This window comes from Akebia trifoliata, chromosome 6 (genome assembly GCF_017979445.1).
Source record: "Akebia trifoliata isolate Shusen 1 chromosome 6, ASM1797944v1, whole genome shotgun sequence".
In the NCBI taxonomy this organism is placed as follows: Eukaryota; Viridiplantae; Streptophyta; class Magnoliopsida; order Ranunculales; family Lardizabalaceae; genus Akebia; species Akebia trifoliata.
Window position 1 is genome coordinate 9,465,855 of NC_141380.1, and position 72,089 is coordinate 9,537,943.

Below are 72,089 nucleotides of genomic sequence, written 5' to 3' on the forward strand. Positions count from 1 at the left end.
TTCTAAATTCCTGACCCTTATAAACTTAAATAAAACACATGCTAAAGTTACCAAATTACCCTAAACAATATATTAAGACTAGGAAAATAAAACGTGAAAATAAGCCTAAAAAACATAAAAATAACAGCTCAAAACATAAAATAAAATAAACATAAAAATTCTACTCTTCAAGCTTTAATGCCCCCATCAGTGATCCTATTACAGGAATAGCTTCAGGTACACCAATCACGATTTTGACTACCCAATAAGGTCCCCAGGTAAGGAATCATTTCATCCGAGAAAAGCCATTTCTTTCTCAACAATGTCTTTGTCATTTGATCCAATAGCTTTCTATTAGATAGGAACATATTTAATAACTACTGATAACTCTCACATAGAGTAATAGAACGGAAAGATCCATTAGATAATGAACTATTGGTCCAAAGCCATTTATTTGCATTCATAATTAAAATGAAATAATTTACCACATTTTATTCCTAAGCTTTTTACGATTTATAAGATTAAAATCGAATCGGGGTTCATTTGAATTATGATTTGGAATGGAATCACATATTTATGTGAAATCCCCAATGTTTTCAGAAGTTACAAAATCAACAATCCATGATCTTGGGCTTTTATTGCTGATTTTCTTTTGGTTAATAAGATAAAATATAAATTGGGATTCATTTGAATTATGATTCAAAATGGAATCATGGATTTAATGAAATCCCCAATATTTTAGACTATTACAAGATCCAACAATTCCATGATCTTGGGCGTTTATTGTTGACATAAACGCATCTCTCCACAATTTCTTTCCCTAGAATAAAAATTAGATCAAGTAGAGTGTTAAACTATTCAAATAAGTTATTTTCTTTGAAGTAAACAAAGCCGAACAAGTATTGAGTTTATTGGAATTGTAACATTAGTTGCAATTTGAAATTTTCTTCTGATTTGTAGAGCCACAACCAAGCCAATTAAACACCCCAATCTTGACACTAAAACCTAAAATTCTGTCTATAAAAGAATCTTAGCCTATTTCCTTCACCCAGAATCCACCTAATCCTAATTTCTTGGTCTGAAATTAGCCTACATGCCATACTCTTTACCTTCACAATATTTGAAACCTTATACTTTAACTTGCTCCCCCTATTGAGACCAATTGAACCAATCATCAAGCTCATATCCTCCCTTGCCCCCACTCCTTCTAAAGTAGAACAGACCTAAAATCGAACATATCTACATTGTCCTACATCAAAACTACTTGATAGGTCCATGTATATTGAGATGATTTGAGGCTTAATTGTAAATCACCCAATATCACCTACGACTTGGCCTAAGATCACTGCACTTAGGTGAACCTTAGATTGCTTGCTTTCATTGCCCAAGTCAAGTCACTATAATACTCTTTAATCTTCGTCTCACCATGAATCAAGTGCGGATCATCTAAACCACCAGAGTCAACTAAGTTCTCTCCCCACACAATCCAAACATTGGGACCAAGACCTTAAACCATGTGTTCTATAAAGAGCATGTTCTATGATCACTCCTTCAGTTTGGCTTAAGTACAAATATAAAATACTTCTCAACAAGATAGTAGTTTCATTCTTGCGATTGTGGATTCAATAAATCTCATATCCATCTAACTACCACTTATTCCTAAAAATTTCCTAGTGGAGCTCACGACCATAATTGCAAAAGAGTAGGTAAGGAATTCATGGAAACCTTGTGATGAATTAAATTAAGGCGCCAGTTGGATCCATTAATCTTAATTACAATGAGTTGAGTGATGGCTAACCAAAAGGTTTGTCAAAGGATCCGATTTAGATCGGATTGGGTTGCTTTGAAACCAATCCAATAAGAGTTGAACAAATCCAGCTTTGATCCAATAACTTAAGAGGGATGGGTCCTTACCAAATCGAATGCTATAGGACCTCAATATTTGGATCCAAATATATTCGCATATGTCAATCCATCAAATCCCTGTCAGATTGGAATATGCTTGATACATAACAGATCCGATAAATTATCAGATCAAATCCTTATTGAAACCCAAGCCCTAGATCCAGACCCTGTTATTGAGTCAATATGGATCGAACTTACTAGTGCTGATCCGATCCATTAACACCCCTACTAACAACTAGGCTCAATCCCAAGGTAAGAAACATGACTGTCAATAAATTTGCTGAATTGCATGGTCCAATGAAACCGAAGTGAGAGCTCTTTTAGAAGATCTTAGAATCTTCATCAAGCCTCTATTAGATCCCTCTAACCTCAAAAAGAGATTCTGATGAATGCCAAAATAATTAAATTGGAATCTAGTAAATAACAAAAAGTCCAAAACCTTGGAAACCTTATCATCTCTCTAGCTGCAAAAGGAGATTTTGAGAAGTGCCAACATAAGTAAATTGGCATCTAGTTAATAACCAAGGCCTAGGAAACCCTATCATATCTCTTTAGTCCCAAAAGGCAACACTATTATATTGGTATCTAGTTAATAACCAAGGCCTAGGAAACCCTATCAGATCTCTCTATCTGCAAAAGGAGATTTTGACAACTGCAAATGTAGTTATATTGGCATCTAGTTAATAACCAAGGCCTAGGAAACCCTATCAGATACCTCTAGCTGCAAACGGAAATTTTGACAAGTGCCAACGTAATTAAATTGACACCTAGTAAATAACCAAGGCCTTAGAAACCTATCAATAGCATACCTCTCTAACCATGAACAGAGATTCTGACAAGTGCCAACATAATCAAATTGGCATCTAGAAGATAATCACGGCATTGAAAATGTTTGTTTATGCTCAAAATCAGCACCCCCAACTTAGTTGGATATGAAGGTGAAGAGAAATTAAGTCTTAAAGCCAGTACTACCTGTTAATAAATTGGCCTGTTTTAGAATCATTAATACAACGCAACAGTGTTTATGACCCAACCTCTAGCTTTCCTTGAAATATAGGAGGCCAGAAACATTTCATTGGCGCATGACTGGAACGAAATAAACAGTCCAAAATACCAACTCCTCCCTTCCTGTTACTAAAATCAGTAAGCAAATATTTAAATGGGTAGAAGATTTTGGTGCACTAGATTATTCAGTAGCTTGCACCATATCATTGCGTGGGAAAACTTGTAACCAGGGACAGGAGTACAATCTTCCTAGAGATATGCACGACCTCGATATACAAATGTCAATGAAACCCCTGAGGAATCATGCTTGGGACTTCCTTTGGAGGAATCAAAAAGCAAGATCACCGGAAGAGTTCCATAGCCACCCTCGAGACAAGAGGAAACAGTTCCAAAGTAGCAGAAGTAATTGAATAGTGATTCCTTTCCTTGGAGTAGTGGTCAGGAACCCCGTGCAATGACCAAATAAGTCTGAATTCCGGAGATTGAGAAGAAAATCAATGGATAAGATCGTGATTAAGTCCAAAGAGGAAGGAAATTGTGGTTGAATCAAAGAAGAGAGGAAATCGGGTCCAACAAGAAAAGAGATCAAGATTGAATCATATTAGGAAAAAAAACAAAAGAAACACGGAAGAAAGGTGCCTAAAAAGGAGTCCACATGTATAAATAAACGTAAACTTGTTTATGTGAGACTAATTGATCCGGTTCAATTTTAGTAGTGAATTTGACTTTGGCATCGGGGTTTCTTTTGCAGATACCACACCGGACTCCTTGCAGGTTTGATTTGGTGGTATGCCTATCAAGATGGTTAAAGACACTATCATGGTTCAAAATATTGTTTTCTATCGAAAAATATTGGCTGACCCATACTGATATCGGTTGAGACCAATACGAAACATTGAATGTTTCGGGAATGAATCAAAATAAATAATTCAAGATAAAATCTATCTACTCTAGACCGAAACATTTGCCTCGAGATGAGATTTTAAACTTGGACACTATTTAAATGTATTCCAATTAAAATCAAACAACTATAAATAAACTTATCACCAAAAACCTCTAAATATTATAAGTATCAACCTGAACAAACAAAATCATAGATGATGACCAAACCCATCACAAAACACCATAATTAATTAGCATTTTAACCCTAAATTAATATATATCATAACTACATTACCAAAAATGACTGAAAAAAAAAAGAAAGCCACGATCTTCCCTAAATCCAACAAATTCTCCAATGTCAAATTACATAACTATCATTCAACCAACCAATCTATAATCTCCAGAAAAACGAAGAATTAACAAAGTAACATTAGAAAGAGAATTAAACCCATGTTTTATTTTTCGATCTTAATTACTCACAGATTAACCTCGCACTCATTCGATCCACCCACCAACTTTCCTTCCCCTGAATTGGACGAGAAACCAACCTTCACATCCTCACAGTAAACCCTCATCACATGCTTTCTCATCCTCCAAGACCCAGCCCTAAACTTAACCGTAGCCATCATTCTCACACTGAAATTAACCACTCCACGACTCCGATCCGCGTTCAAGTTCGTCACTTCCTTATCTTTCAAATATGCCGAATCGGCCGCAAACCTAGATTGAATCGTCGTCTCGTTCTTCTTCCCTTGAAAGAGTGGAGGCAAAGTTGTTTGAGAGAGCAATTCCTCTCTGTAAAGCACAAAAGCATCGACATGATCATAGAAGATACTCATCTTTTTGTTAGGGTTTCTAACAGAGAAGTCGATTTCCCAATTAGCAGTGATGTGTGAAGCGGAAGCGTTGAAATGGGTTACAGAGACTGAGTTGACTCGGAACTGGGGAAGGTGGGGTCGAATAACGAGCCAGATTATGAAGGTGATGGCACCGATGATGAGGAAAACAGCAATCCCAGCGATAATCAGACGGCGGAGAAAGGTGGTGCGTCGAGGGTCGTAGGATTGATAAGGTGTAGTGTTGTAGTAGGCTGCTGCAGGTGGTGGCGCAGTGTAAGGGTAGGCGGTGGCTGTGCTAGGATGCGCCGAGGGGTAAGAGTTTGGGATGTAACTAGGTTGCGCCGTGTGGTAACCTGGTGGTGGTGGATAACCTGTTACAGGCTTGTTTGGATCGTCCATTGTAGAAGTCATCGATTTTGATTTTTGAGAGAGAGAGAGAGAGGTGGTGTTGGACTTGACTGGATGTAAAGATGTATCTGTAAAAGAGAACAAAAGCCTATATTGTATTTGTAACTGTAAAACTCTAAATCGTATCGGATTTGGAGTTTTGGACGGTTAGATGCAATTACGCGTTTTGGAATTTGGAAACATATTATTCTTTTTAGATATCATATTAATTAATTAAGGAAAAATGCTACAGTGACGTAAATGTGTTTATAGAATCATAGATATTTTCATCGAGATACGTGTGAAAATATCTATGATTCTGTGCTCATTATATCACAAACGATGTCAATTTAAATGTTACTCTAGCATTACTCTAAATAAAATATATGATTTAAATTAAATTTCACTTCTTAAATCTCCAAGAATACTAAGATGGTAACGTATTATCAAAGTAAAATATAAAAAAATTCTGAAATTCTTGATGACGAAATTATTAAATCTTTCATTTTTTTCATGGCTTCAAAATATTTCAATGTTCAATCTTTATTTTATGATGAATAAAAAGTCCTAATTTTTTTAAAGTTTTGATTTAATTAAGAATATTCATTTAATTATTTAAAGATCTCTATTACTTAATTTAGTAGATTGATAAATTTTAGTTATAGTAGATTTCTATATTTATTATATTAAAAATCTAAACATGGAATCTACAGACTAAATTTATTCAGATTTTCTAATTTTGCAAGATAGAGAATCATTAGAAAATTTTCAATTTTTCAAGAACCACCTGGTTCTTAGAAATTGACGCTTTGGATGGTTGAATCATCAAAAAATCGGCGGTTCTTACTTATATAACAATTCTGACTTTTATAGGAAAATCGGTCGGACCGATTTTTAAAACACTAACTTTACCTTTATTAAATAATAAAAATAAGTTTTAGAAAAATTAATCAACAATTATCACACTCAAGTAATAACATTGCGTAAGATACCTAAATTATCTTTCAAGAAATGCCAAAATGTATATTGTATTTGTTCTATACTTTGTGGTAATCGTGATAAACGAAGTTTACAAGAATATAACACAAACTATGGGAATAATTAATTACAAAACTGGAGCACTTGACAACTGGTAGTAAGAATAATTAATTATTAATTTTATGAAGAAGTGCTTAGTATGATATTTAATGAAACCACTAGGAAACATACGAGACTTATTTAAAGATTTTTTTTTTAATATTAAAAAAAAAAAAAATCATTAAAAAGTTTTTAATAGAACATATTTTTAATCATTTTATGTTCTATCTATACAAATATGAAGGGCTAGAGCTTGATCGAAGTTGTAAGAAAGTCAATTTGGTTGAATTAAATAGAGAAACTAGTTTGTTTCATAACTATTAAAACATGAGCTTTGATATGTTACATCACCAATCTCTATTAAAATTTGCTAATTCACTTGGCAAAAGAAAACAATTCGCTAATTCGGTTTACTTACATACCTAAATCAAACATGCAAGTTACTAATATGACTTGTAATTTTGAAAATTTCTAAGTTGTTCAAAATATTAAATATTCAAATAATAATAATAAAAACATAATGCACATTGTATCTGAAAATAACAAAATAAAATTAAATATAAATGTTAGAAAAATATCATATTCAAATGTTATTGTTTAATCAAATTTAAAACACATACAGACATCAAGGATTCATATTAAATGTTCATTGAGATTTTATTTTATTTTTGGTGTCAACTTGATGTGAGTGTTGGTTCCATGATCTAGTTCAAAACCCACCTTCACTTATTATTTAATAACCACTAATCAACTTATTAAAAAAAATTGAATAAAATAACACATGTTCATTTGATGCGACTAGAAGATAACCTAAAATATAAGGCAGGCTCTTCATTGATGGTGCCTTGCTATGAAGATAAGCTAAAATTCTAGGCAAATTGAGGATATTTTTCTGTTCAGCGGAGATTTGCCTTTCTTCTTTCTGATTCAAAATTTTGGGGAAAAAAAAAAGCTTCCAAATCATCCAAGATATCATGACGAACAAGATGAGGATTTAAAATCATGGTATCATCCTCTCCTTGCTCAGGATTTAGATGATCCTTAATATAGATCCAAACTCATTTATTCTGAATGGACACCCACTTTGAATAAATAAATAACACTACAAGTGAAAGAATTTACTTTACAGAACGTGTTTACATGGATGAACAGAGATTGTTCCACATGTAGCATAGCACATTGAACAAGCTCAAAAAATAAAAAATAAATCGATACAAGCATCGTGGAGAAGAAAAAAAACAGCCCCATGTTATTATTTACCATTGCAAAAATAAATCACAATCTCAGCAAAACACATGCAATGTCAGTCATGCAAAGCAAGGTTCTACCGGCCAACTCTATCGCTTTGGTTCGTTCCAAGTTTTTCCCTCGAAAAATTCTCCCAACATACGGTCAAGATCCTCTGGTGTGTATCTAATGTATTTCTGAGGGTTCTTTCCATTCTCAACAAGAGGTCTGTAAAACATTATAAAAGCTCTTCTTTAGAATAACGAAGAAGAGAAGTGTAGAGATAAAAGGATAAAAAAAAGAGGAGTAGAGAGAACATACCCGAAACGTTTAATGAAAGATCTGTATGCAGGCAAAAGAACTTCCGCAACTGCCAGCCTCAGAGACTCTCTCAACTCACTGTCGGGCACCGTCCATTGAGATTGTCTTTGATGAAGCTCCTCAAACTGCAAGTTGAATCCCTTGAACCTGATAAGTTTAAGCACCAACATTCAGTTTGGGAATCATAAAAATATATATAGGGTGTTGTTTGGCAACCAATTTTGTCCTATATGACTTGAAAGTTTCGGATTGAGCCGAATTTTTGTGGGGATGATCTCTAGGGTGAGGAGATCGTCCCCACAAAAAATCAGCCCAACTGAAACTTCGAAATCCATCAAAAATGGTTTACAAATTGTCAGTAAAAAATCAACGGTTCACAATTCTAGTCACTTTTGATGGGGTTAGAAGGTTCAGAGTTTTTGTGAGGATGATCTCCTGATCATAGAGATCATCCTCACAAAAAATTAGCTCAATCCGAAACTTTTAAGCCATATAGGACAAATCGTTGGCGGCACCTATATATATATATATGGGTCACGTTCAAGGGCCAACTTTTTGGCAAAACATTTTTCAAAACATGAGTTAGAAGTTTTGGAATGGGCTGATTTTTGGTGAGGATGATCTCTACGGTGAGGAGATCATCCTCACCAAAAATCAGCCCATTCCAAAACCTCTAACCCATGTTTACAAGTTGAAAAATCGTGGACCGTCCATTTTTTGTAAACTATTTTTGATGGGGTTAGAAGTTTTGGAATGGGCTGATTTTTTGTGATGATGTTCTCCTCACCGTAGAGATCATCCTCACCAAAAATCAGCCCATTCCAAAACTTCTAACTCATGTTTTGAAAAATGTTTTGCCAAAAAGTTGGCCCTTGAACGTGACCCTATATATATATATATATATGTGTGTGTGTGTGTGTGTGTGTGTGTGCGTGCGCGCGCGCGCGTGTTGGGAGTCAAAGTTAAGAGCCAAAATTTGTCCTATATAGATTAGAAATTTCGAAATGGGCTGTTATTTTGTAAGAGGATGATCTCCTACCATAGAGATCATTCTCTCACAAAAAAACAGCCCATTGTAAAACTTCTAACCCTAGTGTACAAGTTAAAGAATCGTGTACCGTTAATTTGTAAACCACTTTTGATGGGGTTAGAAGTTTAGAAATGAGCTGGATTTTGTGAGGAGATCATCCTCACAAAAAATCAGTCCATTCTGAAACTTCTAGCCCATATAGGACAAAACATGTTGTCTATGTTATTGGCTCTTGAACCTGACCCATATATATATAACTATATGGGTAGCCTTCGGCTGCCAACGTTTTGTCCTATATGAGTAAAAAGTTTTGGAATGGACTGATTTTTTTGTTAGAATGATCTCTATGGTGAGGAGATCATCATCATAAAAAATCAACCCATTCCAAAACTTATAAACCCATTGAAAGTGGTTTACAATTTGAACAATTGTGGACCATCGATTTTTACCGTTAACTTGTAAACCACTTTCGATGGGGTTAGAAGTTTCAGATTGGGCTGATTTTTTGTGGGGATAATCTCCTCACCATAGAAATCATCCTCACAAAAAATCAGCCCATTCCGAAACTTCTAACCCATATAGGACAAAGTGTTAACTCCCTAACATAGGCTTATATATACACACAGAGATGTAGAACCTAATATGCATGTTTTTATAACCTGTCTTTCACCATTGCTCTTGAAACCCCACTACTACCGCTATCGCCACCCATTCCACTGCTCCCCCCAGATGAAGCTTGGCCCTGAACAGAGAGTGTCTGCAAAATCTGCAGTGGAAGAAGCACCAACAGATTAACATAACTCAGATAGTTTCCATTCCGAAAGATTATTAACTTAGGTTTTTGCTAACGTGTGCGCTTAAGATGCATTAAATACACCTCCAAACTTTATTTTTCTACCAAAAATGCGCCCTAAAAAAATTGTACCAAAAATACCCTCAAATGCTTATTTCCAAGGTGTATTTAACAAAACCCACTAACTTATTATGAAAGGCACATAAGCAAACCAGGATTATTTCTGGCCTTTTGTGCAAGTAATCTGTTAGATTTCAATTAAAGAAAGTCAATGGACAGGAAAAGTGCTAACCCGAGGGAATTTAGAAATATATTAAACATACGACTATGAGAAAATAAAAGTCACAGTTTCCGAGGTAAATGGATCTTGGTGTGAGGGAAACCTGTATGATTGGATAATTATATTCTTAAAGGGAACCCATGACCTAATTGTTGCATGGTCAGTCATTATGGGAAAGGGTCAACCTTGGTGTGAGGGAAGCCTGTGTGATTGGATAATTATATTCTTAGAGGGAACCCATGACCTAATTGTTGCATGGTCATAGTCATTATCGGAAAGGGTTGACCCGACTTCTTTCTTTTTTATAAGTAAGATTTCATTAATGAAAGCAAGGTTGGCCGAGGTGTCCAACCAAGAACAAAACCAGGTACAAAGGAGTAATCTCGAGAACTACTACACACCCCTTCCCAACTAAATACAAAGTCCTCAAATCTTAAGCCCCTAAACTCGTTGTACAACTTCGACCACAGAAACAGCAACTCTAAAATAGATAACATAAGTACCGAGAATCCAAGGCTTTATCCTAAAAAATGCACCTATTACGCTCCAACCAAAGTCCCCAACATATCGCAAAGTGCGTAATATACCAAAGAATTCTTTTGGGGCTAGAGAAAGAGCTTTCCATAGTAAGCCAAGATTCAAACAGCATCTTCACTGAGCAAGGGAAGCATCTGGAGACGCCAAAAATATTCAAAAAATGATTCCCCACCTCAGTTGCCACTCGGCAGTGAATAAGCACATGGTCCACTGATTCCGTGTCTCGCAAACACATAGCGTAGCAACTACCTCCACAGAAACGTCTGGGCATGAGAAAATCCATTGCCTGTATCCTGTTTAAAACCACTGTCCAGCTTTTAAAAAAAAAGCCAGCTTTGATGGCACTCTCAGTCCCCACACTGCTACCTCCGGGAAATTCGAATGCCCAAAGTTAACAAGAGAACGATAAAAGGTCCTCACTGTGAATTTACTGTCTCTGGACCCCAACCAAACTCGAGTGTCATCGCACTCAGGTTCAACCGGGTAGGAATTAGTGAGATGTAATAAATTACCAACCGCCTCCAATTCCCAATCGTTTAAGTCTCAACGGTATCCGAAATCCCAATTCAAAGACCCATCTGACCATCGTCTCGAAACCAGGAGCCCCTTTTTTTGTGGACATCAAGTACAGGGTAGGGAATTCCTCCATAAAGGGCCATTCCCACAACATCGAGTACACCAGCCTTCTAATCATGGCTTAAAAATACAATTCAGAAGCTACAACCCTTATAAGGCGACAAATTAAGAGAATGTCTGTCCCCAGAAAAATAACTCACTCAACCCATTCAAGCCGATGGTTGCCCATGTTTTCTCAGATGCCTTGCAAATTTCAAATAAGCAATTAAATCCAGATACCATTCAAAGCTAAAATGGATGGTCACATAAGAAGTCAAAAAACGATCCACAACTACCGGATACTTCAGCCTTGCAACTTGCAAGCAATAACTGAAGTAGCATCTATTGGAAATAATTTAGTTAGTTGCTTTTTTAGTCTTAATTACTTAGTAGTGAGTCTTTTATTTAATTCTCATTTATAAGGGCCTTTCTATAATTTGACCTTTGTAATTAATATAAATTCCTGCCAAGCTTTCACAAAAAGACTAGACACAATTATTCTCAAATTCTTCTTGGTATCAAAGCCAAGGAGCTTTCTCCTTCCTCTCTTTCTTCTCTTTACTCATTAAACCCGAACCTAGAGTCAATCTCATTCGATCTTCTCCCTTTCGGGGGTATTTCAATTTTTTTTCTTCCCATTTTTTATCACATGTTGCAATAATACGTTGTGCTTCTACCCTATGATGGGTTTGTCTCTTTGTAACAGCAGTCTTTTGTGTGTGTGACAGCCCTAGAGCTTCTGATAAACCCTACGACAGTAGTGACTATCTTGATTTGGTCCTACGACAGCCTTAAGAGCCTTGATTTGGTTCTGCAACAGGAGTTGTTGCTTCATTTTGGCTTGATTTGGTCCTGCAACAGCCCTAAGAGCCTCTTATGCATCCTGCAACAGCACTGCAACCAGACGATAGGAGTTGCTACTTCGTTTTGGCTTGATTTGGTCCTACGACAGCCCTAAGAGCCTCAGATACATCCTACGACAGCACTGCAACTAGACGACAGGAGTTGTTGCTTCTACTTGGTCTTGCGATAGCTCTAAAAGCTTCTGATTTACCCTGCAACAACAATGGATGCCTCTATTTGGTCCTGCAATAGGTCTGTTGGACCTTGTGGAGGAATATGACATTAATAGGGCTCTTCTTAGGTCACTGCGACATCACTGGACCCTGGTGACAAAAGTAGCTATCTCTTTTCTAGCCCTTGTAGAGGTCTTTGAGCTTGCTATTACAGAAGCAGGTTGTTAGGACCCTTATTTGAGTCTTGCGCGTACAACAACAGGCTTAGGACTCTTCTTTGATAAATTTTTCAACAATTTCTCCTTCAGATCTCCCTTCAAACCAAAGGAATGTCTTTGGAACAAGGAATTACAACTTCTACTACAGTTCTTAGGTCTAACGCCTCAACTCAACGTATTACCTTGCTCTTCTCGATGGTCGGAACTTTCAGTCATGGTATCAAAGCGGGCCTTTCTTTCCTCCACGTCACCTAGTTCATATCTCCACGTGCTTTGGCTCAGTCCGGCCTACACATGCAGGGGCGTATAGAGTTTAGTCCCAAACATTGGACACAAATTACCTTGTCTCACTCCTTATAAGATCCCGGGCCTCTCCACTCGTTGCCAATTGGTTTTGAGCTAGACCTCCAAATTTATCATGGTATCAGAGCATTTATACCATGTTCTCGATCTTTGCGTCTCTTTCTAGGGAGTAGAGGGAAATCTAGATGACTCTCTAGGACTGTTACTAAACCACATCTAACTGATCCTAAATTTGAATCATGGGAGATCGACAACTGCACTGTCCTTGAGTGACTATTTAATTCCATGGAGCAGCGCATTTATACCATGTTCATGTACCATGAAACATTTCCATCTCTATAATCAACGCTTACTCGGACATACGCACATTCTAGGAATGACTCGAGGATTTATGAACTTTATCGAGACATTGCCTAGGCTACACAACGGACTTAAAGTGTAGCCGATTACTTTGGATACCTTCAGTCACGTTGGGAAAAGCTTTCTCACTATGAGTTTATGGCTGAATTGTCTTCAGAGGCAGCTAATTATGTTGTCAAGCGGATTGCTCAACATCAAACCTACCATTTTCTTGTGAGTCTACGCCTAAAATTTGAGGCACTTCGAACACAAATCCTCAACACCACTCATTTACCTTCTTTATTTGAGATATTTGCGACCATTGACAATAATGAGCATCGTTGCAATATTGCTCCTCCTCAAACTCAGGTCCTTGGCATTCTCTCTACTCTAGCTACAGATCAGATGGCCTTAACTGTCAACTCGAGTTTCTCTGACCTTTGTACCCCTGGAGTAGGAAATCGTGACCATGGTAGCTATAATCGTGATAAAGGGAGTGGTCTTACTTGCAGTCATTGTGGGAAGACTGGTCATGAGAAGGCTCGTTGTTTTCAGTTCTATCCTCATCTAATACCACGATCTTCCCCCACTTCATTTTTGGGACAGACTGCTCCTAATGTTGTTACAGTGGAGTCCTTATCTACTGATCCTCCTTCACTTGGTACGATTGACTTACAATAGCTATAGACTCAGATTGCCACTATTGTCCAGGATCAGATTCAAACTCACACTAAAACTTCTTCGATTGTGGCCTCAAGTATTACGCCTCCAGGTACATATCCTTTGCATTCAATGTCACTCAGTCTAGCTATACTCCTCTGACATGGGTTATTGATTTTTGTGCCTCTGATCACATAACCGGTGAGTCTAGCCACTTTACTTCTATTTTTTCCACCACTCATAAAGAGGTTCGCTTTGCTGACGGATATCTTACACCTATCCACAGTAAGGGTATCATCCATTTCTCCTCTGGGATTTCTCTAGATTTTGTGTTTCATGTCCCTCACCTATCTCTTAATCTTTTGTCTATTAGCAGTATTACTAAATCTCACAATTGCTCAGTTACCTGTTTTCCTACTCATTGCATTTTTCAGGACCTGACTTCGAAGAGGATTTTTGACAAGGGGTATGAGAGGGATGGACTGTACTTGTTTAGATCTTAGCCTACTGTTGCTCCGGCTTCCGTGCTTCCATCATCTAATAGTCACATTTTTACATCACAACTCTAGATTTATGGCATGTTCGCTTAGGACATGCCAATTTTCAATACTTGTGTTCTTTATTTCCTACTTTAAAAACTGTTTGTAGTTGACATAAATTTCAATGCTTTGTGTGTGAACTTTCTAAACACACATGTACTTCTTATATTCCTCATATGCATCGATTTAATGCAATATTTGACTTAGTTCATTCTGATGCGTGGGGTCTTCACCTATTACTGTCTTTAGTGGTCATTGCTATTATGTGACATTTATAGATGACTACTCTCGTTGCACTTGGGTTTATCTGATGCATTCAAGTTTTGAGGTGCTCCCAATTTTTTTTAATTTTCTTAAAATGATTCAAATTCAGTACAATATCACTGTTAAATCCCTTAGGTATGATAATGAGGGAAAATATATATCTGATGGTATTCGCTCTCATCTTCATGAGAATGGTATGCTTCACTAGTTGACTTGTCCTTATACTCCTAAACAGAATGGGGTAGTGGAACGTAAGAACCGCCATCTCATGAACAATGTCTGTTGTCTTCTTCGCGGAATGCATGTTCCAAAGACATTTTAGAATATGGCAGTCTTTACTACGACTTTTCTTCCTAATCGCGTTCCAAGTTGCACCTTAGAGGAGCAGGTGCCCCTTCATGTCTTTCAACCTGATAGCATTCTCTTCCCTATTACACCTCGTGTCTTTGGGTGCACGTGTTTCGTTCAAGACAAGACCCCCAATCGTACGAAATTATATGATAAAGTCATTTGATGCATTTTTTTGGGTTACTCCTCTATGTCCAAAGGGTATCGGTGTTATGATCCAGTTTCTCACCGTGTCATCCACTCTTGATGCTACCTTCTTTAAAAATATTCCATACTTTCATACTACATCTACTTTATAGGATTCTCCTATTTTGCAGGACTCGTCTCTTATTGTGCTACCTTCTCCAGTTTTTCCTCTGTCTTATCTGCCGCTTCAGGTCTACACTTGTCACACTCACCCCTCCACACCCTTGCCAACCTCCTCCTTGAATTCAGGTATACCCTCTTCTACCTCTACACATATACCTGTTCTTATTCCGTCTATTTCTGACTCTCACTTATCTATTGCCTTTCACAAAGGTAAGTAGGGGTATGTTACTGATCATCCTATTGCCCAGTTTGTTTCTTATTAGAATTTTTCTTCCTCTTATCAGGCCTATCTTGCCACAACTAATTCTATTCGAGTTCCTCGATCTGTCTCAGAGGCATTAAGAGACCCTCAATAGACAAAAGCTATGACTGTTGAAATGGATGCTTTGCAAACCAATAATACCTGGGAACTTGTTTCTCTTCCTTCTGGGGCGCGGACTGTTGGTTGTAAATGGGTCTTCACAGTGAAATATCTCGCAAATGGTACTGTTGATTGGTATAAGGCACGACTAATTGCTAAGGGATTTACACAAACCCCAGGGAAAGATTTTGGTGCCACGTTCGCTCTTGTTGCCAAACTCTCCATTGTTCGCCTTCTTATCTCCCTAGTTGCATGTAACTCTTGGCCACTTCACCAACTTGATAAGAAGAATGCATTTCTGAATGGTGATTTGACTGAGGTTATTTATATGGACTCTCCTCCAGGGTTTCGTCTTCAGGGAGAGTATTCTGGGAAGGTATGTTGCTTTCTTAAGTCTTTGTATGGCCTGAAGCAATCCCCGCTAGCCAGGTTTCAACTATTTTCTGAGGTTGTTCTTTCTATGGAGTTTTCTAAATGTCACTCAAATCATACTTGTTTTGTTCGTCGAGGAGTGGATGGTCATTGCACCATTGTTTTGGTCTATACGGATGACATCATTATGACTGGAAATGATGCACAATGGATTGACAAGGTTAAGACGCTATTGAGTCCTGTTTTTTAGGTTAAAGATTTAGGTCCACTCAAATACTTCTTGGGGATAGAAATGGCTTGCTTTGGCCGTGCTATATCACTGTCTCAGCGTATACACACATTGGATCTTTTTTAGGACACTGGGATGCTTGGTTGTCGTCCTACTACCTCTCCTATGGATTAGAATTATCGTCTTCAAGATGATAATGGTGATCTTTTATTAGACCCCTCTTCTTATCAGAGACTTGTAAGCTGCCTGATTTATCTGACTAACACCAGACCGGACTTGTTCTTTGCGGTTAGCCAATTCATGCTTACTCCACGTACATTTCATCTTGATGTAGTTTATCAAATTCTTTGCTACTTGAAGTTACGTCCTGGTCTTTGACTTTTTTACTATTTCACTGCTCAGCCACATTTGCCTTGTTTTACAGATGCTGATGATGTTGCTTCTCTTACAGATAGGAGATCTACCTCTGATTTTTATACCTTTTATGGTAATAATCTTATCTCATGGAAAAGTAAGAAATAGAATGTGGTATCTCGTTCCTTTGTTGAAACTGACTATCGAACTATGGCCCTTGGTACATGTGAAATAATTTGACTTCGATCTTTGTTGACAGAATTGGGTTTTCCTGTTTCTGGTTCTTCTACTCTGCTCTATGATAACAAGTCTGATATTATGCTTGCTTCTAACACCATTCTTCATGAAAGAACTAAGCACATTGAGGTTGATATCCACTTTCTCAGGGAGAAAGTTCGATCTGGTGACCTTTAGACAGTCTTCGTTCCTTCTTCATATCAGCTTGCCGATATGCTTATGAAGTCTGTTGGTCCGTCTATCACTAATTCTCACCTTGTCAAGTTGGGTTTAGTTGATATATTCTCCCCAATTTGAGGGGGAGTATTGAAAATAATTTAGTTAATCGCTTTTTTAGTCTTAATTACTTAATAGTGATAGTCTTTTATTTAATTCTTATTATAAGGGCATTTCTGTAATTTGACCTTTGTAATTAATATAAATTCCTGCCAAGCTCTCACAAAGAGAATTGACACAATTATTCTTAAATTCTTCTACATCAATCCTTCAAACTCGTCTATGCATTATCAACCTTGGTCCTTTCCAAAAAATCTACGACTTTAGTAATGTCCCCCCAAAAGATTTTATACATATCATCACTTTTCACCTTACCACATATCTCTTCTTGTTCTTCTTCCTTATAAACAAATATCTCTTAGCATTAGCTTCATCTAAGTTAAGAACCTTCCATGTTTGTGCCCTCTCTCACTTCTATCACTTGGCATACCACCACATAACAATGTTATGGCCCACTTGCGCTGATGTATATACATCATAAACTCCATTTCTATGAAATACACAACTTAAGGTTATTCAGGGCTCATAACCAATCCTAAATCGTTAATGAAATTATTTTTGGCCAATAATTTAATTAATTGGTAACAAATACCTAGAGTGCACAACCAAAAGTCATTATGCACTCATAGCCTTCCTTGGTAAAATTCGTGATGACTACAGCAATAAGCATTTTCCATAACTGTTAAATGCAATAGAGTACATCAACATAAAAAGCCAATCCTTCAAACTAAGTCTTGCATGCAAGAACATTATCAACTAAAATCATATAGATCCCCATCACATGTTCTCAATATCCAAATCCAACAAAACAAGATGGCAAGATAGACAGACAATGAACCTCTTCATCAAACCAAATATCAGTCCAACATTTAAAAATTATAGCATGTGCCCAAGAGAGAAAAAAATATTCTAGAAAAGTTCAAGTTCCAGGAATGAAATTCCAAAGACTCCAAGTGAGAATCAAAAGAAAAGTTAGAAGTCAAGCATAAAGCATATGAACATTAAGTTAAAGTCATGTTGACATAATGGGTTGTGATGCCAATCCAGCTGTGTTAATAGAACAATACCTTTCCCCAAGCAACCCTCTTATACTGATTTGCATGCTGTTGTACAATTCTTCGGTGTATTTGCACCCAATCATCCCCTAACAAATCCTTGGCTTCAGACCTGAAAACAACGCATTAATAAGTACTATTTCTAGTATGTATACATCCTTGAGAAATTCTCAATCAACTTAGCTGAAAATATACATACCTGCGCACAGATCTCACCATATAATGAATGTTGTTCATAAGAAACAATTGAGTCAAAGCAGGATCCTTATATTGCTTAGATTTTCCATCCAGGTTAGTCTGAAGAGCCTGCATTATCCGAATTGTTACCAATGCCAACTGGGAGTTTGTTTCAGCTCCATTTTCAAACTCTCGGAAAAGTTGCTTCAGTGTGGATTGATAACTGCATATATTTAGTTCATCATGAAAAAAACAGCTCATAAGAAATGTAAGATTATAAGCAAGAAAAATTACATGTACAAACTAGCATAGTTAACCTGAAGCTCAGCTTCTTCAATTATTTCATATCAGTACCACAATAATTAAAGGAACAGCAAAATGTAAAACATTTAATGTCACAAACTTACTCAAATAGAAACTTCACATAATTAATCACATAGCTCGTCAAAGGATGGACAGTTCCATCCAGAACAGCGGTCTTTGTTGCATCTTTTTCAACAGCTTCTTCAAAATCACCAAAAGTCTCTTGAGCTGTCTGGGCCAGCCGCTTTGTCAAACTCAAAGCTGATTCTCTCATTTCGGTGCAAGCTTTACTTTCAAAAATGGTTTCAATCTGACCACAAAAACTATCATTTAAGTAAAGTGGATCCAAATACATATTTGTTCAAATTAATGAGCTAAACAGTATAGAAGAGAACAATAAACAGGCAAGCATGTTTTATCACAGACTTACATTTCAAAATGAGAAACTAATATCAGTGAAAAATATCACCACCTAAAGAATTCCACAAGCATGTGATCCATGTTCAATCTTCTGGGGGAAGAAAATCTAATTGGGACAGCCAAGACTTCAAATAAAATAACTTACAAAAGGCTGATTGTTCTTAGCTCATTGACATCACTATACAATGGGTGTTGACAATGAAAAGCAAGAAAGATATTTGGAGTAGCTGATCCTATCTTGATGGACAAAAAGAAAATCCCTGGAAAGATGATGACTGTCCTAATTTTTTTTATTACAAAGACTACCAGTATGATGGCACAAAATAATTATGCAAAAGTTGACGATGGTAGCAAATAATAATGTATATGGTGCAGGTATATGGTCACCAAGTAAGGACAAATAAATGATATAAAAAGGTCCATCATAAACGGTAATGGACTAACACAAAGTTTGTCATTCGGGAATCGAGATTTGTGTTGCACAATCAACTTCAAGTCTCTTTTCAATAATATGTAAGCGCTATATTGAGCCTTCTATCATGATAAAACACTGTTATCTTTATAGGTTTAAGTGTGCAAGGCAAGGTTTCGAGCCCAGGTCTGTTGTACTACCTCACACGGGCTAAACCACCTCACCGAGGTGGCATTATCATAAAACACTCTTTCTATGTGAATTAACTAAGCCAGGATGTAAAAAAGCCGGTGTTAATCGGACCTTGAAAACCAAGCCCAATTCCAGCCCATCTAAATGACGAGGTTGAAGGAAAATGCACAAAAAAGCTGGTGTTAAACGGACCTTTAAAATCAAGCCCAATTCCGGTCCATATAATGACCAGGTTGAAGGAAAATGCACATTTCCAAGCCCGGCTTGTATTCAGACCAATTCATGGATTGGGCTGGCTGGCTTCAGTATTTCTTGGAAATAGATAGGGAGAGAAAGGAAAGAGTGGGGTGGGGTGTAATGAATTCTGGTCCATACAATGACCAGGTTGAAGGAAAATGCTCATTTCCAAGCCCAGCCTGTATTCAGGCCAATTCATGGATTGGGCTGGCTGGCTGGCTGGCTTCAGTATTTCTTGGAAATAGAGAGGAAGGGAGAAGAAAGAGAGAAAGGAAAGAGGGGGAGTGGGGGGTAATGATGTTTGTGTGTGTGTGTGTGTGTGTGTGTGTGTGAGAGAGAGAAAGAGAGAGAGAGAAGGGGGGGGGGGGGTTATGTTTAGGTATTGACTGTTGTGAGAGGAGGGGGGTTGTTGGCTGATGATTATAAATTGAAGAGGGGAGATGCAAGAAGAAAGAGATAATTGAGAAAACTCGTGTATGACTTTCTGATATCATTCAGGACCTAAATAAAATGATTGAATCATACGATTTATGATCAAACAGTGGCAATATATATTAGTAAACAGTACGGCAATGAGCATATAGAATATAAAACAGAGGGGAATGAAAACTCGTGTATGACTTTCTATATGCCAAGAAAATAGCATTAAATGAAGAACTAATAGTAAAGTTAGTATAAAAAATATAAACTTATATTTTATGCAATCTAGAAATTATCAAACCTCGGATTGAAGTTCGCACATTATCTCATACATGTCTAACAGTACAAACAATTTTTCAGGCGATCTTTTGCTTTTGGCAATTGCATCTCCAAAACTAAGGAGCATAGCTACACTATTTGCAGTAACTTCAGCAAAACTATGGTCCCTGAGAGAATCAATGCCTTCAAATATTTGATCACAAACTTTCCATTCCCCTGCAAATAGTAATTTAACCTGTTTCAAGTACAATTAGATGATTAGAGAAAATTAATAATAAAGTATTAACCATATGGATTTCACAAATTTCTTACAGCAATCCGCATGAAATGGATCCAATTCCCAATCTTAGCCTCCAAAACCTCCCATTGCATTTTCTGCACATCATCTTTACTAAGTTTTTCAACACCAAGTTTTCGAAGACTTTGTTCCAAAACTGGAGCACGCGTATCCCTGATAATAATAAAACAATATGCTTGGTAACAGTGGTTCTTACGTCTTGGGGAAATGCATGCATGATAAACATTCTCGAGTAGATAGGAAAAGATCACTGTCCTTTTTTTTTCATACGTATTTCCTATTTTAAATAATTTTTCCTAATATACATGCATTTTGTGTGTAGTGGTGTCTATACCAAACTAAATGTTTTATGTAAGAAAATCACAGCCTAACTACAAAGAGAGCGATAATCAAAGATACACATAAAGTATATGATGATCTATGTAACAGGTTGGGGGCTAAAGATGGTGAGAAAGATGTCTACAAGCTAGCATGAATCAAAGAGGGGGAAAAATAAACTAAAGACAGAGAACACGTTAGATGCATTAAGAGCACGGATGAGGGATCTTAATAAAAGATGAAGAGGCGAGGTCAAATGAAGAATACATACAGGATTTATGACTAGGAGACACATGGGAGATCACAGAGGATTCATGCTTCCACAAAATTAGGGTGTAAAAAGCGAAAACAGCTCTAGTAGAATTAAACATAGGTAGAACAAACTGATATATGCACGTTGAATTAAACATCAGATAATAAAACATATATGAAGTTACGAGACCGAGATTAAGACAAAAAAAAAAAAAAGATATCGGAGAATCAATTTGTTTTTATGTCAGTGAAGTAAACCATCGAGTTTTTTTTTTTTCCTACTTAGACAAATGATGGAGAAAAGAAAATGGAAAAAATATACATATTATTTTTTATTCATTTAGGGTCTATTCTTTACAGAAGCTAGTTCCAACTCTAGAAACTGGCTTCTAGAAAAAGCAAAAGCCCAGAGCCTGAGAAGTCACATCCAGCAGAAACTTGTTCGTTACAGAAGCACATAAACCAGAAATTGATGTTCGTCTGACAGCTTTTTATTGCTATATTCTGACAAAATGACCAGAATACGCTTAACGTTGATAATACACTTAGAATGCACAAAAAATTAGTAGAATACCTTAATAAATATATAATTACCCTAAATATATATACATTTAATAAATTTATATTAAAAAATTATAAAAATAATTATTTTCAATTTAAATAAATTTATAAATTTTATAATTCTATCGAAATTTTAATAACATCTCATCTTAAAAATAAACATGTGATAAAGAAAATACCTGCATAATACACAATCTAACCATCCACAAAAAAGTATTTTGGTAATAAAGTAGTGATGATGAATTACTTTTGATCTTGGTAGTAAAGATGAAGGGTATTTTGATAATTTCTTTTTGTTTTTTAAGGTTAAGTTTGGTTGATAATTTGATTAAAGATGAAGGGTATTTTAGTAATTCTTTTTTATTTTTTAAGATTAAGTTTAGTTGAAAATTTGATTAAAGATGAAAGGTATTTTGAAAGATAAAGGGTATTTTGATAATTCTCTTTTTTTTTTTAAGGTTAAGTTTGGTTGGAAATTTGATTAAAGATTAAGGGTATTTTGGTAATTCCCTTTTTGATTTTTAAGGTTAAGTTTGGTTGAAAATTTGATTAAAGACGAAGGGTATTTTGGAAGATGAAGGGTATTTTAGTAATCTCATTTCATTTTTCAAGGTTAAATTTGGTTGGAAATTTAATTAAAGATGAAGGGTATTTTGGTAACTACACTTCAGCTATTTTATGTTTTTGGCTTCCCGCAAAAGCCATTTGACGAAGCCCCTTTTGGGTGACTTCCTTTACGAGCCACTTTTGGGCTTCAATTGAAATTCGTGGGAGCCAAAAAAGCTCAAACGAACATTATTTATCTGGCTTTTTTGGATTAAAAGCATAAAAAACTAGCTCCTGAAGCCCAAAAGAACAAGGCCAATGGAAGCATATGACAAAGCAGCTAGATATTTATTTAGTGAGAAATAGGAAATAAAGGAGTCTCCCATGAATATATGACAAATTAAAGACATGCATGAGAGAGTTGTAACTATTGTAATAATAAATGGTGAAAAAACAAATGAGTTCCTAGCTACCACTGGTTTACATCAGGGATCAACTTTGAGACACTATTAGTTTGTTTAAGTTACGGACAAAGTAACTACTCATATTCAAGAGTAGGTCTCCCTTGGTGCAAGTTATTTGCAAATATTGTAATGTTAGTTGATGAGGCCAAAGAGAGAGTCAACACAAAACTAAAACACTAGGTAACACTTTGGGGCACAATGTCTTTAGATTAACTAGGAATCAAGATAGAATATATGGTGTGCAATTTTAGGAATGACACATTTCTATCTTATGGGTATTGACGTAACTTGTACCCAAGTCAGTTTTGCTTCTTCTTCAAACTTGAACTTCCATTCCTTTTAGAACATGCGCCTCTAAGGGGCTTTGTTATTGTATGATGTGTGTGTGCCCATACAAGCTGGTTTTGAAACTATATATGTACATTAGATATGAATGGCAGGGATATAGTTATAAGGGATCACTAAAGGATAAAAGATACACACATTGTAAGTCATGTCTAACCTCAAATTACAATTACTTGGTATCACATCATATAGGGAACATCAGATCTATTACCATGAGAGAGAGGAAGCAGGAGTCATAGATTAGAAGAACTTTACCTGTAAATTTTGAGTAACTGTTGCTGGTGACCAGCCTGGACCATTTGTTGTGCCAAATCATGCAGCAATGGCAGAATCCTCGGTGGAATGAGAGTTGGAGGTATATACACAGCAGCTTCTAAGCTTTTGGTTGAGTGCTCAGAATGGTTGGTAGAAGATGGATTCTTTCCAGGGCCAGGTGATCCTGAAGATGGTCGCAGAGAATTGGGGAGGCAATCAAAAAGGCGATCTGGTTCCACAGGTTTGCTGGAATTCAAAAAAAAAGAGACATAGTTTACTTGACAGGGCATAACAGTTGCCTCTTTGTACAAGATATTTCCATGATACATCATCCTAAGATACTGTCCAGGGTCTCGGAGATGCAGATAGAGCAGATACAACCAAAAAAAATCTACCATTCAGAATATCAAATGATACTCCAAGCAAATCATGTTTACAATCACAAAATCTCCAAGCAACAACATAGTACGTGTATGGTTCAGATTCACTTCAAGCTTACAGCTCCTGCAGGGAGCAGGATTCCTGTCAAAAAATCCTTTTACGACAATCATACAATTGAAAAAATAACAAAATCCAACGTTATATTCTTCAATCATTAAAATCCTATCTCTTTCGTCATTTTCTCCGCAGATCTCCCTCAGTTACTTGCAAGAGACTGTCGTTCGTCTTCTCCAGCCTCTCTATTCAACTTCTCAAATGCATTTTTTTTGGGTTATTGGTTGGGGCTTGTTCTTGGGAATTCTTTGAGTAAGTGTTAGGTCTTTTATCTCTGTCTTTAATAAGGTAATCTTCATTTTTCTTGGTGTTGGTGGCAGCTTGCTAACTGATTTTACATTTTTGGTTCTTTTCTTGGATCATATCTCGGATTATTAAGTGGATTTTGTTTTGAGATTCTTTTTGTTTGAAGCTTGATTTATTGGTCGGTTCATCCTTGCTAGATGTCTTTTTATCTAATTGTTCTTATTGTTTTGTCTTGTGTGTCTCATTTATGTCTGTAGTCAGCAATTGATTTTGGTGGGTTTGGTTTGTCTACTTTTCTGTTGTGTTGATCCCGTGCATATTTCCCCATGATGTCATTGTCATTGTGATTGGGTTTCTGGCAGAGGCAGTGAGCTAACTGCAATATGGTGATAAGTCTCGATTTGAAGTCTGGAGTTTTTGGTTTCTCTACCATAATCTGATCAATGATCATCACTAAAACTGAATATCTCAACTGGGTCTGTTTATTTTCTCGATTTAAGGGTGTTCTAGGTAGATTTTTGTTTGTTTTGATTTAAGGGTTCTAGATAGAGCAGCTTTTGTTGAGTTCTCTTTAAGTTTATTTATTTCATTGTTCGGGGAAATATACATAGTTCTTCAATTGATGTTTTGCTGTTTTTCGTGCATTTGTTCTGATCTTTGAGGGAGGCCATCATAAATTAAGATGGGTATCTATGAAAACTTGCAGAATCTAAGAAATTGAGGAATTTTTATAGGTTCAAATATGGAGTTTTTATGTGGGTGTTTTTTCTGGGTTTTGGAAAATTCATGTATTTTTGGTACTGTTCATGGCATTGCAGAATTTCCATTAAAAAGATAGTTTTCTAATAAATTTTATGAAGAATGAGCACTATAGACTACAGATGTTTCTAAGGTTGATCATACTGTCCGATATAATTAAGTGTTCTCAAATGGATTCTATGATGAAGTTTGTGCGTCAAGTTCTGTCTTGATAGATGAGCAACTAATAGTTTATGCTCTTGAATGAACGTAATATTTGTTGCAAGAAAAGGGAGGTGGGGCAAATGAATTCATTTCCAGAAACATAATTTATATTAGACCAGGTTTCCTGGACTAACAGTTCAGGCTTCTGCTTGGGACTTACGAGGATATCTCACATCTAGCACACTTAATCATCAATTCAGAGTATCCAAAATCCAGGGCAACCCTTTGATTTGTCACAAAGAAAAGTTCAAACAATTAGTAGTCAAGGCTATCAATCTTGACAGTTCAAACGTTGACCAATCCTTAGAAAGACCACAAAACAAGCAAGCAAAATATTTGGAAAACCATGAAGGTCCAGATAATGTCTTTCATTTTGAGAGGATCCAATCATTTAATTCAGAGGTCAATTTGCATTAGCCGACCCCAAAATTGCTCAAGATTGTCAGGGCAGTGTAAACTTTGCTTTCTGACCAACCCAAGCCAAGCCAATTATGAGGACTTGCCTGGCCTAATGTGCAAGAATGTCGACCTTATGTGCTAAGTAAGAAACCTGGACCATTAGCCCAAATTTCTCTTAATTAATTATACTTGGAATACAAGTCACATAACAGTTGTCACATTTCTGCACAATTTAATAGTATTAATTGCTAAGACACCTAACTCAAGTGCTTGATACATCAATAAGGAGGGAAGAATAGACCTGTAGGATGTTAAAAGCTGCCTAAATTCCTCCTCCAGCTTTAGAATAGCCTTAGCGAGTAAATTATTGGCATGATTAAGCACTCCATCACTACTCTTAAAGCTTTTGTTGCTGCCAAAGAAACGAATATTGCTTCTTAGCTGGTCAACGGCTTCTAGGTAACTTTCCAGGTCCTCATGTGGTCCCCTCAATATTTTAGCTTCGGCCTACATGTTGAAAGGGTGCCAAAATCAGATTCATAGAATTCAGAACATATCCTGTACGGGCACTCTATACACACACACACATATACATATACAAATAAAGATTCATGATTATATCGTTATTTATTTGAAAAAAAAATTACTAAACAACAAAAAGATTGTGCTACCAGTAGGAACCACTTCCATTGCCTCTATCTGTTATTGGTAACTATTTTTAATACATCTTTAATTATGTCAAGATTTTACAAGAGACTTCATTTCAGTTTTGATCTCAATGAAGGTCTCGATCACTCAAAAAAAAAAAAAAAAAACCAGTTTTGTTAACATGTGCCGTAAGGGCACATGCTAAAGTGCATTAAAGACACCTTGGAAATAAGCATTTAAGGGTATTTTTGGTAAGAAAACAACATTTTGAGGTATTTTTGGTGGTAAAATAAAGTTCCAAGGTGTATCTAATGCACCTTAGCGTGTTCCCTTAGGGCACATGTTAACAAAACCCAATTTTCATATATGGACTGAAATTCAGTAAAATTTTGATATTTCTTCTGACTTTCGCCCGAACTTGTAATAATGGTGAAGCAACAATCAGAACCTTGATTAAAACAATACATTAGATGAGGCATCTGATAAAAAATAACGAGGAAGCATTTCCAAAAGCAACCTTAACTGCATGAAGGCAAGGCAGCAATTAAAATTGCCGGCAACTATCTAGCTGCGACCGTCAATAAGAAAGGAGAGAGATGCTCTAAGAGTGACATGTGACGGCCTATAATGACTGAACTTGTAGAAAAATTTAAAAGCCAGTAATATGACCCATGCAAGTTTCACAATCAGGAAACATGTACACAGAATAATGGAAGGACAACACCAATCGAGGCACTGAAGAAAGATTTGGAGAAGCATGACCCTTGGTAGAAGATGTAGTCCCTAGTAAAACAAAAAGATAAAATTGAACTTGCGTGCTAAACAGTGTTGTCAATTACAATCGCATATGCTATTTTTTATGAGTAAATTGCATAAGCCATCATGGCATATTCGATTTAGGGTTTTTGGTTCATTTTGCCATGGCATACAAAAGTATGCGATGGCATATTACTCCAACAGGCAATGATTTGACTATTGGAGCATTAAATTCAAGTTTTTTTAAATCTCTCTTCTCCTACAACTACCATATTTCCACCCCCTATTCATGCATTATTCTAAGCTATTGATTTTATTCTTTCACTCGCATATATTCTCTTTAAATCTTATTTTTACTATATTTTTTCAAAATATTGAATTTATGCATTCTAACATAAGATCATAGTATCCAATGATCAAACCATTAAAGCAAAATCCACTTTAATTATCTAGAACTAGAACTTGATAATTAAACTAGGCCACCTTCGTATCATGAATAATATATATATTATTGACTATTTAGCATCTTGAGTTCCTTTATTCTTGTTACTAAATGACTAAATGTAATCAATTTTATTCAATTTGACAAATGAGTGATATCCAAAATCCAAATATATTGTTATAGGTTTATTTTTATTTTCTTATATTTTTCTATTTTTTAAATATTTTTCCCATTTTTTCTTATTTTTTACTCTTTTTTTTTTAAATAAAAAAATATTTTGTGCAATATGCAATTTTGCATATGCTATTTGATAACATTGGTGCTAAATTCTAACTAGTTGAGATAAAAGTTGTTGATGGACCACTCAGTTCATTGTTAAATTGGAGGTGTTCTTCTAGAGTCATGTGATAGACATATACCAATAGAATTAAAAGATTTTTTATAAGATGGCAATAAGACCAGCTATACTATATGGAGCTGAATGCATAGGGTGGTGAAAAAGTATAATGTTAGTAAATTCAACATAGTAGAGATGGATGAGTGGAAAGAGTAAGAAAGGTAAAATTAGAAATGAAGATATTCGAGAAATTGCATTAGCTCCAATGGGAGATAAACTAAGAGAAAGTCGTCTAAGATGGTTTAGTTGCACTCAACAAAGGCCAATTAAGCCTCACGTACAAGAAATATTCAAGTTGAAGGTCCTAAATGAGAAAAAATAGCATTGATGAAGATAGTCAAACCAGTTATGAATAAAACTTTCAATAATAGAAGATGCATCATTGGACAAAGTGGAAAAGAGGAACATGATTCCTTTAACAGACCCTAAATCTTTGGGATAAAGCTTTGACAATGTTGACCTTTCAACTTTTGCACCCAAAGCACCTATTCGCGTAGTTTTCATCATTGGTCTCTTTCATACACGTCTAAATCATGGTTTAAAATCTCGTTTCATATTGAAGTTTCAATTTTGTCAAAAATCGAAACAATACAGAAACATTTGAGACATTAAAAATAGAGAGAAGAGGAAGAGTGAGGAGCCACAACCCAAACTTGATCCAGGTAAGTCTCTCTCTCTCTTCGTATGATTCAAACCGAAACAGAACGAAATTTTAAACCATGGTCCAAACCATCATCTAAATCGATTGTCCTTCATTTTGTCACTTATATATATATATATGGGGGCGGTTCAGGGGACGTTTAAGAAACCTGCTAAGAAACCGATGGATGTAAGTCGTTCAATTTGAGAAAAACAACGGTTTGGATCGCTTAAGACGTCAATTCCAATATTTATATAATTTCAAACACCTCCCTCATTTTTTTAATTTAAAAAAAAAAAAATTGAAATAAACTCTCTCTCTCTCTCTCTCTCTCTCTCTCTCTCTCTCTCTCTCTCGATTAAAGCTGCCATTAAAGCTGGGAGAACTGAAAATATGTTGACCCCCTTAACCTTCTTTACATCTAAATCGTCCAATTTGATCTAACAGACGATATGGGCTAAGATTATGATGGGTTGACTAGGCTGAACATGTGTAGGGAGGAGCATCATCTGAATTTTCAGCATCCATCCAGCATTGATAAATGGGTATCTCTCTCTCGTATCCTCTTTTTTTTTTTTTTCCCCAACTTAAAAGGCTATGAAGCCAAAAAGACCCATTAAAGAGTCTTGAAGTTCTTGTGGTTTCAATTCAATCAAAAAAGCTTAAAATCTTTACAGCCCATCATACCTCAAAATTTTAAATGAAACTATCCTGTTTCCTGTGCTGCCATTAAAGTTGTGGAATGTCGGTTCTGGGTCATTAACATTGTATCAGACCCAACCCAATGTTAAGTGAGTTCAAAGATGGAGCTAAAATAGAAAAAGAAAAAAAAAAAAAAGGACCCCAAATTTTGAATTAGAGGGCCACAGTTTGCAATTTGATTTGAATTACAGAGGGTTATGAAGTTAATTAATTTCATGTTGCAAGTACCATACATGTATTTTAAGAATTAAAACTTCTATCATACAAATCACAAGAAGGGTTGGAATTAAGATACCCATGAATCCATTTCATTGGAGTTGTTCTTGACATTAAGCCCAACCTGATATCTTCTTCGCAGATCGATCTACAATAGGTAGAGAGAGAGAGTCGATCGAGAGAGAAAGAGAGAGAGAGAGAGAGTGGGTTTCGTTTGATTTCAAATTGAGAGAGAGAAGAGACAGTGACGAGAGAGAGAGAGATGAGACAGTGACGAGAGAGAGAGAGAGATGAGACGGTGACAAGAGAGAGAGAGTTTATTTCAATTTTTTTTTTTTAAATTAAAAAAATGAGGGAGGTGTTTGGAATTATATAAATATTGGAATTGACGTCTTAAGTGATCCAAACCGTTGTTTTTCCCAAATCGAACGACTTACATCCATCGGTTTCTTAGTAGATTTCTTAAACGTCCCTTGAACCGGCCCCTATATATATATATATATATTGATTGATAAGACAAAGAAGAGAACAAAGAAAAAGGGGAATGTCTTGATGACCCTCCCAAAAGAAAAGAAAAACAAAAAAAGAACAAGAAGCAAGAAGAACAACAAGCCACTAAGGCATTTCAATGTTACAAATGAAATCTCATCGAGACAAAAAGTCCTTGAAAAAAACCCCTCTAAACTCCTTAAAGATTTTGCACCAAAAGAATAAAAGCCTGAGAATTGATCTAGTATCTTGTGTCGACTTGTTCTTTCCATGAAAAGTTCTAGCATTTCTTTTTAGTCAAATACCCCAAAGGATTGCAAACGGCGTTAAGCTCCAAATGAACTTCTTGGCATGATGAAAGCTCAATCCCATTTGAAGCCATTCCTCAAAGATACCTCTAATGATGCCTGGAACACAACATTCCACCCCAAACAAGGAGAAAGTATGATCTCATACCACTTTTGCTACCTCACAATGAACTAGTAAATGATTAGTGGATTCCACGTTAGATAAACACATGCAACACCCGTTCAGATCGCAAAAATCTCTTCTTCTAAGAAGATCTTGTGTTTGAATTCTATCCCAAACGGCCGTCCAAACAAACAAAAAAAAAAAAACTTTGGAGGGCACCTTGGACCCCAAACCGCAATATTAGGGAAAGTCAATTCTCTTCTTCTAGTAAGATCTTAGTAGAAGTTCTTAACCGAGAATAAGCCTTTTTTTATTGGGAATCTATAGTCTCGCATCGTCCGCTTGAACATCTTCTGAGACACTGTCAAGCAAACCCATCAACTTAGAGACCTCTATCATTCTTAGTCATTCAACAACCTTCTAAGGCCTAAATCCCGTCCTATAGAACCACTCTCCAACACTCGAAAGCTTGCAACAGGATATGATTCTTTTTCATGGAAAGCGCATGTCACCAGAAATCTCTCCCCTCAAATGGTTTCCCCCACACCAAATATCCTCCCAAAATCTATTTTTTTCCTCGCCTCTCCACCTTGTATGTGACCATTTTCCTAAATTGATGTAAAACCTTCAAGATACACTTCCACACCCCACATCTGTATGAACTTTTAGCTACACCACTTTTCCAACCCTACAGATCTTCCCCAAATTTTGCCACTATCACCTTCTTCCATAAACCCTCCCGTTCCACCCCGAATCTCCATAACCACTTTCCAAGTAAGGCCCATTAAGGCTCCCGAGCTTCCTGAGACCTCCCAACTTCTTGACATAACATATATTTCTCCAACTAACCAAATGAAGCTTATTTTTCCCTACTTTATCATGCCACAAGAAGTCTCTAAACATCTTGTCCAACCTCAGCTCCACACTTCTAGGAATTGTGAATAGGGATAGGTAGTATACTGGAATGCTGGACAACACCTCTTAATCAAAGTTAACTTGCCACCTTTGGATAGATAGCTCGCTTGCCACGAGCTTAACCTCCTAGAGACTTTTTCTATCACTAGCTCCCAGAGGCTCTTGTTCTTGTAAGGAGCTCTCAAGGGTAAGCTAAGGTAAGAGAAAGAGAAAACATCCGCATAACACCTCAAGGTCGCAAACTTGTGACCGCCACCAAGAAACCTCACCTGTTCAATGTCCACTTCCAAGAAAATCAACGTGTTATCCACAAATTGCAATTGGGTAACAAGTAAACCCTCTGTACTAGGTTGAAAACCCCTTAGATCTCCGTTCTCCACAGTTTTTCCCATCATTATGCCCAAAACCTCTACCACCACCAGAAACAAAAAAGGAGAAAGAGAATCTCCTTGTCAGAGACCCCTAATGCTCCTAAAGAAACCTTTCAGGGATCTATTCACTAAAATCGAAAAAGATGGGGAAGAAACACACCTCATCACCCAATAAAATCCACTTGTAACCAAACCACATTCAAGATATTTTTTATTAAGGACTTCTTCTATTTTGTTTATATATATATATATTGGTTGGGGGGGGGGGGGGGGGGGGGGGGGGGGGGGGCGCGGTCAGAGAGAAGAGAAAAAAAAGAAAAAAAGGCAATTGAAATAATTGAACAATTGGATACAAAGGAGTCATCTACCCAACAACAAATCGATCTCAATGTTCACATGTCCATAAGCATATTGTTTCTCAACTACCCAACAGTCAACCCCATAAAGGATGCTGGTCTTAATGTTTCCTTGTATAAAAAAAAAATCCTTTAATTTAATGTGGGATATGAAATTTGCTTTTACCCATCAAAAAAATAAATTACAAAATCAAAACAAATACTTCTATTAAAAGGAATTGATATATGAAACTGTATATAATAAAATTATGTAGCTTATGTTTGTGTAATTAGAGAATAAAACATGCCAAAAAAAAAAAAAAATTGTTCCTTTCCTACAAGCCACAACAAATCTATAGATCATTGGTTGTTCAATTTGATCTCGGATCGTGGAAGATAAATAATGTTTTATGTTAATATGAAGATTTTTTTAAAAAAATCTAAAACAAAAATAGCGACAAGGCATCGATCGAGAAGAAGCAACCAACCTGGCGAGAAAGATCAAATTGGGCCAATATAACATCGGCCGCCTTCAACGTCTTATCAATATTCTCATGCGCTCTCCTAATAGAATGCGTTCTTATCTATAAGAAACAAAACAGAAATATGAAAATCAAGAAGAGAGCAGGAACCTCAAAGACCTAATTTTTTTAAATTTTTTTCAGATTAATCGATCTACTAGATCTTAATAGTTTGAGAGGATTGAAATTAAGGCAAGAGAAGCCCTAGTTTCAATGAGACCTAAAAAATCAAGATTACGTAGTACCTGAGTGGGACGCATGGCGGACTCGAGAGCTGAAAGGCGGTGATCGAAGGAGCCGAGAATGGAGACCATGTTGTCTGTGATGATCTGGCTCTTCTGAAGAGAATCTCTCATGAAGATCAATTGCTCGTTTAAGGATTCCATGGCGTGAGGAACACCCATCTCTCTCTCTCGTCTGTGGGCAGAGAAATATTCTTCGATTTTGCAGAGGATGAAACTCTGTCACCACGGTCAAACTGTCGTGCCTAATATTAAGAGAGCTGCTATTGGCGCCTCAAGTTTTACTTATTACACTCCAATTAAAAATAAAGAAAAAAATCACGATAAGCTGAAAAAAAACCTGAGAGATTTACCGGGATGACCTATATGTTGTAATTTTATTACAAAAACTCCTTACCTTATCAAGTTGGTTACTTGAACGAACCTTACTTTATGAATCACGCTACCATGGTTAAGTTAGTAATATTTAAAATCTTACTAATGATCGTTGAGGCATATAGATTATGAAATAAGCAATCTAACAATACATACTTGTAGATTTCATGGAAATCTCAAATTCAATAGAAATTCTTTTTTAAAAACAAATACTTTTAAGTTTGATGGTAGTCGTTGAAAATTGGTGGCTATCAAACTCCTAAATTTAAATTTAAACTTCAAGTGAGAAATAATTTTTATTTTTAAAAAAAATTTTAATTCTTAGACTTTTGTCACTTATAACCCTATGGCATCAGATCATATTTTTGGATGCTACAAATTCATATATAGTTATAATCCACCACAAGGTATATTAAGTAACAATTTAAGCCAAAAATTTGAATTTTATGACGTGGATCCCACTTTAGGGTTTGCTTGGTAACAAAATTGATAGAGTGAGGTTTGGTGGGTAACAAACTCCATAAAGCAAAGTTTTTTCTATAAAAAAAAAAATACAATAGTTGGATCTGCTGGTAAATCTCTCTAAAAACATGTTCAACTAACGTTGTAATCATAAATTTTTTTCCTGGAGTTACCAAAAAAAAAAAATGCTAATTTTCTAATTAGAAAGTCTTCCCTCAGTCAATACTCAATTGACGTGCCACGGACACGGAAATGATATCTATATATTTCATCGAGATACACAATTACAATACACATAAAAGATGTGCAATTGTGTATCCCAAGAAAATAAATCTATGGTTCCATCTCCAAGCCAAGTCATTCGAATATTGACTGAGTGAAGACTTTCTAGTTAGAAAATCATTATTCAAAAAGATTAATAATAATAATTATGGTTCATTCCAAATTAATTGAGAATGTGTGAGTGTTTTTTTTAGTCCAAATATCATTATTCTAAAGAAAGTAAGTGAATGGTTGAAAATAAAAAAAAGTTTGAATGTCAATAAAAGTTCAATTTTTAAATTTTTTTGGATTTGGGATTTTATAAAGTTGAAAATGTATTCTTGAAAAAAAATTAGAAGTTGAAAGACAATAAAATTATAATTGTTCTCGATATTCAAAACAAAATTAAATCACAAATGCTCTTTATGTATGGGATAAAGGGAATGGGGGGGGCCACCATTGTTTTTTATTATATAGACAATATGAGATTCTAATTTTTTTGAAGATTTCATCGTAACTTTTGATTTGAGTATTGCTTCACAATTATAACAAATGTATTTTGGTTATTTCAAGAAGATCTATCCAGTATAGAAGTCGACAAAAAAAAATGACAAAAACCTGAATCACATTTATGGTGTCAAGTTCATCTTTTTTATTGTCAAGTTCTATATATATATATATATATATATATTTTGTCGAGTTTGACATTTTTTTTATTGTTGAGTGACTCGAGTTCGATAATTTTTAAAATTTGTTGAGTTTGACAATTTTAAGATTTATTGTGGCAAATATATATCATTGTTATAACTCAACAATATAAAAAAATGCCGAACTTCGACAATAAAATATTTAACTCGACAATGTAAATGTGATCCTATTTTATTTTATTTTTTTGACTTTTTTGTCTTTTTTGCCTTCAATACTGAGTAGATCTTCTCGAAATACATAAAATGCATGTTATAATTGTCAAAACATATACTTGAATCATAAGTTATAACAAAATCTTTGAAAATTTTGGAATATCAATTTTGTTCATCATTTTTTATTATAAATTGTCAAAATAAATCAAAAAATACATCAAAATATTTAAAATTAGGAGTATATCACTCTTTATTCATGGTCAAAAAATTATCAGAAATGATTGTACTCGTCATTAAAAACTGAGCATGTGAAGAAAATGAGAAAAAAGTAACTTTGGGTACTCTTAACAATATTATAAGGAGAGATGAGCTTGTGAAATTATTAAGAGGAGAGATGAGATTGTGAAATTATTACGAAAGAAAAAATTAATTAAATGGACCATAAATCATGGCTCAAAAATTAAGGTTTTCTCTAAAAGGTAAAAAAAAAAAAAAACCCTCCCATAGGATCTATTAAATAAATTTTCCTTAAATATTTACTCTGTTAAGAGTAAACACAATAAATATCGTGATCATATGACGCCCCCTCTGACACACATGCATGATTTTAAAATTCTGTTTCATGTCTTATCTTGTCCATGCCAGATATCGAGTCATCTCGAACAAGTTTTCCAATACGTTTGAGACATGTCTAAATTTTTTAAAAATGAACATGGGATATTAAATCTCGTTTGAAGAATTGACTGTGCATCCATCTCATTCATGCCTGATATCGAGACGACTTGGACGATATGTCTCGATCTTATATCAATTTTGAAATCATGCACGCATGCCCCTCTATGTCCCATCACATAACCATAGATCATTTGATTTGAGATACACAAGAAAAAGAATTATGATTATGTGTATCGTGAGGCAAATGATCTACAATTTTGTGGTGAGGGCGTAGGGGTGTGTGTCAAAGGGAGTGTTAGAAAATCATTAAACAAACTTTAATTCTCTACTATTTTATGAGAGAAGGCCAAATTGGTGTTGTTGATACCAAAATTTGGAAAACCGTCATTTTCATCGTACAAATAGAATTACAAACGCACTATCCCCATTTTCCAGTTGGTTTTTAGTTTTCTAAAATTATAAAAATCACCATAGCAATAGTTAGGTTTCCAAAATTATAAAAATATCCTTCTACTATATTATCTTCAAAATCACCTAATTAATATTGTAAATTACAATAAAAGCTCTCACAAAATATGATATAAAATTATGTAATCTATTTAATTTTGGGTTGGGGTCATCAATGACTCTCAAGAATGACTCATGAAAAAAACACATGATCCCAACCCTTTAAACTAAAATCCAATGATTGAGATTAGTATACTTATCCCAACGATAAATCTCAACCATTGGATTTTGCATTTAAAGGGTTGAGATCATGTGTTTTTTTTCATGAGTCATTCTTAGGAGTCAAGGGATTCTAACACTTTAAATGTTTTGAAATATATTTATTAAAATTAATCTTACATAAATCCTAATTATGTAATAAAAATGCATTTGCAAACGCCAGCTACTAGTGACTTAAATTTACATGATCACCAATCTTGTCAATGTCATTAATATCAGGCACATATTTGGCTTATCAAATTTATCGCTACTGATCGTGTTATCATATTTGCCTGCCTTACTTCAGAAATGAGATCCTTCCCTGATAATAACTTCTCATTTCACATATGACCAAAAGCTGATATTCCTTCCAAGATCAATGCTAATAATAATCTCATTTCTTAGGTTGTTGATCTTCTGATACCAATCCCTATGTACTTGATCTAATGGTGTTGAGGGATTCCCATTATTCATAGTGGGCTTAGACCCATAGCTCAGTTGGTTTGGTTTGAGACACTGCAAAGCAACTTTGATGTCGTGGGTTCAAGTCTTGCTTACCCAGCAAAAAAGAATTACTCTAACACGCCTATAGGCCTCATTTGAGATAGCTTTGTCTTCAATTGAAGAGCATTTATAGAATCACCTCTATAAGAATCCTCAACTTGAAGTTTGGATTTGTGAATTTGATATTGGCCTTTATGTATCAGCTTGCATCCAAGTTAAGGAACACTATGAGAGTTAGATTCAGAATTTTGGATTGTTAGGTTTTGAATTCATATTTCAATTTTCGATTGTCATTATCAGATTATGAAAACTGATTTTCAGACTCCAAAATCTCATTTCACCATACAATTTCTGGAGACTAATTTCTCAGAATTTAGAATCACAATCTCATTTTACTGACTCTTCTCTACAAGTGTGATATGAAAGCAAAAAAAAAAACGTCCCTTTATCACCCCAAAAAATAATTCCAAAATTGCAAGAAATATATCTGACATTGTGTGTGTGTGTGTGTTTTTTTTTTTTTTAAAACTAGTTTCTGATTCTGTTTATAAGAGAATCAGATTTCTATTCTAGCCAAACATAATATTAGATTCTAGAAGCAGAGTATGGGCAGGAATCGAATTCAAGAATCCAAACCAAACACCCTCTACATTTTGAAGAATTATAAATCAAATAGCACATATCCTTCAGCCATTTCACGTATTAAAACCATTGTATGTGGTAGTTCCATATTTATTGTGATGAAGTTATTGTGTTTCAACACTTGGATTTTTCATTAAATTTCCATATTTCTCACCTAATATTGGTAGTGGTAAGATCGGTTTTGTTGCCTTTTCCAGAACTATAACAATCACTTCTGTGTTAATGGGGTCGGAGCTTTCATCTATAGCTTCAGCTGCTAAGTTGGAGTAAACATGCTTCTTGTTTTGTCCTTTTAATTCTCCAAACACACAACACTTCACAGTCCTAATTCAACCTAATCATATTTTGTACAAATTCAACATTTGACCAAAAAACATATTTATTTAGTTTATACATTCTATATACAAAACAAATAGACGATAAAACTTAAAAAATATTTTACTAAGAGAAAATCAAAACAAGAAAAGATATAATCGTTCTGTTCAAAATTCAAATGGAAACCTTGAATAGGTGAAAACCTGGTGAAATCGAAGCAACCAAACATAAATAATAATAAATAAATAAAGAAGATTGACACAAAATTCGAGAACACTTACATGCAAGACCTGACCTCTCTCAAGCAGGGCGTCCAGCATCTGAGCTCATCATTCCTTTGAGACTCTTCGCCAACCAGATCGCAGTCTCCCGTGGAGAGATCTTTTCTTTCCCAAAAGGATTTAATACAATGGCAAGTTCTTCCAACCTATTTTGCTGCAACAGGTCTGCTGACAATTCCAACAGCCCTTCGAGTGCTTCTGCTCTCTGCTGAAAAGATTTCACATCCAAAGCTTCCTTTACTGGGGGTTCCTCTTCCTTCGCACCAACCATGTTAACCTCAGAAGAATTGGATTTTGTCGGGTAAAGGAAATCAATTGTTGGAACTGGAGGGTGATTGTTTCTTACATCCATTTCCTTAATGCCAGGACCCTCATAGAAATTTGATTTCATTGTCGCAGCTTCTACATTACTCGATGATTTCATAGTTACCAATGTTGTCATGTTTCTCCTCTCCACCTCCTCCGCCACATTTAGTAGCCTTCCCACATAAATATTCTGATCCCCCCTATCTACGGTTTCCATCATGGGCAGCTCGCTCCCAACACGAAACGTACTGTGTCGAATGACATGTATGACATCATCAAAGGCTGAGGATAGATGGGCAGTTACCGGTTTCTCAGCTATTTGACTTGGAATTGTAGTTACAGGTTGCAAATTCTCTTGAGTAGAAGTAACGGAATGTGTGACATCAGTTATGGATGACATAAGTTCCCTTACAGTGAACTTGTCACCACCACTTGGTGTAATAGTAAGGTCTGACTGAGGCATTATATCAGGTCTACAATCAGATATGTTAAACCTGTCATCACAACTTGGTGCGAAAGTAGAGTTTGAATGAGGCATCATATCGGGCAGGCTTAAAGGGATATCATCTTTACAGATATATTCCTGTTCAGAACTCGGGAAGGAGGGCTCTGGACCTGCACTTAAACTCACATTGTCATTACTGGCACTCTTATGGAGATCTACATTTCCCGTCAACATCAATACATTTCTGTAATCACATCCATGTCTTTCCATTGACAGATTAGTAGGTCCAGTAGAGTGTGGAAGGCATTCTGAACGTTCAATCTGTGTGGTCTCACAATGACGATGAATCAAATTCAATGAACACCTGCTCTGTTCCTTCAAGTTAGTAGAAAGGTCTGCTACCTCGTCACATAGCTCAAAGCCTTGAGTCAACTTTGAAGACGATACTGAATTGCTGCTATCTGTATGAAATCCTGTAGATGCCCCAAATGGAGTCCTTTCGGTCCCTTGCATGAGACCACTGGGTGTCGGGTTGGGAGATCTTCCAGGCTCTTGGGTTGAGGCTAGCTTCGTGCCATTGTTCACTGGGTTTGGAGTGTTGAGCACAGCAGATCTCATTGGTCCTGGAAAGGAAGATCGTCTAGCCAGATTTGAAGGAGGAACTCGTTGCCTTGGTTTTCCAGGAACACCATCTCCCAAAACTTGTTTTAATGGACCAGAAGACGAACCCCCATCATATCTGGTTTTAGCCTTTGGTGAGGACTCAAATGAAGGTAACTGTAACAGGTAAGATATGGAATATAAATTATAATCTTTATGTTCATTATATAAAAAGACAGGAGAGTCAGTTTTTACCTGATTCTTCAAAGGATGTGCTCCTTGGACCCATTTCACAGAATCACCATTGGTCTTTGCTGGTACAACAGTGGGTATATCTGTATTAGACTTCACACCTGAGTGCACAACACTGAGCTTTGGGGCCTTAGGAGTTGCTTCTGTTTTGGGTTTTTTGCTGGATACACCTCCAACCTTTAATTGGTTTCCGCTTAATGAGGAACTATTTTCTCTAACTTTCCCCTCTTCTTTTAGAGGCACCACCAGATTCTTAATATTTTTGGGTTGTTGCTTCGATTCAATTTTGGGTTTTTGCTCATCATGAACATGTTTTGTTACATATTGTTCATTTGTTTTGACACAATCAGTCGAACCCATAACTGTATCAGGAGCCTTGTGATCATAATTGAGCATTGATCCTGAGTTATTTTTCTCACTTGAAATCAGACTATCTTTGTCACTATTAGAACTATAACTGTTTTGACTTTCAGCCACGTTCATCCAAGTTTGGCACACAGTGGAAATTGGCTTCTCTGGGGGACGAGCTGTAGGAGGGTTGGAGGATTGACAGCACTGATCAATGTATGGCTGCAAATAAGGGTGTCTTAAAATCTCGGATGCCTGAACAATGTATACATCTGGATTGTTAGATGAGGTACAGTTGTGAATAATAACAGAATTCTATAACCACAAGAAGTTGGAAATCTTACATTTAGCCGATGCTCTGGGTTCTTTCTTAGCATGCTCTTGGTGATTGTTCTCCTGCGTGATATGTCATAATGCAAATTAAGGAGCATAAGATTAAACATAATAAGAAACAGAAAATACATTCGTGAAATATCTACCAAGAAGATGATCACTATATTAGCAGTTAAAAATGAATGAGCTTAAAATATAATCTAATACATCGTGTTGGCGTCATTCCAACTTACAAGGAAGAGGAATAGCAGGCGGGCAAAGGACCAATGGAGGAACGGTTTACCTTACTTATCAGCCCCGCCATATCCTGAAACCAGATGTACAGAATCATAAAATTAATTAAACAGCCATGTTTATTAGTTGTAGACTGGTTCAACAAAGCCGAGGATTTTGCATTATAAACAAAGCTCAAGCAAACCAACTAAAAGCTCCAGTTGAAAATAATTGCAGTGTAGCAAAGCAGAAGAATAGCGGAGCAAATGAGTTCAAGTTATGAAATACAACATTAAGTACTTCATAAAATAGAAGAAAAGTTTTAGGAGCAAATGCAGTGTAAACAAAGAGTTAATTTCAACAAAGGTATCAGCTCCTCACTTCTCTGCAAAGCAAGTGAGAGAATGTTGTTTGGCTATGGTATAATAATTCATAACGCATCGTACAATTTTTTTATCTAAGCGTCCGAAGCAAGAACAGACCAACAGAACTGGGAACCCCAAACCCATACAGATAATATGAAATTTTATGAAGCTTTAGAACACCTCCTGATAAGATGGGATCTTTATGAAGCTCTTCTTCATCCTTCTCTTCTCTTAGCACTCCACTTTATCTTACTTGTTGCACCCTATATTTGCTTAGCCTGTCCATATTGTTAACTATTGAAAGAAATCAGCAACTTTTCATTTAAAAAATTGGGAACTGCTCTGGTGTGATATAAGCAGATGCTTTGAGTCATCATTTGTGTCACATGAATTGAACATAACACAATTAAGAGAAAAAATTTACCAAACTGCAAACTAAACGGCCACAACTTAAAGAGCACTGATGCAAACAAAACCTAGACAGAATGAAGCAACCCACAAGAACGCAAAAACTGTTCACTCCCCTTTTAACCCTCCATGCTTTCTAAATGGCTTCACATAAGAAACTGGGATTCCTAGTTCAAGGAAAGCGTGCAATACAATCAAATTTTGTTGTTTGTGTGGAAAATAGAACACAACTTGCAGCAGATTAGAGAGCATGCAAACGCTACTCAAACATTAGGGTACAACATACAGAGCTAATTTTCCTAATTCTGACTAAAGTACTGCAAAACATGTGAAAGATTAATGAGCATTTGCAATCCACAAAGGACCGTCCAGAAAAACTAAGCTCTCTCCCGCTCCCTATTTTTTGAAGGATTGTTAATGATCCAAAGGCATAATGAGACCACATGAACTCACCAAGACTCAGAATTTGGACTGAGTGGGCTCTTGGTTGAGTTGCTTTGAACTTGGGCTAAAGAATGGTGACACAGATCTCCATTGATAAACTATGTACCTGTAATGCCACATATGAAAAAAATACGAGTAATGGGACTCTCATCTTCCTGTTCCATTTTGTTTGTTTCTCCTCTCTAGACTATCATGTATTTCAAGGATTCCTTTTAAATACATGTAGTCAAGGAACCATAAGAAACCAATGGAAGTTCCATTGGGAATGGTTATGAGCTACCATCAGAGATCATTAATTATTTTCAAACTATTTCAGTCATATTATTTGTGTATATTTTAAACAGTTTCCATGCAGTGTCTATGGAATTAGAGAAAGCATATGAAAAAGTTTCTAGAGAGTTAATTTGGTGGGTATTGTGAAAGAATGGAGTCCTAAATAGACATATTGATATAATTAAGGACGTGCATGAAAGGGTTATGTATGTGTGAGAACAAATGGACGGGAAAAAAATAAGTTCCCCATAACAATTTATTGACATCAAGGATAGGCTTTGGATCCATATTGTGGGTTCTAGTTCTAGATCTAGTAACTACTCATATTAAAAGAACAACTATCTTGGAGAATGTTATTAGCAAATGACTTAGCAAGTAAAGCCAATACCAAATGTATAGATTGTAAATTTAGCCTTGAAACCCATGAAAAGGAATGTCTAGTAAAAAATGATAGTCTGAAAATACCCTGAAGCAACCATTTTCGTCATCTCAAGTGTATTATACACGAGGATGGATAGATTGGCGAAGATGTTGCTCTTAGAATCAAAGCTTGATAATTATAGGACAGCAGTAAGGCTAGTTGTGCTTTATGGAGCTGAATGTGGAGCATAGCAGAAATGAGGATGCTAACATTGACAAGTAGAGAGACTAAAAAAATATGAGTTCATAGTTTGGCTACTCTTCTATTTTCTTTCTTCTGTAATAATTAAAGCTCTACCTATCAAAAAAAACCAAGAAAGATAAATTTGTAATGAACACATTCAAGAAACTGGGTCAAAATAAAACCAAATAATTATCTGTAACAATGCCAAGGTTATACATGCAAAGGACACAAGCTGCATTTGGCAAAAACAAAATTGATTAGATTTGGCAAACAAAATTAATAAGATTAAGATCTCCAAAGAGAAACGAGAGCAATACAATTAAACCAGACTATGTCTTGAGCATGCCAAGAGAGAAAATATAGGTTTATAATTTTCACTTAGGAGCACTTTCTTGCATTATTTTATCATTCCATAATATAACATAGAGATTTTCTGCTTATCATGAGAAAGTAGAGAGTCATCAGCATGGTTCAAGCTTTAAATCAATTAAGTTACATTAGTAGGGTTAAATTTACTCACCCCAGTGTTCAAATGGGAAAAAAAAAAAAAAAAAAAGTGACAGTGCTCAGTATCAAATAATTCTTCTATCTTCTTGAGTTTCAGGAAAGACATTTTCCAAGTAAAGCCTCAGGCACCAAGTATAGCATCTTATAACACTGTAAAATTATAAGAGTTTAAGTAAAGCAAATGGGTGAGAAAAATCTTACCAAAGCTTTAAATGCAGGGCGACGAGCAGCCATCTCATAAACACAGCACCCTGTTCAATTGTAAGAAATTAAAGTTCTAAAAAAATAAAGCGGGGCTACGAACATTATAATCCTTATCAAGAGAAAAATTTTCTTGTACCTAGAGACCATATATCAGACTTGAAGCCATAAGGGATATCAGCAAGCAATTCTGGGCACATGTAATTTGGAGTTCCGACGACCTAAGCACAAAATTTGCAAGCCAATCATCAGTTACCCAAGGAGCGCTACTATTCCATCTTCCTATCACTTCACCTCTTTGGAAAAATACATATACAGAGTGGATCCAAGTGTTCAGACAATGTCAATTCTAAGCATTAATTAACCACCTAATTCATACAAAAACTAGTTATCTCCAAACACGATGAAGTACTATAAGTATTTAACATTTTTATTGAACTAATGTCTTAATAAAATTCCTCAAAAAAATCTTTATGGATGCATCTATGAACCTACAACAAACAGAAAATGTTTGTCACAGTAATGCATGCATCGACCTAGTACCATTGATTCAGATAAACCCGCAATGATACCACAAACAGAACAGGAAATAAAACAGTAATAGATCATTAAAAACAAACAAACAAAATCAGGATAACCAAAGCAGAGACTTTCAGGCAAGAATGAGGCTAAACCTGTGTTATTGTTAGACCATTGATGATTCTAATGGTTTGTGCATAAACATCGGGGTACAACTTTCATAGAATTTTTTAAATTAGTTATGCAAAAAATCCTAAGTGAGAGAAACGAATGGTTCACGAGTTCATTTCCCTTCTACAAACAAAAGACACACTTGCTTTGAAGTCTTCAAGCCATTTAAACTGTGATTGTCAGAACCGACACGACACACAAGCTATCCTTGAAAATTATCATCAAAAGGTGAATAAAAGTAAATTATAAGTACAGGAATGAACTTACAGAAGAAGTCAGATCATCTGCCTTTAGAGTTTTAGCAAGCCCAAAATCTCCTATAAAATAAAAATCAAATATTTATTAGAAAAATAAAGGATAGCAGCAAAAAAATCAATTAACCCATCAAAATATTAACATACATACCAAGACGGATATCCTGATCCTTGGTGAGAAAGATGTTGGAACACTGCCAAATAGATGCTAAAGTAAATGACTATACGGTCTTAGGAGATGTAGAGAAAATTCAAATGTTTTTTACCAATATTCACAAACCTTTAGGTCACGATGTAGAACAAATTTAGAATGCAAATACTCGACAGCCAACAATAGTTGTGTGAACCACTTGCAGAGTTTCTGAGAAATGGTGACAATTATCAAGAAATAGTTATAAACTCAAATTAAATAATTAAAACAAATGAGGAAATCATCATACCTCTTCTGGAAACAATGCCCCATTCGATTTTTTCATCAGCTGTGCCCTGTTAATAGGTAATAAGCAACAGAGATCAACTTATGATTTATTGAAAAAAATATATAACAAAAAAAATTCAAAATTTTGAAGGGGACTCACATGTCTCCACCTTCGCAATATCCCGTGACAATGCAAACATAGCAACCCTATATTATGAATTTTACGATCTCTAATTCAGGAACAAAATGGTAGATATGAAAGAAAAGCTTTATTTTGACGATTTTAAGAAACCTTCTCACCTTCTCCACCCATGCTTCTTTGAATTCTACAATGTAAGGGTGTTGAATTCGAGCAATGAGAGCCATCTACAGTCCAATTTTTCAAAAAATGTGAAGAAAAAAAAAAACAACTTTAGAAAAGAAACAAAATCAGAAATCGAAATCTAGGTATTTGATGGACCTCTTGGTGAGCTGATTTCCTGCATCGGTCAGTCTGCCTTGCAAGCCGGATCTTCTTCAAAACATACCTTAAATTCACCAGTGAAGATGTGAATGAAGCGTGATCTACAAAATTTCCAAAGAAAAAAGAAATAGAAGACGAAATCAAACAAACGTTTACTTCTTCTTCTCCAACTTGTGATTCACAAGTATCGCAGCTCCAAAAGCTCCACGTCCGATTTGCTCCATGATCTCGTATTGATCCATTCGAGACTCCATGAATTCGATCAATCATAATCAAAAAGAAAAAATAGAAATTAATTACTATAACCCCTCGATCATCCACAGCTCCGCAGTCCGCACCATTCTAGATTAAAATCAGAGATCACCTCCTCTAAAAAGACATGCATTTAGCTTCGATTGCCCTCATTTTCTTCGATTCAAATCAAAATGAGTTCGAATCTCACTAATTTCTATCGATTTCTATGCTAATCCCCCGATATTCTGACTTTTCATTGCATTCAATCGGATCAACAAGCTTCGGGTAGTTAAGATTTCTCCTTTCTACTTCAATTTCTTCAAAATCGGATTAGATTCAAATCTTCTGCCATCGATTTCTTGTCATATTTTCTCGTTTTGGGAAGAGACGAAGGTCGATTTTCCCTGTTTTTTTCTCTTTTTGGCCTCTGTTTTGCCTTTGGTTGCTTTTTTAATTTAGGTGGAATTAGGTGTAAACCACAGAACACGGTTCATAGTAAATCATGATTTGAGGAGAGCTTTTCAACTTAAAAACAGTTGTACCTTCGTTTAACAAACTCATGCCGCTGATATTTCTCGAGATTTGCAATTAAAAGCAAGAAGATTATCTAATTATAAGTTCCTCGAGATGGCGCGACTACGGTAAATGGAGAGGATTCTAAAAAGAGAGGGAAAAACTTTCAAGCCGCCTGTCCACTTCAAAATTTAGGTCGAATCCTTCTTTTTATATGACACGTGGCTCTTATTTTGACGAATATTTCAGATTTATCGGTATGGTTAGAAACTCTTGACCAATGGTTTTAAAACTTGTTTTGACTTCTCGTCTATGAATGAGAGAGACCTAAGTCGTTTGGACAAGTTTTTCAATAGATTTGAGATGTCTTATTCAATAATGAGAAAAATGAACATGAGATTTTACATCTCATCTGATTCATTGACTTGTCCGTCTATCTCGGCCATATCTGATATCAAGATGATTAGGACGATGCGTCTTGATCTTGGGCAAGTTTTGAAACTATGTTCGTGACATGCCCCTTAATTGGTGATTAATTAGATGGATCATAACATTCGAGATTAAATTTATGATTCCTCAATTAATTAAGTTCATATATCATATAAAATCAACTAATTTTTATTTATTTTTTCATTATTTGATTTGAAAATTCAAATCTAAAATCCAGTTTTGACTTCCCACTCGACCTCTACCTCACTACGTGCAACAATTCAAACAAGCAATCAATAATATTATGGAGACAACGAATCCTACAAGAGTACAAGGTATGCTTTTATTTTTCTCTTGTTTGTTTATTATTAATATTTTCTCCCTTAAGTTCCCGTTGTCTTTAAAATCAAATTGAATCTTTTCCAATCTTGAATATCAAGAACATTATAGGATATTTTTTTGGAGGGTCAAGATGACGGATTTTCTTAACATAAAAAAACCAAGAGAGCTTGAATTTCCCTAAAATCATATTCAACTAAGTCAACTTCAAGATCAACATTAAAATCTCTTAATAAGATAAGATTTTTAGAGAGGTTGAAGATGATGGGATGACTCTAAAGAAGTTGAATAAATTATTAAGTTTATTATTGGATTTTTATAACATCAAACAAGGTTTTATGTGCACCATTAAACATATAGTTGAGATGGTTGGAAAAACACACACACACACAAAAAAAAAAAAAAATTCAGGATGAGTTACTTATCCCAATAGTCTATTCCAAATAAAAATCTAAAGGGGTATTGCTAAAAGTAAAAATGTGATTTTTGTGACATAATTTTGTATTTATGGAGGCATGGACAGAATCTCCTAATTCCAAACATTATACTAGGGATATTGCTAAAAATACTGATTTTTTATTATTACTTCATACATTAGATAGGTAACAAATATTCAATTAGTAGCAAAACCCATTACCCTCCTCTCAACAACCCCCCCCCCCCCCTTTTTCTTTTTTTAACAAAGTGCGTATCCCACATTCCGACATAGGCAATGTGAGACAAGTAAGGGAGATAGGGGAGACAAATACGAGACATGGAATAGGACAAAGTGGAGGTATGTTAGACTTCTCATCCAATAACAATGTGACTTTTTTTTATAAGTAATAAATCGTGCTAGAGTAATCTCATGTTGGAATCTCATATTGTACTTCATGACGTGAAAGTGGATAGGAATCATTAAAGAAGAAGACGTAATTTGTATTTAGGAGAGAATTTCCAAATTGCAAACATTTTACTAGGAGAGTATTGCTAAAAATACGATTTTTATATTACTTGATATGAGTACCACATTTTCAAATCAATAAGGGCAACTCACACCGTTGTCAATTTTTTTGTCTTATATGAGTTAAATGTTTTTGAATGAACTGATTTTTTGCGAGGATGATCTGCTCATTATAGAGATCATCCTCATAACCTCATTTGAAACTCCTAACCCTATCAAAACTAGTTTAAAAAAAAATTAAATAAAATAATTTACGATTCTTGAACTAATTTTGATGGAATTTGAAATTTGGAAATGGACTGATTTTTGGTAATGATGATTTCTATGATGTAGAGATCATTCTCACTAAGAATCGGTTCATTTCAAAAATTTTAACCCCTGTAAGATAAAATAATCCAACTATGATACAGGTTGTTTTTATTAATTCGTGGGGTGCTTTTATAATCACCCAAACCGATTATCCTCTCTCAAACCCAACTTTTTTATTTTTATTTTTTATTTTTTATAATGATAGGATATCCTACATCCCGACAATAGCACATCCCGATTCAATGAAAGTTTTTTAACGTACAATAAGATCAAGAGGTCACCCACTTTCAAACACATAACTACATGGAGAAAATCTTTATTACTAATTTTACCACTGCGCCAAAGCCAATTTCCCAACGTTTTAGGTAAATAACATACGAGTAAATAGGCACTGAAGTCATTATATACATTAACTGATTCACTACCTACCTTAATAACCAATGGCCCCACCCAGCCAAAAGAGAACCATGAGAGAGAGAGAGGGGAGAGGGGAGGGGTGTTTCACTGACCCTTTGATGATAGCTGATTAATGATTTCCAACTATTTTATTTGGGTTTAATTTAATTAAGAAATTGAAATTACAAATTTGAAACCATGATTATTGTTCATCATAGAATGCACCAACCATAGAAATCATTTGTTCAAAGTTGACTTTTAGAGAGGGCCAAAAGTTCATGTGATTAGTGGGCCCACTTTCATATTTCATAAAATTATTAACTAGATTTCACTTTATAAAGTATATTTTTTGTAACTTCGACTTTCGAACCGCATGTACTCTCTCAATAGCAACACACGACTACAAATCTACACGTCTAACAACATAGAGATAGGAGCGAACAGGTTTTCAACCCAAAAGCTATCATTCATCTCTATACAATTCGAACAAAAGGCTTTACTTACAAACTAAACCAGGTTTAGATTTGAGCTATATTTTTTGGGGGCAAGATTAGTTAATAAACCTTACCAAAGAGTTTTCTTGCTAAATGCCACATAATTTTCAATTGGTAACTTAATAATTTGGCTAATAAAGATTTTCAACTAAATGCATTCTCAATTTACAAAATGATTTAAAATGCCTAAATTTTTTAATGGTTATTGTGATACATTCTTATGATTTGGGACCAAGAATAACCATGTGAGGATGATATACTTATTATTTTGAAGATTTAAGTACTTTTTATTTATCGAGACATATATTTTGCTATTACTAGAGTTTGCCCCGTGTCATCTCTTTGGGTTTAAAAGGGGAAAAGAGAAGAGATGGTAAAGTTAGAGTTATTATTAAAAAAAATGGGTAAATAAGAAAATATAGTAAAATTAGAAGGATATTATTGAAAGAGGGGAGGGGAGGAAAGATAATAATGTTAAAGTTTGAAGAAGAAAAGTAATTATAGTATAGACCCCACTCTATTATAGTTGAAAATTACATTTATCTCCCACAAAATTGTAGTTGGAGTCGGGTCCACCATTGTGTTTTATTATATAAATTAGAGTTTGTTTGTGCCTATGACACGGACATCCTCTTTGAGGTTAAAGAGATAAAAGTGCAAATATAATAAAGTTAAAGAGGGTACTATTAAAAAAAGATTAAAGAAAAAAAACTTGAAAAGGGTGAAAAGGAAAATAAAATGGGGGTAGTGTCGATCCCACTCCATTGTAACTGGAGGGGACGTTTATCCCCCACAAAACTATAGTTGAAGTGGGATCTACATTTTGTGTTTTATTATATAGATTATACATGCATTTTAGGTATCTTCCAAAGATTTATCCAGTGGAGAATTCATTACTTCAATAATAGTGAATTTTCATTACTTAAAAAAAATGATGAATTTACTATTTTTTACAAAGCGTCAAATCTACTAAAACAAATAAAGTGACAAATTCACTACTTTGCAACCATAGATAACTCATGACATTTTAAAATTGATGAATTCACAATTTGATAGATCTTTACGAAATATTCAAAATGCATAAATAATAATAACAAAATGAAAACTTGAATAAAAAGTTATTTGTAAATCTTCAAAATGATGAATATCTTATCACTCCAATAACTAACACAAATCGTTTGAATGTGTTGTAATAGCTCATGGAAAATTCAAGCAAGGTAAAAGAGGTGAGTTAGGATGTTTCGGATACTTCAAAACTTTCTTAACGTGCGGGGTTATTTAGTTGAATTTTTATATTAGTTGAATTATTTAAATTACCATGCGAAAACTAGGGAGCATTTAGCAAGAAAAACCTGTATTAGGGTACTATGTAATCTACTCTATTCTTTTAGTGAAAAATGGAAAATTAACAAGTAATTTCCCTCATTTCAGTTTAGTTTATTTTTCTTGTTAATTGAAAAATGTTGGTATTTAAAATCCCTCGCTAGGCCGAAAACCCAAGCATCATGCACATCATCATCGTCATCGTATACATCATCATCAACAAAGAGATTGAAGGCTGATTTTGGAAAGAAAAGTCAAGGTTTTTTAAGTCATTTTTCAATAGTATATAAGAGAAGATTGGGGTCAAGGGGCATGTTATCAAACTTTTCTTTGTGGCAAGGCATATAAGGTCATTTTCCCTAAATATAAAAGATTGGGTATGACAAAAGATAATTGAAGTAAGTCTGTCTCTGTTATATTTCATTAACTTACCACTTATAGCCAAAGCACTTCCATTCTCTTTACCTATTTTACCTTTCTCCATTGCCTATATCATTCATTTAAATGATGACTAAGTGAAAGTTAACTTATCTCACCCAAAGCCATGAATGGCTTGGTATCTTCATCATAATCTACCTCACTTAGATCATAAGTTGTATTTAAATTTTTTAAAACGATGAATATGCCGTCCTCCATTCACCTTCACAAATCATCAGAATGCATCACAATAACTATTGAAAAACTAAGGTAAGATAAAAGAGTTGAGTAAATGTATTTTGGATACTTTGATATTTTTTTTAAGGTGGTGAGATATAGGGCTGACAATGATCTGAAATATATCCGATGTTCAAATCGATTAGAAACAACATGAAAATTTGGATTTTCAGATCGGATTTGGAATGAAATTTTAGGTCCGAAATAATTTTGGATCGGATAAGGATGTACCCCAATCCGATAAAAAGAAAAAACTAATCTGAACATATTTCAATAATTTTTATTATTATTCTTAATTTCATATATAAATACATATAGATCATTTTTTATTTCCCTCTATATTTATAGTAGGAAAGTAGATTTTTAAAAGTTTTATATGATTTCATATTTTTAAAATTTTTTTGAATGTTGATAATTTGAAGATAAGACGTGTTAGAATCGATTTTGGATTAAGGATGAAATGAAGCTGATCGAATTCGATTTACATATTCATTAATCCATTCGGATTAGATCAAATACATCTTTAAAAACATATGAATCGATATCGTAGTGGCAATGATCCGGTACCAAACTGATACATTACTAGCCCTAGTGAGATATTTAATTGAATTGTTTTTAATTTTTAATTTTTATTAATTTGATTATCCAGTTACAACTGAAAAATTAGGGTGCATATTATCAATTTTGAAACATGGGAGCCTCTCAGAGCTTTTATAAGGAAATTTTGTGTATTTCATCGAATAATAATTTGTTAAAACAATATTCTAGAAAGTGCATCTTAAACTGTCTTAGTTTTTGAAAAAAAGAAAGGCCTACAAGATCATATTTTCCTAAATATAAAAGGTTGTCTATGACAAAAATAGAATTAAAGTATGCAGGTTTCTCCTACTACATCCCCACCACATACAGAATATAAACACCTTCAATCTCTGCACTTCTCCCACCTTTCTCTAATGGTCATTAACACCTTCACCCTAATGTACCTCACCTAGAGTCATGTCCTGTGTCAACTTATATCTCATCCACTCTTTTGAGGAACATCACTTTGACATTCTGGAAGGGTGAAGTCTGGGTGACTCAATAAAAATAACTCCAAAAAACCAATCTTACCAGGGAAAATGCTGAAGTAACATTAAAATTAACATTAATCTCACATTGCTGACGTGGATGTATGTATGGAACCATAGATACTTGTCATCAAGATGTAAGTGAAAAACATCTATGACTATGTGTGCACCTCGACATCAGTAATGTGAGAATCACTGTCAATTTTAATGTTACTCCTGCACGACTCACTTATAAGTGCCAAATCCAACATGATTTATATGTATTTTAATTATTAATATCTTACTAACACGTATCTCAAGAATAAATTTCTAACATAGGGAATTCACTATTCTAAAATTATTCAATAATTTACAATCTATACAAAAACATATTTTTAGTGATCTTTCATGGATTAGTAAATCCTAAGTTCAAACCCTACAAAGTGGATCGAATGCATCAATCCAAAGCCATTATCTGGTCAACCCAATTTTATTCATCTCTCTAATACAAATAACATCACACAAAGGGCATGTCAACTTAGGTAAGAAGCCATGACAAAAGATATAGATAGGTCAAAGTCCCTCTGTGTGACATTCTTCCAGAGAATTTCAAATACTTTTTTTAATGTAGAAAAGCAATAAATGTTCCTACTTTTCTTTTCAAGTCTACAAAGCTCTAAAAATAAATCTTTAAAAAATAAAATAAAACATGGCATGAGCTTTGTGGTAGACTGTCACATCTGGGCTCTACCCACCAAACACAACAAAATCAGAAAACCACAACTACACAGCTCTTAAATTCCCACAAACTTCCAAATATTTATTTATTTTTTACCAAGTTTTCTTACCCACAATCTTTGATAATTTACTACATTACCCTTTTATTTCTTTCTTTCCCCTGCTCTACTACAAACCCCAGATTTGCTGTTTCACATTCTGTTCTTATTAAACTCCTCCTTCTCTCCTATGGAGTTATTATTTGCTCTAAACACTAGACAAAGAGAAACAAACAGAGAGCTCAGTAGGTCCAGTCTTGGGGTAAGCCTTTCTCAGGTGGAGGTTTCAGTCCCACAGCATGCTTCTTCCCAGTGAACTTTTTGGCTCGGTGGCGTTTCTGTTCAGTCTCCCCAGCTTGCACACCTGGCAAAAATATTTTAAAAAAAATTATATTTTATCAGAAAATAGTTTATGAGATTTGTCTGCATTATTTAATGTGTGAAGAATTAAAAATAATAAAATTATTTTATGAAAAAAAATCAAATATAAAACTTACCATAACAATTCACAAATAAAATAAAATAATAACTTTAAACAAAATCAAATAAAAACCTATTAAATTCATTTAACTTAACCTTAATAACTTCAAAAATTCAATAAGATAATTCCTAAATAATAAAATATGAATAAAAATATATATTTAATCATCTTAATAATTACAAAAATTAAATAAAATAACTCATAAATAATAAAATAGAAACTTAATATTAAAAAAAAAACCCATAAAATAAATTAATCAATCTTAACAATTTTAAAAAATCAATTAAAATAATTTTTAAATAATAAAATATGAACTAAAATTAAAAAAATAAAATTCAAGGTTACGAATGCAAGTTATGAAATCATGGAATAAGGATTACTATTCTAAATGGGATTATTTTGATATGGACACTTTCATGACTAGAAATCCTTCAAATAAATAAATAAATAAATTCTCAAATTTCTTTATGGTTCAACCATGTCTAGATTAAACAAAAACAGTCTTATAAGATAAATCAAAATGTATTAAAGATATATTTCAAGGTTGTCTTTTAACTTACTCTGTTTCTTTTTGACATCAGCTGGAGCTTTAACGATAGGGAAGAAAACACCTGTACCTCCAGATTCTTTCACAACACCACCATCTTTGTAAGATCCATTTATCTGAAAAGGCAAAAAGCGGTTTTGACCCTGGTTTTGCGGCGTCTGCAGAACCATAAATCTTGGTGGTTCAAACCTCTCAACCTGCAAACAACAGAGCGAAAAAAAGAAACCCATTTCTCCATTAAAGCTGAAAAAGGAAAGTTTTAAATAAAACAACCCAAAAATAGAAATCAAACAAAACCGTTCCGGTTTTCTTGTTTAACTCGACCTGAGTATGAGCCGGTTTAACCAGAGGAAACTGATAAACCGGCCTCGGTCGGACAGCAAAACTTCCACGCCCAGCAACGTAAACATGGTGAAAACCACCACCATGACCAGGAGCAAAACCACTTCGGGGTGGACCAAATGAACCGAACCGGCGTACCGGTTCAACCTGCTACAAACCCACAAAAGATAAACCAAAGCAAACCCGAATTAGGTGACAAAATTTTTTTGGGTCGGAAAAGAAATTTAACAGAAATGCAGAAACCTGAAATTTCTGGGTAAGATTTGGGGGAGGTTTAGTGATGGTTTGGGATCGTTCAACCAAAGCGGAAGCAGAGAGTTGTTGAGAGAGTTCTTCCATGTAAGTAAGCTCAGATGGAAATTCAGGAGTTACTTTGGATGAAACTTCGTCTGGTAAAATATCAGACGGAAGCCAAAGTTCTCCATCATCTAAGTTTGGAGGGAAGTCCGCCATTAAAGTGAACTAGAGAGAGAGAGAGATGAAGAAATGGGACTGAAACTCAGGCAAATATAGTGGTTTTGTAAGAGAGATTCCACTAGAAAAGAGAGGGAATTTTAAGGGCCAAACGCGGGATTTGGGGTCTAGAGAGAGAAAGAGCTCTGTAAATGAGGTGAAGAGAGAGAGTGTTTCAAAACAACGTTACGAGTTTCTCTCTCTACTACACGTCGCTTGTTTAGCTCCCATTACTTGGCCGTTTTAGCCCCTCACCTTGCCATTTTCTAATCATTTTAACCCACTGATGTAAATGACTAAAATATCCTCAAAGAATTAAATAGTTTAAATATTATAAATGGTAGTTTTAAGGGTAAATTTGTCAATTTAAAAATAATTGTGGGTAAATAACGGCTTTTAACAAGCCTTGACCTTTCCACGAAGGATGGATGCAAATTTACCACTCCAAGGCCTCCAAGTTCCCCAAGGCCTCCAAGTTCCAAGGTCAAATTACTTTTAAAACCAAGATATGTAAATGACTCAAATACCCCCCATCCCATGAAGAAAATTTGCTCAAAAGAGGAGGAAATAAACAATATTCAGACATTCAAATTTAAAATAGGGTTTTTATTAAATAATTTTGATAATTAAAAAAAATATCAAGTTAAATATGTAAATAATTAAGGTTAAAAATGCTAAAAATTACATTGGATTCATACAGTTTTATATTTATTAAGATAACTGATTGACATCTCATTTTTGACAGGCGTATAAATGTTCACAGAGTAGATTCCATTTTGAGAGAAACTGACAGGGTGGCTTTTGCAGGTTAGAATAAATGAAGAAGGAAACTTGACGAAACGTATGTTTAAATTAATTTTTTTCCTACTAGGAGTTCGCTTTGTGTAATCATTGATATTTTCGGTTATAAATAGAGAATATATTATTTTTATTGGTTTAATTATGAAGTGGGTTTCAATCTTAGTTTTGTGGTATTACACTGTAGTGCCGCACGCTACACTGTCTCAATATTGTTCCCAATTAGCTGCCACGTGGGCCTAGGGTTTTTTTTTTTTCTGGCACGTGACTAAATCACATCCAAAAGGCCTCGATTGTGGTATCAGAGTACGCAGCGGCTCGATATTGTTCTTTCTGGGTCGAAAACCTATGGGTCTCGCCCTTTCTCTCCCCCCCCCCTCAAGGTTTTGTTCTCCCCTCAGTGAAAGGCCTCGACACTATGAAGGGGTGGCTTGCTACTTATGAATATTTCGAACTCCTACTCCTGGGTGATATGAGACTAAACCCCTCACCTCGAGACTGTACCTCTTACATGGTTGGGTCTCACCCCCTTCCCCCCCCCTCAGGAACACATGTCCTTGTGTGAGCTAGCCATCCTCCCAACATGCAGGCATTAGGCTCTGATACCAACTGTAGCGTCCCACATGCTAAACTGTGTCAATATTGTTCCCAGTTAGCCACCACGTGGACCTGGGGTTTTGTTTCTGGCACATGAACAAGTCACTCTCAAAAGGCTTTGACTGTGGTATTAGAGTACGTATTGGTTCGATATTGTCCTCTTTGGGTCGGAATCTATAGGTCTCGCCCTTTCTCCTCCCTGCAAGGTTTTGTTCTCCCCTTAGGGAAAGACCTCGACATTATGAATGGGTGACTTGCCACTTATGAATATTTCAAACTCCTACTCCTGGGCGATGTGGGACTAAACCCCTCACCCCGAAATTGTGCCTCCTATAGACTTGGGTCTCACCCTAACTTGAGAGCACAATCTCAAGATGAAGGGTTTAGTCCCACATTGCCCAGGAAGTGGGTGTTCGAAGTATTAATTAAGTGGCAAACTGTCACTAAACTATGTCGAAGCCCTTTGGGTGTGACTTGGTCACTTGCCAGAAATAAAATCTCAGGCCCACGTGGCGGCTACCTGGGGATAATATTGACACAGTGTAGCATGTGGGGCGTTACAATTGATATCAAAGCCTTGCCCCTATGTGGTGGGGGAAATGCCTGCTCACACGAGGACATGTGTAGCCAAAGGGGGTGAGAGCCCAAGCTTGAGAGTACAGTCTCGGGGTGAGGAGTTTAATCCCACATCACCCAGGAAGTGGGTGTTTAAAGTATTAATAAGTGGCAAGCTGCTACTAAACTATGTCGAGGCATTTTGGGCATGACTTGGTCACGTGCCAAAAACAAAACCCGAGGCCCACGTGGCGGCTAAATGGGAACAATATTGACACAATGTAGTGTGCGGGGTACTACAATCACACATAAACTTTACTAGCTGATCAATGTTTCACTTTCAACATGCAAAGAATGTATGTACATCCAGGTAGAATCGAACTGAACCAAAATTTTTGTGTTCAGTTTGGATATAGTTAAAATTGAAATTGTACCGAAGGCATTGGGGTTCTATTTGACTTTCATTAAAAGGCAATACCCAAAACCAAATTGAATTGTAATTTTTGGATTCAAAATCGGGTTTGGGTAACCCAAAAATTCAAATTTTGAAATTTCAATATTTTTTAAATTTTCTTCTCATTTCGATTTTGGTTCTGGGTTCAGGTAAACTTAACTCATTATCATATATACCATACATATCATATGTAAATAAAACTCATATAAAAAGTACATTATCATTCATAAATATCATATGTAATCTTATTGTAAACTTTAAAACTTTTATAAAGTATACATTATAATTTATACCTTATATAAACTCATGTAAAGTATACATTATGCACATGTAACCTTATATAATTGATAGAAATTATATAAATAACTTGTAAAAATTAAATATTTATGATTTTTATAACATAATAACTTATATAAACCATATAACTTATATAATAAAAAAATAAAAAAATTACAAAAATTACAAAAAATAAATCAAAAACTTCAACCATACTTTTATTAATATAAATGTAAAATTACATTAAGATTAAATGTATTATATTGATTGCAAAATTAAATTTTAAAAAGGAGAGGTACTACATCTCAATAGTATGAGTACATTCCAACTAGGTTGGCACCCACTCATCTATCTATCATATGCACAACTCAACTCAAAAAATTGAAATAAAAATGTTTTAATTTCAAATTGCTCAAATAATTATTCTAATTATGCTTGTTCCTCTCTTTTTTGTTCACCGCTCTTGGCCACTCACCAATTTTTTAAGCAAATTAGAGCCTCTACCATATCTGAAATCAAATGACTTTTTTACGGAGTTAAAACTCTTCCTCTGTAGACATTCTATTTTTTGCATCTGCCAATTCGACAATTCATCACTCGGTTACTGTGTATTCTTAATGATGAGTGTAGAATATGCAAAAAGTCGAAAGCTTGTGAGATGTCATTTTTCTGATATTCTTCAATCTCTTTCTAGTCCTTGTGATTCCATTTTTTTCTATCTCGGCACGTTTGACATAGAAGTTACGTACGCTTAGGATTACTACACTCTATATTCGATTTAATAAATACACACGCTTAGGTTCGTCACACATTTCAATGACCTAAAGACCTTGCAATGCTTAGCTAATGGAACCTCGAGACTTAGAAATAATCACATTGGAATCAGAAGAAGTCTTTCACTGAAATTTATAAAATTTTTACAAAATGATCAAAATACCCTTGACATTCGACCTACACAGAAAAATGTGAGGCTAGGATAAAATGGAAACCTTTCAACAATATTCGTGCCAATTTAGAGACCTCCGATGCTTAAGAAAATAAGATTACAAATTTTCACATAAAATGACGATTTTCATATAAGTGGAATAACACCTATCGTCAAATAAAATAACAAAAACTCATCACATAAAATAATAAATTTCGTCACATGAAATGACGAATTTTCACGGAAGATTTTCACATAAAATGATGAATTTTTCACATAAAAAGACGATTTTTACCACGTAAGATGACATCAATCGATCACATAAAATGATGATTTTCATTACATGAAGTAACCCCTATTGATCAAAGTGAGACAATAAAATTAGATTTTTAATCAAGAAATTGAACATCGGAATATCATCGATTTAAATTTAAATTTTTAGTTAATACACCCTAATGCAAAAATGGAATATTAAATAATGTAAAAGTAGGGTGGCAATAGTTTTTTTTTTTTTTTTTAAATCTAATATTAATAGCTTGTTATTCACAAATTATTAAAATTCAAGATCGATCTATTTTAAAAGTAATTAAACCATCTAATTTTTTTTTCAAATCAATTAAATAATTTCAGTTAACCTATCGAGATGTATGGGATTGTACTCCTCTTCTTTACACACATGTGGTTTTATGAAGAAAATTTAAACCTTTCTTAGTATCTAGGTTTGGTAAAAAAGAGGAGGAAAAATGAAAAATAATAAAAGAAGAAAAATTTGAGAAAGAAAAAATTTCTATAAAGAGACAAAAGAAGTCTTATAAAAAAAAACTCTCTCTCAATATAGACACCAAAAATAGGAAAAAACTCTGAAATCATACCAAACAAAGGCAAAAAAAATGAGAAGAAGAAAAGTACATTCATCTCCTCCTTCGTTTCCTTCAACTACAACCGTTAACAACCCTCATCATTTTTTTTTCTTTCCCATTCATTTTTCTTCAAACGCCTTCACCACCTCATTGTTTTTAGTCCCACCATCTACCTCATTTTTTGCCACAACACCCACGCACATCCACCCTTCTCACAACACCACCCTTATCTCAATCAGTCCATCTATCACATTTCTTCATCTCTCTAATCTTCTTTTCCTCTCGATTAGTCATCTCATAGAGCAACGGTCCCTTCTTTCACTACCTTCCTTTTTGTTCAACACTCTCATCTTTTCTTTCCTTCGTTTGGCCTAACATTCACAATCCCACCACCTTCCTTGTGTCTCTTTCTTAGTCATTTAATTTTCTCGCTTCGTTTCAACCTCCTACATAACACAACAACCCTTATCATTTCTTCATTTTGTTGTAAAGTTCATCTAAATAAGAATGGCTCTAGGATTTGATCTTAAACAAAACTATAAATAAAAAAATAATTCATGAATATAAAATACCTAGAATTGCTTTTCCAATAATTCACAAACAATATTTTGATTTCGATTCGCGAAGAATAGGCGTACTACCCCGACTCTGTCTGCACCTTAATGATGGAAGCCTCCATTTCAAAAATATAATTGTATGTAGAGAGGGGGGATGACTACCTATTTATAAAGACGGATACTAAGTTTTCTACCTATTGTAAAATTCTAGTATTGGGTGGATACCACTTAAATTAAATAGGATGTTCACTAATCATCATACCACATGCATGATTCTCAATTTAATCATCATATTTTGAATAATTACAGTCTAGTATTTATAAAATTTTATGTATGAAATGGGCATAAACTTATTTTAATTAGAAAATAATAAGTATATAATAATCCCACAATCTCCCACTTGACCTTTACATATACCTTTTTTAAAAAATGACTCTTTGGATTGTTACATTTTGAATAATCGAGTGTATTATTTTGAAAATCAATTGTTCAAAATAATTCAAATAATCTTTAATTGTCATCTTCATTTAGCGATACCACTAATAATGGATTTTGGATGTAACAAAGTGCTCATTCGTCGACCCTAAGATAGTTTCATAGTCTTAAAACTATTACCACTAATGAATTTAGGAGTTTATCTTGACGTGGAGACTCTTTGTGGTATTAGGATAATGTACATCCCTCAATGTAGTCTGTATGTGTATTCCCTAGGTGTTCAGCTTCACATTCTTTGTATGTCATTCTGATATCTTAATTGCAACAAGCAATATGATATCCCATCACCTTTCTATCTAGAATGAAGGCTTTATCAACGTGATGCCAAGTCATGTCTTGTAACACCCCGTATTTTTAACTAGTATCTCGAGGAAATCAGATAGTATTTATTTGAAGAATATTTTAGAAAGGAAACTTAGAGTCAAGTACCCGGATTATGCTATGTTCGTTTTTATTGAAGATCGACTTCGCCATTAGTTTCAAAACAATCGAAATATATACTTTAGCCTATAAGCAAGTTTGAAATCAAGTTCGGGTGAAAAAGTTAACAAATCCTCGAATTTCGCGTCGAGTGGGACCCATACAAAAAATTTTTGTTAGAGGGAGAATCAGGAAATTTTGACATTTCCATTAGATTCGTAGTAAAAAATTATTCAAAATGGAATACTTGTTTGTCATTTTTCGAATCCGGATAGTCAAGTTACGGTCGAAACTAGAAATAATAAGGAAATTACAAGTATGCCCTCGCCCTTGTTATAAAAGAAAATTTATTTTCTTTTAAATCACTTTCTTTCTTCTCCAAAGCATCCAAAGCATCCAAAGCTCAGATTTTCCCAAAAACCTAGGATTCTCCTCTCTTCTCCTCAAGATCCGTTAAGAATGAATGACCGTTTAACTTCAACGAAGAAGACAAAGTTGTCGGCTACAACGATAGCTACAACCTCACCCTCCTTGTTAACCCATTCTCATTTGTTTTTCCCATCCTCCATCAAAACCCAGCCGTGTGGTTCGAGTGAATCCTAACACATCTTCATCGAGGGTTCCATCGAGTGAGAGTTAGGCCCACCATTCATTGTAGAAGCAAAGGAGTGCCGTCGTCAAAGGGGATTGCAAACCCTAGCTCACTTTGCATCAAACTCAACTCAACACCAACTCCTTCACCACCAACTTTGATCCTTATATGAGTTCATTGCTTTCGGCGTCCACAAACAAGTAGGGGATTTTCAATTCCTATTGATAACTTTAGATTTCTCAAAATGTGCATTTAGGTTATTTTAACAAAACTTATTGTTTGCTTTTGAATCATAAACGGTTGTTGTTTGATTTCAAATTCATGATAGAAGTATGTGTTTTGTTTATGTTTTATCGAATTTTGATAACAAAATCGTGGGTGGGTCGAATGGTTCGAAGAGTGGAAGAAGAAATCGAGAAAGGGATCGAAAAACCCAAAAAAAAAAATCGCGAGTGAGGTTCAGGCTGTAGGTGGGAAGGGTCGGTGCCACCGGCACCTACCGAAGGCATCCTGTCGGTCCCACCGACAGAATGAGGTTTCTGCCACCAACGAAACCAAATAACGCGAGAAAATTTTGTTTTGGCGGCAGGACCGTCAGTCCCACCGACATCTGCCGATGATCAATCTGTCGGTTCCACCGACAGAATCCTGGTTCTGCCACCGACAGACACAGTTTTGATCAGAACAGTGTTCTGACTCTTGGCTTGACCTCCTCACACCTTATACACTATTTGTCACCCTTTATTTCATTAAAAATATTTAAGTAATTACTTTAAGTTCTTTAATGAAATTAAGGTTTTACCCCCCATTTCGGAACAATGGGAATGGTTTTAAGATCCAAATCTCAAAGGATCAAAATCCGAATTTTGGTTTAAAGAACAAAACGTAATTTTCGACGTTTTCGGCAAGTTTTCAAAATGAAATAACTTTCGCGTTTCTTTGAATTAGATTACAAAAACTATATGGTGTCGAATCTCATGATCGAGACTTTCATTTTGAAAAACCCGTTTTCAATTTCAAAAATTTTGAAAAGTTGAGTTTCTGACACTTAGCCAAATTTTCACCAGCCTTCTCTATTTTTAACAGCCTTGGTCCAGAGCATCGCTGGGACTTTATTTTTATAAACTTTGATGGTTTTTAATGGAAAGACCAAAAGAATGACTTTGAAATACTGAAAATGGATGGTCGATGTGAAAAGATGAAAAGTGAGAATGTCGAGAGAATGAAAAAAGGGAATGAACGGTAAAATGTCAGAATCACACCCGAGGGGTGATGTCTACATTTTACATTGTATGTTGTGTGTAGGTTGGTGAAAGGATATCCAGGTTATTAATGAAAGTGTTGCGTGTTTATTTCTGATTATGTTAGCGCGTGCGCTGAGTACTGTTGTTTATTTTAGGCCGGGTGGCCACAGTTGCATGGTAGGAACTGGATATCCATTCTCAACCCTGTTATGTTAATTTCTCTTTTGTTTTAAATGAAAAACTATATATATGCGTAACTATTTTGTGAGCTGTTAAAGGGTTTGTGAATGCCTGAAGGGATAGTATGTCACATCATCCGGAGGGGTGCACTATCCTGGGATGTATGGTAGGGACCACCAAACTCATACGTGGTATGGGACGCGTATGAGAGTGGAGTCACAACTGGAATCCGGGTTCATTCCTTACTTATCTTTACCAGTGAACGTGTATTGTAAAGGTGGTCGTATACGAGTGGAGTGTCATTTGGGAATCACATGCACGCCTGATAGGCATAGACGAAGATGATTGGTCAGTGATCACTAACAATCTAGTAGTAGTCGAACGTTCTGACACATCGAAAAGAGACCCATTGCTTACGGTCACGTCAAACGGCCAGCCTGAGCAGGATAAATGGTCACCCGTGTGATAAGTGCAGCGACCGGCCACAAAATCAGGAACTAAAAATCAGATTTATGTTGTAACATCATGTCCTGACTGGGAGCGATCCAGTCGTGAATCCCAACGCTCAAATTCCATTACTCCACCACTTGTATTATGTATCTGCTGTTATATTTCGAACTATAGACTGAAAATCATGTTTATTATTTTAATGTTGCCAACTGTATTTGCATAAAATGGAATTTGTATAACGAGTATAGATGATTGATGCTATGTGTTACTCTTAAATTGTTTAGTTGCTCATCCCTGGCTATATGTACCAGTTAAATCGTAGTTTTTATTGTAAAACCTGCATGTTTTGAAATGACGCAGTATGATTATTCGATCACGTTAGGGGAGGTTATTAGTAGGAATTTTTTGTGGACCTACTGGGTAACCATTGTTACTCACCCTTTCCTTCCATTTTTTTTTAGTTGCAGAGCCTTCAGTGGGCGCAGCGGGTGCTGAGCTATTAGCCGAGGAACGCCTGGTCGGTCAGATCGACGACCAGAGTCCGTTGCTCGGTGAGCAACACGACTACTTCTACTAGGAGTCTATTCATCCTAGGAAGTGTACATAGTATTTTGGGACCGAGTGCTAGGTCTATGTTAGAGTGAGGATAGACTTTGTAATCCTGTATAACTTTATACCTTTTTGCACAACTTTGATCTTGCTTATTTTGTTGTTCATAAAATCTATTGTCTTTCGTTCATTAGTCATTGTGGATTTGTTGCTTTATACAGGATTGTTTGGTATTGTTTATCAGGTTTGAGTTCTGTGAAACGCTAACATAAACAGAGGAGACCATGCCGAAATGTCAAGGCGCCACCTAGTGCCTCGAGGCAGTATTGGGATTTGTGTTAGCGTTTGGTGGGGCGCTACATGTCTAGCACAAGCATTTTCAACATTTTAGGAGCACATCTACTTATAAACGATAATAACATGTGTACATAATAATTCATAAATAATAATTAGTCATCATCAATTACTTAAAACAACAATAAATAGTCTATCAAGATTATAAATAAAATAATAAATAAGTATAAAAGAAATTCAATACTTAAATAACATGATCAAAAGATATGATAATTCTCATATGAGTCACAAGTTCTTTGAAAACCTTTGATGGAAGGCTTTTTGTGAGAGGGTAAACTATCATATTACTTAAATCTATCTTGGCAATCTCGATCAACCCTTCACAAATCTTTCATATACTAAAAGGTATTTTATTTCGATGTTTTTGTTACTACTAGTCACCTTTTCATTTTTTGCAAAAATCAATAGTGACTGTAGATACGTGATTTCACGATTACGATGACTACATCTATTATGATTTGGAGTCGTCACCATTCATATTGTAAGTGGGTGTGAATGGTCACCCGATGCACATGTTTTAAAAAATATGTCATTTTTAGTACGTAGTGACTCACAATGGATAAAGTACTGATCAACCTCGAAATCGGGGTAAGCGGCTCGGTTGGAGAAAAGGGAAGGTGTTAGGCACCCTTTTCTCCCCACCAAGTGGTGGTAACCTCAATTCAACTTGATCAAGTTTTTGATAAAAAAATAAAATAAGTGACACGTGTCGATAACTTGTACCCTATGTAGGGATTTATTTTTGGCTTGATTATAAGATTATCACATTGAATGAGATGATCCTTATATATCCTTAGCCTTGGGAAGAACACATTTTTAAAAGTATTGGCGATGGTTATAGATCCACTTTCATGAGTTGAGAAGGACCCAAAAATTAGTTGCCTCAAAACGATTTGATAGGTTAAATCGATTTTTTTAAAGGTGGTTATAACCCTTATACTTTCGACCAAACCAAAATTCCATTTACCAAAGATAAGGGAGATGAAACATCACATCTTAGGGGTTATCTAAAATAAAAATTAAAGAGAGGTTAAAGGGGGTAGTATAATAGGGATATGGAAAATGTAAAGAAAGAGAGGGAGGGTATTCTTTTGACCCACCTTAAAGCTTAAATGTTTTCTTTTCTTTTCTTTCCTTCCTTTTTCTTCTTCTATGTCTTCTTGAGTTGAGTCCTTAATGAATTATGAGAATGTAACTCTTTTGAGATTAGTGTGAGAAAGTAGTGAAGAGATGAGTAGAGAATTGATTGAGTGAAATATTTTTTTATGTGAGACTTGGTGAGATTTTTTTGTAGTGAGAGTTGGTAACCATTTTTAGGGGAGAAAATGGGTATTTATAGGTGTTGGGAGGATACTTTGAGGATATAATGGGGTAAAGTGTGGGAGAGTAGAGAATGACATATGTTTTAAAGGTTGGGGGTATGAAATTAGGAGTTGGGATATGGATAATTATGTAATGAAGGTAAATGGGTTGTGTTTTGATCTAAATGATTTGAATCTTACCCAAACCATTTGGGTGAAGTGCTTGGTGAGGTGAGATGATGAGTGTTTAAGAAGATAGTTGATTGATTGAGTGGTGTTTGGTTTAAGAGAATAGAGGGTGTAAGATGATGGTTGAGTATTTGGTGAGTTGAGGGGAGTGGGTTTAATTAGGTTTTGGGAGGGTGAGAGAGATGGTGACATGTGGCAAGATATGTGGAGATTAGAGGTTTAGATGAATTGATGAGAGATAATGAGTGTTTAATTTGAGAGGATGGGTATAGGTTTAGGTTGTTGTAGACACCCCATTTTTGCACTCGCCTGATTAATCAACTCGTCTACCCGATCGCAACGGTTCCTAATGATGGATGATTATTCCAATGCTTTATTTGTTACTAGATATGTTTCAGAAATCCAGATGAGGTATCTCAAAGTAACAAAACCGTAGAAACCACGTTACGTTAGGAAAATATAACCCCAAAAGCTTATAAATCATCATTTTTCAAACAAAAAGAAGCTTCACGATAAAAATCACTAAAAAATGATCAAATTACCAAAATACCCCTAATCTTAAAATATCCCTAAAGCCTACATTACGTTTAGGAAAATACCTTCCAACACATAAAATAACAAATCGAAACAAAATAAATCATTTTGCCAATTTTCATAAAATTTGATAAAATTACGAAAATACCCCTCATAAAGTTCACGACTATTTCACACAAATTTTTTTATAAATAACACAAACCAATATTTTCATTGAATTTCTTACGAAAAATCGATTCCAAAACAGCCTAGAACATAAAAAATCGACTTAAAACGCGAAAAGTCCTCTCCGAGGGTAAAACGGTAATTTCATAATTTTTATAATTAAAAATTTTAAAATTAATAAATAAAATATTAAATAATTAAAGTGAAACATTAATAAAATTAATTTTAAATTTTAAGTTAAAAAAATCGATCAATCAGGCTCAGGCAAAATTGTTGAGGGTTGCCACGATATTTCTTCAAGGACCCCTCCATTTGGGGGTCCAAAGAATTAAAGATATAATAGAGGGGGGTTCTCCAAAAAATTAAAGTCAATCAAGCAAGACTAAAGTCAAGGTATTAAAGTCAATCAAGTAAGACTAAAGTCAAAATTAAAGTCAATTAAGTGAGACTAAAGTCAAGATATTAAAGTCAATCAATTAAGACTAAAGTCCAAATCTTAAAGCCAATCAAATAAGACCTGAAAGCGCCCTCGATCCGCGGGGTGCGCGGATCCGCTTTTGACCCTTGAGGTTTGGGAGTCGCCACCTAGTTATTACGGTCTAGGAACCGATCAATGACTCTAAACGGATAAAAAAACTAATCTGGAACTAACAAAGCTGAGTTCGGGGATCATGTTACGGGGTTGGAAGGTGTTAGGCACCAACCCCGCCCGACCAAAGCGGTCTCTACTAACTTTCCAAATAAATTACATTGCTAACAACCTAGATAATAATAATATAAAAAAATAATAAAAAGTTATACCTTTCCGATAGCAAACTTTATTCCCTCAGATCCGACAAAAATTGCTCCTTGTACCGTACTTCTTGCTTCGTTCTGTCTCCGAATTTGATTTCCGATCTCTGAGGTGAGGTATCTCTTCTTTCTTGGATCTGAATTCTTCGAGTTTGTTAATGGATTTTGGGGTGTTTTTGGAGGGCTTTTAGGTGTTTTCTAGGCTAAAATCGAAAGAGGGATGTTAGGTAAGGAGTTGGGACTCCAAAACTAGGGTTTATGGGAGGCTAGGGGGGCTTTTAGACCTACTTCTCTTAGGGTTTATGATTTGATACGAAAATAGGGTGTGAGCACCTCTTTTTATAGAATTTTTTAAGGGTTGATTTGGATAGAGTTAGTGTTTAATTAGAGTTCTTTTAATTAGAATTGTGTTTTAGTTAGAATTGTTTTAGATAGAATTGTGTTTTAATTAGAATTGTTTTAAGTAGAATTATTTTTTAGTTAGAACTCTATTAGATAGAGTTATTATTTAATTAGAATTCTATTATGACTTTTGGTCTTATTTGATTGACTTTTAATATTTTGACTTTAGTCATAATTGATTGACTTTTAATATTTTGACTTTAGTCTCGCTTAATTGAATTTAATTTTAACTTTAGTCTCACTTGATTGACTTTAATACCTTGACTTTAGTCTTGCTTGATTTACTTTTAATTTTTGGAGAACCCCCCTCTAAAATATCTTTAATTCTTTGGACCCCCAAATGGAGGAGTCCTTAAAGAAATATCTCACGAACCCTCAACAATTTTACTTGAAAGCCCGATTGATCGATTTTTTTAATTCAAAATTTTAAATTAATTTCATTAATATTTCACTTTAATTATTTAATATTTTATTTATTAATTTCAAAATTTTTAATTATGAAAATTGTAAAATTATCATTTTACCCCCGGAGAGGACTTTTCACGTTTTAAGTCGGTTTTTAATGTTCTAGGATGTTTTAGAATCGATTTTTCGTAAGGAATTCAATGGAAATATTAGTTTGTGTCATTTATGAAAATTTTTGTGTGAAATGGTTGTGAACTTTATGAGGGGCATTTTCGTAATTTTGTCAAATTCTGTTAAAATTGGCGAAATTATTTATTTGATTTCGATTTGTTATTTTATGTATTTGAGAGAGTTTTCCTAAGCATAACGTAGGCTCTATGGTTGTTTTGATGTTAGGGGTATTTTCATAATTTTGTAGTTTTTTAGTGATTTTTATCGTGAAGCTTCTTTTTGGTCTACAAGATGATGATTTCTATGTTTCTGGGGTGGTATTTTCCTAGCGTAGCGTGGTTTCTAAGGTTTTGTCAACTCGAGATACCTCATCCGGATTTCTGAAATATTTCTGGTAACAAAATAAAATAATGGAAATAACATCCATTATTGGGAATCATTGCGATCGGATCGACGAGTTGATTAATCAGGCGAGTGCAAAAATGGGGTGTCTGCAAGTCCAAAAGTCAAAACTCTAATAGAGTTCTAATTAAATAATAACTCTATTTAATAGAATTTTAGCTAAAATATAACTCTACCTAAAATAATTCTAATTAAAATACAACTCTACCTAAAATAATTCTAACTAAAATATAATTCTAACTAAAAGAATTCTAATTAAATACTAATTCTATCTAAATCAACCCTTAAAAAAATCTATAAATAGGGGTCCTCACACCCTATTTTCATATCCAAGAATAAACCATAAGAAAAGTAGGTCAAAAACCTTCCTTAGCCGTTCATAAACCCTAATTTTGAAGTCCCAACTCCTTACCTAACATCCATACCTCAACTTTACTAAAAAAACACACAAAAAACCTTCAAAAACACCTAGAAATCTATAAAAAATTCAAAGAATTCAGATCTAAGAAAGAGATACCTCGTCTCGGAGATCAGAAATCATATCCGGAGACAGAACGAAGTAAGGAGTACTGTACAAGGAATTACTCTGTCAGATCTGAGGGAACGAGAACGTTGTCTTTGGAAATGTATAAATTTATTATTTTTTTATTATCTAGGTCTTTTAGCAATGTAGTTTTATTTGAAAATTAGCAGAGACTGGCGTTTGCCAGGCGGGGTTGGTGCCTAACACCTTCCAACCCCGTAACTTGATCCCCGAACTTAATTTTTTTGGTAGATTAGTTGTTTTATCCTTTTAGAGTCAATGTTTGATTTTTAGACCGTAATAATTAGGTGGCGACTCCCAAACCTCAAAAGTCAAAAGTGGATCCGTGCATCCCGCAGATCGAGGGCACTTTCAATTGTAGAGATGGATTTATAAGGAATGATGATGGTAGATTAGGAGGATGTATGATGATGGTAGGTTAGGGGGGTATGGGTTGGAGGTGTTTGATTTGAGAGAATAAAGGTTTATAGGGAGTAATGAGGGTAGGTTAGGGGAGGGTGTGGGTTGATATGATTTTTTAGAGAAAATGGGATGTGGGTAGTTAATTTTTTAGATCAAGGTGATGGGGTGGGTGGTTTGATGAGGGAGGTGAGAGGGAGTGATGACATGTGTCACATTTTGATGATAAAAGAGTGATTGGTTGATGTAGGTTGTGGGTTAGATATGAATTGGATATGAGTTTGGGCTTAGGGGCATTGGGCTTGGATTTTAGGATAGGTTTTGGGTTTAGGAATTTGTTGGGATCATTTTGGATTAGATTTGAGAGGGTGGATACATTTTAGGTTTTAAGATGATATGGGATTGGATTTAGGTTAAGGGATAATGCGAGAAATACATTTTAGGTGACTTGTGGGTTCGTGGGCCTTAGATGGACTTAGGTTTTTCGGATTTGGAGATGGAGAGATGAGGGTAGAGGAAGTAATAGGTGTCCCAAGTCTCATTTTAATTTTATCCATTTTTTTTTGAGATTTTGAAATTATTGGATTAATTAAAATGCCACGTGTTGGCAAATCAAACTTTTTAGGCCCGTTGGTGAACTTTATCGAAAATTTGGCATGTTTGATTTTGGAAGCAGAGCGACGTATATTAGGAAAACGTGGGGTAGGCCAAGTCCTTTTGGTGGGCCCCCTAAACCATTAGGAGGTCTTAGGTTCCTTGGTTCGATCAAAATGTCACTTTTCAATGACTTGGGCTCTTAAGGCCTTTTGACCAATTTATTTGAAAAATCGATATTTTTGGACCCTTTCGAGAATGGGCCCATTCAAATTGGGGTGTCTACAGTGACCTTGTTATCACGATAAACAACAATAGGTCATGAAATCCACAATCCTTAATTTATCGATACATTTTTTAACCAAATTACTTGATGGGTTGCTTCATAGCATCCAATGAATTCTGAATACACGGTCGAATCTGTTGGGATAGTCTATTTTGAGTTTCTCCATGTGATAACTCCACAAACAAGAATAAAAATATAACTTAAAATAGATTTCAAGCTATCACGACATCCAACACGATCGATATTAGAATAACCAACAACTTAAGATTCACTTAATTTTTGTATACTAATATAAAGTATTTTGTTCTTTACAAATATTGGACTACTTTCTTTATTGTTCTCCAATGAACAATATCGGGGTTCTATTGATATTTCCTAAGCATACCAATGATGTAACTGATATCGGGTTAAATGCAAATCATTGCATACATAAGACTACCGACTACTGGGGCATACTTTGATGCATTTACTTCCATATTCTCAATTTTATTCTTGGAACACTGATTTTTATTGAATAGATCTCCTTTTACCACATGAGCTTCACAAGGAACACATTATCCATACCAAATCTCTTGAGCACCTTTTCAATGTATGCTTTTTATGACAAACCCAAAAGCTCAACTTGTATATCTTTATGAATTTTAATCCTTAAAACATATTGAGCATCCATCATACCTTTTAAATATTTTTTTATTTTGAAAACCCATTTACATTTTACTATCTTACAATCTTTTGGAAACATCATTAGTTCCCATAATTCATTCATTTAAATAGATATCAATTATTTTTTTATTATCTCTTGTCAGAATTGAGTCCATGGTTTCTTGGAATGTTAAATGATCATCTACATCCTAATTCATAACAACTCTATGAAAGTACACTTCATAATCATCAATAATAGCATATTTACGCTCTCGGGTAGTGAAAGCGCCCTCGATCCGCAGGGAGCGTGGATCCATTTTTGACCTTTGAGGTTGGGAGTCGCCACCTAGTTATTGTGGTCTAGGAACCGAATATCGACTTTAAACGGATAAAATCAACTAATCTACTAAAAAAATAACTGAGTTCAGGGATCACATTACGGGGTTGGAATGTGTTAGGCACCAACCCCGCCCGGCAAACGCCGGTCTCTACTAATTCCCAAATAGAACTACATTGCTAAAATACCTAATCAATAAAAAAAATCAAAATATTTACCTTTACGAAGACAATGATTTTGTTTCCTCAGATCTGACAGAATAATTTTTTGTACAGTACTCCTCGCTTCGTTCTGTCACCGGATTCGTTTTGGATCTCCAAAACAAAGTATCTCCTTCTAAATATTTTTAATTTTTTTTTTTAATGGATTTTTGAAGTGTTTTAAAAGAGTTTCTAGGTGTTTTTGAGCTAAAATTGGGGTATGGATGTAAGGTAAGGAGTTAGGACTTCAAAATTAGGATTTACGAGAGGCTAGAGAAGCTTTTTGACTTACTTTTTCTAGGGTTTATTTTTTTCATACGAAAATAGGTTGTAGGGACCCCTATTTATAGATTTTTTAAGTGTTTGTTTTGATAGAGTTAGTGTTTAATTAAAATTGTTTTAAATAGAGTTAACGTTTAATTAGATTTGTTTAAATAGAGTTATAATTTAATTAGAATTGTTTTAGGTAGAGTTATAGTTTAATTAGAATTGTTTTAAATAGAATTAATGTTTAATTAGAATTTTATTAGGATTTTGACTTTTAGTCTTACTTGATTGACTGAAGATTTTGACTTTAGTCTTACTTGATTGACTTTAAGATTTTGACTTTAGTCTCACTTGATTGACTTTAATTTTGACTTTAGTCTTACTTGATTGACTTTAAGATTTTGACTTTAGTCTTACTTGATTGACTTTAAGATTGACTTTAGTCTTACTTGATTGACTTTAAGATTTTGACTTTAGTCTTACTTGATTGACTTTAAGATTTTAATTAAGATTTCACTTTACATTAATTAATATTTTAATTATTAATTTATGAATTTTTATTTATTAAAATTATAAAATTACTGTTTTTGCCATCGGAGAGGACTTTTTGCGTTTTAAGTCGTTTTTCAATGTTCCAGGATGTTTTGGAATTGATTTTTCGTAAGGAATTTAATGTGAATATTGGTTTGTGTAATTTATGAAATTTTTTATGCGAAATGATCGTGAACCTTAAGAGGGGTATTTTCGTAATTTTTTTAAAAATTGGTGAAATGATTTATTTGATTTTGATTTGTTGTTTTATGTATTTGAAAGAGTTTTCCTAAGCATAATATAAGCTCTAGGGATGTTTTGATGTTAGGGGTATTTTGGTAATTTGGTCATTTTTTAGTGATTTTTACTGTGAAATTTCTTTTTGTCTGTAAGATGATAATTTCTATGTTTTTGGAGTTATATTTTCCTAGCATAGCGTGGTTTCTAAGGTTTTGTTAGTTTGAGATGCCTCATCTGAATTTCTGAAACATATCTAGTAACAAAATAAAGCATTGGAATAATCATCCATTATTGGGAACCGTTGTAATCAGGTTGACGAGTTGATTAATCAGGCGAGTGCAAAAATGGGGTGTTTACAGATGCCCCTCTTTGACAGAGGGTTGAAACAAACTAGATAGCAAATCTATTTTGGTAAATAGTGCGATATCTGAATGCCAAAGCTAGTGAGAGTTCATTTTTCAGCCTGAGTTAACAA

The 72,089-nt window shown here is 34.9% G+C and overlaps 4 protein-coding genes across 6 annotated transcripts; all 4 read right to left on the reverse strand.

Annotated features, from left to right (window-relative positions):
• Positions 1–4,099: 4,099 nt before the first annotated feature.
• On the reverse strand, positions 4,100–5,092 carry LOC147400145 (NDR1/HIN1-like protein 10). Its single transcript, XM_086445752.1, has one exon. The coding sequence runs from the start codon at positions 5,019–5,021 to the stop codon at positions 4,248–4,250; it is 774 nt and encodes a 257-aa protein (XP_086301878.1). The 5' UTR covers positions 5,022–5,092; the 3' UTR covers positions 4,100–4,247.
• Positions 5,093–7,109: 2,017 nt separating this feature from the next.
• LOC147400146 (exocyst complex component EXO70A1-like) lies at positions 7,110–32,644 on the reverse strand. The gene is made up of 12 exons (XM_086445753.1): positions 32,428–32,644; positions 32,150–32,245; positions 25,641–25,846; positions 23,237–23,482; positions 20,510–20,648; positions 20,220–20,432; positions 18,342–18,547; positions 17,957–18,157; positions 17,770–17,869; positions 9,312–9,418; positions 7,623–7,769; positions 7,110–7,529 (listed from the first exon to the last, which is right to left on the reverse strand). Exons 1-12 carry the CDS (start codon positions 32,584–32,586, stop codon positions 7,412–7,414), a joined length of 1,938 nt encoding a protein of 645 aa, XP_086301879.1. The 5' UTR covers positions 32,587–32,644; the 3' UTR covers positions 7,110–7,411.
• A 4,625-nt stretch (positions 32,645–37,269) lies between these two features.
• On the reverse strand, positions 37,270–45,346 carry LOC147400147 (serine/threonine-protein kinase Nek5-like). Of its 2 annotated transcripts, XM_086445755.1 has the most exons (14): positions 44,785–45,346; positions 44,626–44,692; positions 44,466–44,531; positions 44,326–44,372; positions 44,188–44,233; positions 44,028–44,108; positions 43,899–43,941; positions 43,761–43,810; positions 42,943–43,024; positions 42,804–42,853; positions 40,022–40,095; positions 39,800–39,851; positions 39,111–39,710; positions 37,270–39,032 (listed from the first exon to the last, which is right to left on the reverse strand). In XM_086445755.1, exons 1-14 carry the CDS (start codon positions 44,880–44,882, stop codon positions 37,524–37,526), a joined length of 2,865 nt encoding a protein of 954 aa, XP_086301881.1. In that variant the 5' UTR covers positions 44,883–45,346; the 3' UTR covers positions 37,270–37,523. The 2 variants fall into 2 exon arrangements, with proteins under 2 accessions (XP_086301881.1, XP_086301882.1); XM_086445756.1 differs by lacking the exons at positions 44,326–44,372; positions 44,785–45,346 and having other exon boundaries at positions 44,626–44,698.
• A 6,756-nt stretch (positions 45,347–52,102) lies between these two features.
• Positions 52,103–54,142, reverse strand: LOC147400148 (uncharacterized). 2 transcript variants are annotated; one of them, XM_086446649.1, is made up of 4 exons: positions 53,698–54,142; positions 53,437–53,601; positions 53,126–53,309; positions 52,103–52,448 (listed from the first exon to the last, which is right to left on the reverse strand). In XM_086446649.1, exons 1-4 carry the CDS (start codon positions 53,905–53,907, stop codon positions 52,327–52,329), a joined length of 681 nt encoding a protein of 226 aa, XP_086302775.1. In that variant the 5' UTR covers positions 53,908–54,142; the 3' UTR covers positions 52,103–52,326. The 2 variants fall into 2 exon arrangements, with proteins under 2 accessions (XP_086302775.1, XP_086302774.1); XM_086446648.1 differs by having other exon boundaries at positions 53,437–53,604.
• Between the last annotated feature and the right edge of the window lie 17,947 nt (positions 54,143–72,089).

What these genes read in the sequence shown, in the direction of transcription:
- LOC147400145 (XM_086445752.1), bottom strand. Translation starts at nt 5,021, where the DNA reads ATGACTTCTACAATGGACGATCCAAACAAGCCTGTAACAGGTTATCCA.
- LOC147400146 (XM_086445753.1), bottom strand. Translation starts at nt 32,586, where the DNA reads ATGGGTGTTCCTCACGCCATGGAATCCTTAAACGAGCAATTGATCTTC. An exon ending in AATTTGATCTTTCTCGCCAG is followed by an intron (nt 25,847 to 32,149) that starts GTTGGTTGCTTC and finishes TTCAACATGTAG; the next exon opens with GCCGAAGCTAAAATATTGAG. An exon ending in ATGGTGAGATCTGTGCGCAG is followed by an intron (nt 17,870 to 17,956) that starts GTATGTATATTT and finishes CGTTGTTTTCAG; the next exon opens with GTCTGAAGCCAAGGATTTGT.
- LOC147400147 (XM_086445755.1), bottom strand. Translation starts at nt 44,882, where the DNA reads ATGGAGTCTCGAATGGATCAATACGAGATCATGGAGCAAATCGGACGT. An exon ending in TTCTACATCGTGACCTAAAG is followed by an intron (nt 43,942 to 44,027) that starts GTTTGTGAATAT and finishes TCTATTTGGCAG; the next exon opens with TGTTCCAACATCTTTCTCAC. An exon ending in GCCCTGCATTTAAAGCTTTG is followed by an intron (nt 40,096 to 42,803) that starts GTAAGATTTTTC and finishes ATCTGGTTTCAG; the next exon opens with GATATGGCGGGGCTGATAAG.
- LOC147400148 (XM_086446648.1), bottom strand. Translation starts at nt 53,907, where the DNA reads ATGGCGGACTTCCCTCCAAACTTAGATGATGGAGAACTTTGGCTTCCG. An exon ending in TTAAACCGGCTCATACTCAG is followed by an intron (nt 53,310 to 53,436) that starts GTCGAGTTAAAC and finishes TGTTGTTTGCAG; the next exon opens with GTTGAGAGGTTTGAACCACC. An exon ending in TGATGTCAAAAAGAAACAGA is followed by an intron (nt 52,449 to 53,125) that starts GTAAGTTAAAAG and finishes TATTTTTGCCAG; the next exon opens with GTGTGCAAGCTGGGGAGACT.